Source organism: Watersipora subatra, chromosome 6, assembly GCF_963576615.1.
Source record: "Watersipora subatra chromosome 6, tzWatSuba1.1, whole genome shotgun sequence".
NCBI classification, from domain to species: Eukaryota; Metazoa; Bryozoa; class Gymnolaemata; order Cheilostomatida; family Watersiporidae; genus Watersipora; species Watersipora subatra.
The window spans coordinates 33,248,131-33,320,219 of NC_088713.1; positions in this window are offsets into that span (position 1 = coordinate 33,248,131).

Genomic DNA, 72,089 nt, shown 5'->3' on the forward strand with positions numbered 1-72,089 from the left:
TAATCCACAGTTGTAGCTTTCATTGAAACGAAAACTACGAGTACAATAGGTGCGACATGATCCACAGTTGTAACTTTCATTGCGTTGGAAGCTACAAGTACAATAGGTATCACATGACCCATGGTTGTAACTTTCATCGCAATCGAATTTACAAATAAAATAGGTATCACATGACCCACAGTTGTAACTTTCATTGCAGTGCAAACTACAAGTACAATAGATATCACATGACCCTCAGTTGTAACTTCCATTGCAAGGGAACCTACAAGTACAATAGGTATGACATAATCCACAGTTGTAACTTTCATGGCAATGGAAGCTACAAGTACAATAGGTATGATATAATCCACAGTTGTAACTTTCATTGAAACGAAAACTACGAGTACAATAGGTGCGAAATGATCCACAATTGTAGCTTTCAATGAAATACAAACTACAAGTAGAATAGGTATGACATAATCCACAATTGTAGCTTTCATTGCAATGGAAACTACGAGTACAATAAATATGACATGACCCACAGTTGTAACATTTATTGCAATGGAAACTACGAGTACGATAGGTATGACATGACCCATAGTTGTAACTTTCATTGCAAGGGAACCTACAAGTACAATAGGTATGACATAATCCGCAGTTGTAACTTTCATGGCAATGGAAGCTAAAAGTACAATAGGCATGACATAATCCACAGTTGTAACTTTCCTTGCAGTGGAAGCTACAAGCACAATAGGTATGACATGACCCACAGTTGTAACTTTCATTGCAATGGAAGCTACAAGTACAATAGATATGACATGACCCACAGTTGTAACTTTCATGGCAATGGAAGTTACGAGTACAATAGGCATGACATAATCCACAGTTGTAGCTTTCATTGCAATAGAAATTACGAGTACGATAGGTATGACATGACCCATAGTTGTAACTTTCATTGCAATGGACGCCACGAGTACTATAGGTATGATATGACCCACAGTTGTTTCTTTTTTTGCAATGGAAACTACAAGTACAATAGGTATGACATAATCCACAGTTGTAGCTTTCATTGAAACGAAAACGACGAGTACAATAGGTGCGACATGATCCACAGTTGTAGCTTTCATTGCAATGGAAACTACGAGTACGATAGGTATGACATGACCCATAGTTGTAACTTTCATTGCAAGGGAACCTAAAAGTACAATAGGTATGACATGACCCGCAGTTGTAACTTTCATTGCAGTGCAAACTACAAGTACAATAGATATCACTTGACCCACAGTTGTAACTTTCATTGCAAGGGAACCTACAAGTACAATAGGTATGACATAATCCGCAGTTGTAGCTTTCATGGCAATGGAAGCTAAAAGTACAATAGGCATGACACAATCCACAGATGTAACTTTCCTTGCAATGGAAGCTACAGGTACAATAGGTATGACATGTCCCACGGTTGTAACTTTCATCGCGATGGAAGCTACAAGTACAATAGGTATGACATGAACCACAGTTGTTACTTACAATCAGTGGAGGCTAGAAGTACAATAGGTATGACATTATCCACGGTTGCAGATCTCGTTGCACTGGAAGCTACAAGTACAATGGTATGGCGTGACCAACAGTTGTAACCTTCATTGCATTGAACGCCACGAGTATGATAGGTATGACAAGAACAACAGTTGTAACTTTCATTGCAATGGACGCCACGAGTCCTATAGGTATGATATGACCCACAGTTGTTTCTTTTTTTGCAATGGAAACTACAAGTACAATAGGTATGACATAATCCACAGTTGTAGCTTTCATTGAAACGAAAACTACGAGTACAATAGGTGCGACATGATCCACAGTTGTAGCTTTCATTGCAATGGAAACTACGAGTACGCTAGGTATGACATGACCCATAGTTGTAACTTTCATTGCAAGGGAACCTACAAGTACAATAGGTATGACATAATCCGCAGTTGTAACTTTCATGGCAATGGAAGCTAAAAGTACAATAGGCATGACATTATCCACAGTTGTAACTTTCCTTGCAGTGGAAGCTACCAGCCCAATAGGTATGACATGACCCACAGTTGTAACTTTCATTGCAATGGAAGCTACAAGTACACTAGGTATAACATGACCCACAGTTGTAACTTTCATGGATATGGAAGCTACGAGTACAATAGGCATGACATAATCCACAGTTGTAGCTTTCATTGCAATGGAAACTACGAGTACGATAGGTATGACATGACCCATAGTTGTAACTTTCATTGCAGTGCAAACTACCAGTACAATAGGTATCACATGACCCACAGTTGTAACTTTCATTGCAAAGGAAGCTACAAGTACAATAGGTATGACATAATCCACAGTTGTAGAATTCATTGCGATGGAAGCTACAAGTACCATAGGTATGACATAATCCAAAGTTGTGAAATACATTGCAATGGAAGCTACAGGTACAATAGGTATGACATGTCCCACGGTTGTAACTTTCATCGCGATGGAAGCTACAAGTACAATAGGTATGACATGAACCACAGTTGTTACTTACAATCAGTGGAGGCTAGAAGTACAATAGGTATGACATTATCCACGGTTGCAGATCTCGTTGCACTGGAAGCTACAAGTACAATAGGTATGGCATGACCAACAGTTGTAACCTTCATTGCATTGAACGCCACGAGTATGATAGGTATGACAAGAACAACAGTTGTAACTTTCATTGCAATGGACGCCACGAGTACTATAGGTATGATATGACCCACAGTTGTTTCTTTTTTTGCAATGGAAACTACAAGTACAATAGGTATGACATAATCCACAGTTGTAGCTTTCATTGAAACGAAAACTACGAGTACAATAGGTGCGACATGATCCACAGTTGTAGCTTTCAAAGAAATGCAAACTACAAGTACGATAGGTATGACATAATCCACAGTTGTAGGATTCATCGCAACGGAAGCTACAAGTACAATAGGTATGACATGACCCACAGTTGTAACTTTCATTGCAATAGAAACAAGGAGTACAATAGGTATGACATGACCAATGGTTGTAACTTTCATCACAAAGGAAGTTACAAAAACAATAGGTATGACATGATCCACAGTTGTAACTTTCAATGCAATGGAAGCTACAAGTACAATAGGTATGACATGACCTACAGTTGTTACTTACATTGCAGTAGAAGCTAGAGGTACATTATGTATGACATGGTCCACAGTTGCAGCTTTCATTGCAGTAGAAGTTACAAGTACAATATGTAGGACATGACCCACAGTTGTAACTTTCATTGCAATAGAAGCAAGGAGTACAATAGGTATGACATAATCGTCAGTTGTAACTTTCCTTGCAGTGGAAGCTACAAGCACAATAGGTATGACACGACCCACAGTTGTAATTTTCATTGCAAAGGAAGCGACAAGTACAATAGGTATGACATGACCCACATTTGTAATTTTCATTGCAATGGAAGCTACGAGTACAATAGGTATGACATGATCTACAGTTGTAGCCTTCATTGCAATGGAAGCTACGAGTACATTGGGTATGACATGACCCACAGTTGTAGCTTTTTTCGCAATGGAAGCTCCACGCACAATAGGCATGACATGACCCACAGTTGTAGCTTTCATCGCAATGGAAGCTACAAGTAAAATAGGTATGACATAATCCACAGTTGTAGCTTTCATTGCAATGGAAACTACGAGTACAATAGGTATGACATGACCCACAGTTGTAACTTTCATTGCAGTGCAAACTACAAGTACAATAGGTATGACATGACCCACAGTTGTAACTTTGATTGCAACAGAACCAACGAGTACAATAGGTATGACATAGTCCACAGTCGTGGAATTCATTGCAATGGAAGGTACTAGTACCATAGGTATGACATGATCTACGGTTATAGCTTTCATTGCGATTGAAGCTACGATTACATTAGGTCTGACACGACCCACAGTTGTAACTTTCATTGCGTTGGAAGCTACAAGTACAATAGGTATCACATGACCCATGGTTGTAACTTTCATCGCAATCGAATTTACAAATACAATAGGTATGACATAATCCACAGTTGTAACTTTCATTGCAGTGCAAACTACAAGTACAATAGATATCACATGACCCACAGTTGTAACTTTCATTGCAAGGGAACCTACAAGTACAATAGGTATGACATAATCCACAGTTGTAACTTTCATGGCAATGGAAGCTACAAGTACAATAGGTATGACATAATCCACAGTTGTAACTTTCATTGAAACGAAAACTACGAGTACAATAGGTGCGACATGATCCACAATTGTAGCTTCAATGAAATACAAACTACAAGTAGAATACGTATGACATAATCCACAGTAGTAGCTTTCATTGCGATGGAAACTAAGAGTACAATAGATATGACATGACCCACAGTTGTAACTTTCATTGCAGTGCAAACTACAAGTACAATAGATATCACATGACCCACAGTTGTAACTTTCATTGCAAGGGAAGCTACAAATACAATAGGTATGACATAATCCACAGTTGTAACTTTCATTGAAATGAAAACTACGAGTACAATACGTGCGACATGATCCACAATTGTAGCTTTCAATGAAATACAAACTACAAGTAGAATAGGTATGACATAATCCACAGTTGTAGCTTTCATTGCAATGGAAACTACGAGTACAATAAATATGACATGACCCACAGTTGTAACTTTCATTGCAAGGGAACCTACAAGTACAATAGGTATGACATAATCCGCAGTTGTAACTTTCATGGCAATGGAAGCTAAAAGTACAATAGGTATCACATGACCCACAGTTGTAACTTTCATTGCAAAGGAAGCTACAAGTACAATAGGTATGACATAATCCACAGTTGTAGAATTCATTGCGATGGAAGCTGCAAGTACAATAGGTATGACATAATCCAAAGTTGTAAAATACATTGCAATGGACGCTACAGGTACAATAGGTATGACATGTCCCACGGTTGTAACTTTCATCGCGATGGAAGCTACAAGTACAATAGGTATGACATGAACCACAGTTGTTACTTACAATCAGTGGAGGCTAGAAGTACAATAGGTATGACATTATCCACGGTTGCAGATCTCGTTGCACTGGAAGCTACGAGTACAATAGGTATGGCATGACCAACAGTTGTAACCTTCATTGCATTGAACGCCACGAGTATGATAGGTATGACAAGAACAACAGTTGTAACATTCATTGCAATAGAAGCAAGGAGTACAATAGGTATGACATAATCGTCAGTTGTAACTTTCCTTGCAGTGGAAGCTACAAGCACAATAGGTATGACACGACCCACAGTTGTAATTTTCATTGCAAAGGAAGCGACAAGTACAATAGGTATGACATGACCCACAGTTGTAACTTTCATTGCAATAGAAACAAGGAGTACAATAGGTATGACATAATCGTCAGTTGTAACTTTCCTTGCAGTGGAAGCTACAAGCACAATAGGTATGACACGACCCACAGTTGTAATTTTCATTGCAAAGGAAGCGACAAGTACAATAGGTATGACATGACCCACATTTGTAACTTTCATTGCAATGGAAGCTACGAGTACAATAGGTAAGACATGATCTACAGTTGTAGCCTTCATTGCAATGGAAGCTACGAGTACATTGGGTATGACATGACCCACAGTTGTAGCTTTTTTTGCATTGGAAGCTCCACGTACAATAGGCATGACATGACCCACAGTTGTAGCTTTCATCGCAATGGAAGCTACAAGTAGAAGAGGTATGACATAATCCACAGTTGTAGCTTTCATTGCAATGGAAACTACGAGTACAATAGGTATGACATGACCCACAGTTGTAACTTTCATTGCAGTGCAAACTACAAGTACAATAGGTATGACATGACCCACAGTTGTAACTTTGATTGCAACAGAACACACGAGTACAATAGGTATGACATAGTCCACAGTCGTGGAATTCATTGCAATGGAAGGTACTAGTACCATAGGTATGACATGATCTACGGTTATAGCTTTCATTGCGATTGAAGCTACGATTACATTAGGTGTGACACGACCCACAGTTGTAAATTTCATTGCGTTGGAAGCTACAAGTACAATAGGTATGACATAATCCACAGTTGTAGCTTTCATTGAAACGAAAACTACGAGTACAATAGGTGCGACATGATCCACAGTTGTAACTTTCATTGCGTTGGAAGCTACAAGTACAATAGGTATCACATGACCCATGGTTGTAACTTTCATCGCAATCGAATTTACAAATAAAATAGGTATCACATGACCCACAGTTGTAACTTTCATTGCAGTGCAAACTACAAGTACAATAGATATCACATGACCCTCAGTTGTAACTTCCATTGCAAGGGAACCTACAAGTACAATAGGTATGACATAATCCACAGTTGTAACTTTCATGGCAATGGAAGCTACAAGTACAATAGGTATGATATAATCCACAGTTGTAACTTTCATTGAAACGAAAACTACGAGTACAATAGGTGCGAAATGATCCACAATTGTAGCTTTCAATGAAATACAAACTACAAGTAGAATAGGTATGACATAATCCACAATTGTAGCTTTCATTGCAATGGAAACTACGAGTACAATAAATATGACATGACCCACAGTTGTAACATTTATTGCAATGGAAACTACGAGTACGATAGGTATGACATGACCCATAGTTGTAACTTTCATTGCAAGGGAACCTACAAGTACAATAGGTATGACATAATCCGCAGTTGTAACTTTCATGGCAATGGAAGCTAAAAGTACAATAGGCATGACATAATCCACAGTTGTAACTTTCCTTGCAGTGGAAGCTACAAGCACAATAGGTATGACATGACCCACAGTTGTAACTTTCATTGCAATGGAAGCTACAAGTACAATAGATATGACATGACCCACAGTTGTAACTTTCATGGCAATGGAAGTTACGAGTACAATAGGCATGACATAATCCACAGTTGTAGCTTTCATTGCAATAGAAATTACGAGTACGATAGGTATGACATGACCCATAGTTGTAACTTTCATTGCAATGGACGCCACGAGTACTATAGGTATGATATGACCCACAGTTGTTTCTTTTTTTGCAATGGAAACTACAAGTACAATAGGTATGACATAATCCACAGTTGTAGCTTTCATTGAAACGAAAACGACGAGTACAATAGGTGCGACATGATCCACAGTTGTAGCTTTCATTGCAATGGAAACTACGAGTACGATAGGTATGACATGACCCATAGTTGTAACTTTCATTGCAAGGGAACCTAAAAGTACAATAGGTATGACATAATCCGCAGTTGTAACTTTCATTGCAAAGGAAGCTACAAGTACAATAGGTATAACATGACCCACAGTTGTAACTTTCATGGATATGGAAGCTACGAGTACAATAGGCATGACATAATCCACAGTTGTAGCTTTCATTGCAATGGAAACTACGAGTACGATAGGTATGACATGACCCATAGTTGTAACTTTCATTGCAGTGCAAACTACCAGTACAATAGGTATCACATGACCCACAGTTGTAACTTTCATTGCAAAGGAAGCTACAAGTACAATAGGTATGACATAATCCACAGTTGTAGAGTTCATTGCGATGGAAGCTACAAGTACAATAGGTATGACATAATCCAAAGTTGTAAAATACATTGCAATGGAAGCTACAGGTACAATAGGTATGACATGTCCCACGGTTGTAACTTTCATCGCGATGGAAGCTACAAGTACAATAGGTATGACATGAACCACAGTTGTTACTTACAATCAGTGGAGGCTAGAAGTACAATAGGTATGACATTATCCACGGTTGCAGATCTCGTTGCACTGGAAGCTACAAGTACAATAGGTATGGCATGACCAACAGTTGTAACCTTCATTGCATTGAACGCCACGAGTATGATAGGTATGACAAGAACAACAGTTGTAACTTTCATTGCAATGGACGCCACGAGTACTATAGGTATGATAAGACCCACAGTTGTTTCTTTTTTTGCAATGGAATCTACAAGTACAATAGGTATGACATAATCCACAGTTGTAGCTTTCATTGAAACGAAAACTACGAGTACAATAGGTGCGACATGATCCACAGTTGTAGCTTTCAATGAAATGCAAACTACAAGTACGATAGGTATGACATAATCCACAGTTGTAGGATTCATCGCAACGGAAGGTACAAGTACAATAGGTATGACATGACCCACAGTTGTAATTTTCATTGCAATTGAAGCTGCAAGTACAATAGGTATGACATGACCCACAAATGTTACTTACATTGCAGTAGAAGCTAGAAGTACAATAGGTATCACATGATCCACAGTTGCAGCTTTCATTCCAGTAGAAGCTACAAGTACAATATGTATGACATGACCCACAGTTGTAACTTTCATTGCAATAGAAACAAGGAGTACAATAGGTATGACATGACCAATGGTTGTAACTTTCATCACAAAGGAAGTTACAAAAACAATAGGTATGACATGATCCACAGTTGTAACTTTCAATGCAATGGAAGCTACAAGTACAATAGGTATGACATGACCTACAGTTGTTACTTACATTGCAGTACAAGCTAGAGGTACATTATGTATGACATGGTCCACAGTTGCAGCTTTCATTGCAGTAGAAGTTACAAGTACAATATGTAGGACATGACCCACAGTTGTAACTTTCATTGCAATAGAAGCAAGGAGTACAATAGGTATGACATAATCGTCAGTTGTAACTTTCCTTGCAGTGGAAGCTACAAGCACAATAGGTATGACACGACCCACATTTGTAATTTTCATTGCAAAGGAAGCGACAAGTACAATAGGTATGACATGACCCACAGTTGTAACTTTCATTGCAATAGAAGCAAGGAGTACAATAGGTATGACATAATCGTCAGTTGTAACTTTCCTTGCAGTGGAAGCTACAAGCACAATAGGTATGACACGACCCACAGTTGTAATTTTCATTGCAAAGGAAGCTACAAGTACAATAGGTATGACATGACCTACAGTTGTTACTTACATTGCAGTAGAAGCTAGAGGTACATTATGTATGACATGGTCCACAGTTGCAGCTTTCATTGCAGTAGAAGTTACAAGTACAATATGTAGGACATGACCCACAGTTGTAGCTTTTTTCGCAATGGAAGCTCCACGTACAATAGGCATGACATGACCCACAGTTGTAGCTTTCATCGCAATGGAAGCTACAAGTAAAATAGGTATGACATAATCCACAGTTGTAGCTTTCATTGCAATGGAAACTACGAGTACAATAGGTATGACATGACCCACAGTTGTAACTTTCATTGCAGTGCAAACTACGAGTACAATAGGTATGACATGACCCACAGTTGTAACTTTGATTGCAACAGAACCAACGAGTACAATAGGTATGACATAGTCCACAGTCGTGGAATTCATTGCAATGGAAGGTACTAGTACCATAGGTATGACATGATCTACGGTTATAGCTTTCATTGCGATTGAAGCTACGATTACATTAGGTCTGACACGACCCACAGTTGTAACTTTCATTGCGTTGGAAGCTACAAGTACAATAGGTATCACATGACCCATGGTTGTAACTTTCATCGCAATCGAATTTACAAATACAATAGGTATGACATAATCCACAGTTGTAACTTTCATTGCAGTGCAAACTACAAGTACAATAGATATCACATGACCCACAGATGTAACTTTCATTGCAAGGGAACCTACAAGTACAATAGGTATGACATAATCCACAGTTGTAACTTTCATGGCAATGGAAGCTACAAGTACAATAGGTATGACATAATCCACAGTTGTAACTTTCATTGAAACGAAAACTACGAGTACAATAGGTGCGACATGATCCACAATTGTAGCTTCAATGAAATACAAACTACAAGTAGAATATGTATGACATAATCCACAGTAGTAGCTTTCATTGCGATGGAAACTAAGAGTACAATAGATATGACATGACCCACAGTTGTAACTTTCATTGCAGTGCAAACTACAAGTACAATAGACATCACATGACCCACAGTTGTAACTTTCATTGCAAGGGAAGCTACAAATACAATAGGTATGACATAATCCACAGTTGTAACTTTCATTGAAACGAAAACTACGAGTACAATACGTGCGACATGATCCACAATTGTAGCTTTAAATGAAATACAAACTACAAGTAGAATAGGTATGACATAATCCACAGTTGTAGCTTTCATTGCAATGGAAACTACGAGTACAATAAATATGACATGACCCACAGTTGTAACTTTCATTGCAGTGCAAACTACAAGTACAATAGGTATGACATGACCCACAGTTGTAACTTTCATTGCAGTGCAAACTACAAGTACAATAGATATCACATGACCCACAGTTGTAACTTTCATTGCAAGGGAACCTACAAGTACAATAGGTATGACATAATCCGCAGTTGTAACTTTCATGGCAATGGAAGCTAAAAGTACAATAGGCATGACACAATCCACAGATGTAACTTTCCTTGCAATGGAAGCTACAGGTACAATAGGTATGACATGTCCCACGGTTGTAACTTTCATCGCGATGGAAGCTACAAGTACAATAGGTATGACATGAACCACAGTTGTTACTTACAATCAGTGGAGGCTAGAAGTACAATAGGTATGACATTATCCACGGTTGCAGATCTCGTTGCACTGGAAGCTACAAGTACAATAGGTATGGGATGACCAACAGTTGTAACCTTCATTGCATTGAACGCCACGAGTATGATAGGTATGACAAGAACAACAGTTGTAACATTCATTGCAATAGAAGCAAGGAGTACAATAGGTATGACATAATCGTCAGTTGTAACTTTCCTTGCAGTGGAAGCTACAAGCACAATAGGTATGACACGACCCACAGTTGTAATTTTCATTGCAAAGGAAGCGACAAGTACAATAGGTATGACATGACCCACATTTGTAATTTTCATTGCAATGGAAACAAGGAGTACAATAGGTATGACATAATCGTCAGTTGTAACTTTCCTTGCAGTGGAAGCTACAAGCACAATAGGTATGACACGACCCACAGTTGTAATTTTCATTGCAATAGAAACAAGGAGTACAATAGGTATGACATAATCGTCAGTTGTAACTTTCCTTGCAGTGGAAGCTACAAGCACAATAGGTATGACACGACCCACAGTTGTAATTTTCATTGCAAAGGAAGCGACAAGTACAATAGGTATGACATGACCCACATTTGTAACTTTCATTGCAATGGAAGCTACGAGTACAATAGGTATGACATGATCTACAGTTGTAGCCTTCATTGCAATGGAAGCTACGAGTACATTGGGTATGACATGACCCACAGTTGTAGCTTTTTTCGCATTGGAAGCTCCACGTACGATAGGCATGACATGACCCACAGTTGTAGCTTTCATCGCAATGGAAGCTACAAGTAGAATAGGTATGACATAATCCACAGTTGTAGCTTTCATTGCAATGGAAACTACGAGTACAATAGGTATGACATGACCCACAGTTGTAACTTTCATTGCAGTGCAAACTACAAGTACAATAGGTATGACATGACCCACAGTTGTAACTTTGATTGCAACAGAACACACGAGTACAATAGGTATGAAATAGTCAACAGTCGTGGAATTCATTGCAATGGAAGGTACTAGTACCATAGGTATGACATGATCTACGGTTATAGCTTTCATTGCGATTGAAGCTACGATTACATTAGGTGTGACACGACCCACAGTTGTAACTTTCATTGCGTTGGATGCTACAAGTACAATAGGTATGACATAATCCACAGTTGTAGCTTTCATTGAAACGAAAACTACGAGTACAATAGGTGCGACATGATCTACAGTTGTAGCTTTCATTGCAATGGAAACTACGAGTACGATAGGTATGACATGACCCATAGTTGTAACTTTCATTGCAAGGGAACCTAAAAGTACAATAGGTATGACATAATCCGCAGTGGTAACTTTCATGGCAATGGAAGCTAAAAGTACAATAGGCATGACATAATCCACAGGCATAACTTTCCTTGCAGTGGAAGCTACAAGCACAAATTATAGGTATGACATGACCAACAGTTGTAACTTTCATTGCAATGGAATCAACAAGTACAATAGGTATGACATGACCCACAGTTGTAACTTTCATGGCAATGGAAGCTACGAGTACAATAGGAATGACATAATCCACAGTTGTAGCTTTCATTGCAATGGAAACTACGAGTACGATAGGTATGACATGACCCATAGTTGTAACTTTCATTGCAGTGCAAACTACCAGTACAATAGGTATGACATGACCCATAGTTGTAACTTTCATTGCAATGGAAGCTACAAGTACAATAGGTATTTCATAATCCACAGTTGTAGAATTCATTGCAATGGAAGCTACAAGTACAATAGGTATGACATAATCCAAAGTTGTAAAATACATTGCAATGGAAGCTACAGGTACAATAGGTATGACATGTCCCACGGTTGTAACTTTCATCGCGATGGAAGCTACAAGTACAATAGGTATGACATGAACCACAGTTGTTACTTACAATCAGTGGAGGCTAGAAGTACAATAGGTATGACATTATCCACGGTTGCAGATCTCGTTGCACTGGAAGCTACAAGTACAATAGGTATGGCATGACCAACAGTTGTAACCTTCATTGCATTGAACGCCACGAGTATGATAGGTATGACAAGAACAACAATTGTAACTTTCATTGCAATGGACGCAACGAGTTTTATAGGTATGATATGACCCACAGTTGTCTCTTTTTTTGCAATGGAAACTACAAGTACAATAGGTATGACATAATCCACAGTTGTAGCTTTCATTGAAACGAAAACTACGAGTACAATAGGTGCGACATGATCCACAGTTGTAGCTTTCAATGAAATGCAAACTACAAGTACAATAGGTATGACATAATCCACAGTTGTAGGATTCATCGCAACGGAAGCTACAAGTACAATAGGTATGACATGACCCACAGTTGTAATTTTCATTGCAATTGAAGCTGCAAGTACAATAGGTATGACATGACCCACAAATGTTACTTACATTGCAGTAGAAGCTAGAAGTACAATAGGTATCACATGATCCACAGTTGCAGCCTTCATTCCAGTAGAAGCTACAAGTACAATATGTATGACATGACCCACAGTTGTAACTTTCATGGATATGGAAGCTACGAGTACAATAGGCATGACATAATCCACAGTTGTAGCTTTCATTGCAATGGAAACTACGAGTACGATAGGTATGACATGACCCATAGTTGTAACTTTCATTGCAGTGCAAACTTCGAGTACGATAGGTATGACATGACCCATAGTTGTAACTTTCATTGCAAGGGAACCTACAAGTACAATAGGTATGACATAATCCGCAGTTGTAACTTTCATGGCAATGGAAGCTAAAAGTACAATAGGCATGACATAATCCACAGTTGTAGCTTTCATTGCAATGGAAACTACGAGTACAATAAATATGACATGACCCACAGTTGTTTCTTTTTTTGCAATGGAAACTACAAGTACAATAGGTATGACATAATCCACAGTTGTAGCTTTCATTGAAACGAAAACTACGAGTACAATAGGTGCGACATGATCCACAGTTGTAGCTTTCATTGCAATGGAAACTACGAGTACGATAGGTATGACATGACCCATAGTTGTAACTTTCATTGCAAGGGAACCTACAAGTACAATAGGTATGACATAATCCGCAGTTGTAACTTTCATGGCAATGGAAGCTAAAAGTACAATAGGCATGACATAATCCACAGTTGTAACTTTCCTTGCAGTGGAAGCTACAAGCACAATAGGTATGACATGACCGACAGTTGTAACTTTCATTGCAATGGAAGCTACAAGTACAATAGGTATAACATGACCCACAGTTGTAACTTTCATGGATATGGAAGCTACGAGTACAATAGGCATGACATTATCCACAGTTGTAGCTTTCATTGCAATGGAAACTACGAGTACGATAGGTATGACATGACCCATAGTTGAAACTTTCATTGCAGTGCAAACTACCAGTACAATAGGTATCACATGACCCACAGTTGTAACTTTCATTGCAAAGGAAGCTACAAGTACAATAGGTATGACATAATCCACAGTTGTAGAATTCATTGCGATGGAAGCTACAAGTACAATAGGTATGACATAATCCAAAGTTGTAAAATACATTGCAATGGAAGCTACAAGTACAATAGGTATGACATGAACCACAGTTGTTACTTACAATCAGTGGAGGCTAGAAGTACAATAGGTATGACATTATCCACGGTTGCAGATCTCGTTGCACTGGAAGCTACAAGTACAATAGGTATGACATGACATACAGTTGTTACTTACATTGCAGTAGAAGCTAGAGGTACATTATGTATGACATGGTCCACAGTTGCAGCTTTCATTGCAGTAGAAGTTACAAGTACAATATGTAGGACATGACCCACATTTGTAACTTTCATTGCAATAGAAGCAAGGAGTACAATAGGTATGACATAATCGTCAGTTGTAACTTTCCTTGCAGTGGAAGCTACAAGCACAATAGGTATGACACGACCCACATTTGTAATTTTCATTGCAAAGGAAGCGACAAGTACAATAGGTATGACATGACCCACAGTTCTAACTTTCATTGCAATAGAAGCAAGAAGTACAATAGGTAGGACATAATCGTCAGTTGTAACTTTCCTTGCAGTGGAAGCTACAAGCACAATAGGTATGACACGACCCACAGTTGTAATTTTCATTGCAAAGGAAGCGACAAGTACAATAGGTATGACATGACCCACATTTGTAACTTTCATTGCAATGGAAGCTACGAGTACAATAGGTATGACATGATCTACAGTTGTAGCCTCCATTGCAATGGAAGCTACGAGTACATTGGGTATGACATGACCCACAGTTGTAGCTTTTTTCACAATGGAAGCTCCACGTACAATAGGCATGACATGACCCATAGTTGTAGCTTTCATCGCAATGGAAGCTACAAGTAAAATAGGTATGACATAATCCACAGTTGTAGCTTTCATTGCAATGGAAACTACGAGTACAATAGGTATGACATGACCCACAGTTGTAACTTTCATTGCAGTGCAAACTACAAGTACAATAGGTATGACATGACCCACAGTTGTAACTTTGATTGCAACAGAACCAACGAGTACAATAGGTATGACATAGTCCACAGTCGTGGAATTCATTGCAATGGAAGGTACTAGTACCATAGGTATGACATGATCTACGGTTATAGCTTTCATTGCGATTGAAGCTACGATTACATTAGGTCTGACACGACCCACAGTTGTAACTTTCATTGCGTTGGAAGCTACAAGTACAATAGGTATCACATGACCCATGGTTGTAACTTTCATTGCAAGGGAACCTACAAGTACAATAGGTATGACATAATCCACAGTTGTAACTTTCATGGCAATGGAAGCTACAAGTACAATAGGTATGACATAATCCACAGTTGTAACTTTCATTGAAACGAAAACTACGAGTACAATAGGTGCGACATGATCCACAATTGTAGCTTTCAATGAAATACAAACTACAAGTAGAATACGTATGACATAATCCACAGTAGTAGCTTTCATTGCGATGGAAACTAAGAGTACAATAGATATGACATGACCCACAGTTGTAACTTTCATTGCAGTGCAAACTACAAGTACAATAGATATCACATGACCCACAGTTGTAACTTTCATTGCAAGGGAAGCTACAAATACAATAGGTATGACATAATCCACAGTTGTAACTTTCATTGAAACGAAAACTACGAGTACAATACGTGCGACATGATCCACAATTGTAGCTTTCAATGAAATACAAACTACAAGTAGAATAGGTATGACATAATCCACAGTTGTAGCTTTCATTGCAATGGAAACTACGAGTACTATAAATATGACATGACCCACAGTTGTAACTTTCATTGCAGTGCAAACTACAAGTACAATAGGTATGACATGACCCACAGTTGTAACTTTCATTGCAGTGCAAACTACAAGTACAATAGATATCACATGACCCACAGTTGTAACTTTCATTGCAAGGGAACCTACAAGTACAATAGGTATGACATAATCCGCAGTTGTAACTTTCATGGCAATGGAAGCTAAAAGTACAATAGGCATGACACAATCCACAGATGTAACTTTCCTTGCAATGGAAGCTACAGGTACAATAGGTATGACATGTCCCACGGTTGTAACTTTCATCGCGATGGAAGCTACAAGTACAATAGGTATGACATGAACCACAGTTGTTACTTACAATCAGTGGAGGCTAGAAGTACAATAGGTATGACATTATCCACGGTTGCAGATCTCGTTGCACTGGAAGCTACAAGTACAATGGTATGGCATGACCAACAGTTGTAACCTTCATTGCATTGAAGGCCACGAGTATGATAGGTATGACAAGAACAACAGTTGTAACTTTCATTGCAATGGACGCCACGAGTACTATAGGTATGATATGACCCACAGTTGTTTCTTTTTTTGCAAAGGAAACTACAAGTACAATAGGTATGACATAATCCACAGTTGTAGCTTTCATTGAAACGAAAACTACGAGTACAATAGGTGCGACATGATCCACAGTTGTAGCTTTCATTGCAATGGAAACTACGAGTACGCTAGGTATGACATGACCCATAGTTGTAACTTTCATTGCAAGGGAACCTACAAGTACAATAGGTATGACATAATCCGCAGTTGTAACTTTCATGGCAATGGAAGCTAAAAGTACAATAGGCATGACATTAGCCACAGTTGTAACTTTCCTTGCAGTGGAAGCTACCAGCACAATAGGTATGACATGACCCACAGTTGTAACTTTCATTGCAATGGAAGCTACAAGTACAATAGGTATAACATGACCCACAGTTGTAACTTTCATGGATATGGAAGCTACGAGTACAATAGGCATGACATAATCCACAGTTGTAGCTTTCATTGCAATGGAAACTACGAGTACGATAGGTATGACATGACCCATAGTTGTAACTTTCATTGCAGTGCAAACTACCAGTACAATAGGTATCACATGACCCACAGTTGTAACTTTCATTGCAAAGGAAGCTACAAGTACAATAGGTATGACATAATCCACAGTTGTAGAATTCATTGCGATGGAAGCTACAAGTACAATAGGTATGACATAATCCAAAGTTGTGAAATACATTGCAATGGAAGCTACAGGTACAATAGGTATGACATGTCCCACGGTTGTAACTTTCATCGCGATGGAAGCTACAAGTACAATAGGTATGACATGAACCACAGTTGTTACTTACAATCAGTGGAGGCTAGAAGTACAATAGGTATGACATTATCCACGGTTGCAGATCTCGTTGCACTGGAAGCTACAAGTACAATAGGTATGGCATGACCAACAGTTGTAACCTTCATTGCATTGAACGCCACGAGTATGATAGGTATGACAAGAACAACAGTTGTAACTTTCATTGCAATGGACGCCACGAGTACTATAGGTATGATATGACCCACAGTTGTTTCTTTTTTTGCAATGGAAACTACAAGTACAATAGGTATGACATAATCCACAGTTGTAGCTTTCATTGAAACGAAAACTACGAGTACAATAGGTGCGACATGATCCACAGTTGTAGCTTTCAAAGAAATGCAAACTACAAGTACGATAGGTATGACATGACCCACAGTTGTAACTTTCATTGCAATAGAAACAAGGAGTACAATAGGTATGACATGACCAATGGTTGTAACTTTCATCACAAAGGAAGTTACAAAAACAATAGGTATGACATGATCCACAGTTGCAAGTTTCAATGCAATGGAAGCTACAAGTACAATAGGTATGACATGACCTACAGTTGTTACTTACATTGCAGTAGAAGCTAGAGGTACATTATGTATGACATGGTCCACAGTTGCAGCTTTCATTGCAGTAGAAGTTACAAGTACAATATGTAGGACATGACCCACAGTTGTAACTTTCATTGCAATAGAAGCAAGGAGTACAATAGGTATGACATAATCGTCAGTTGTAACTTTCCTTGCAGTGGAAGCTACAAGCACAATAGGTATGACACGACCCACAGTTGTAATTTTCATTGCAAAGGAAGCGACAAGTACAATAGGTATGACATGACCCACATTTGTAATTTTCATTGCAATGGAAGCTACGAGTACAATAGGTATGACATGATCTACAGTTGTAGCCTTCATTGCAATGGAAGCTACGAGTACATTGGGTATGACATGACCCACAGTTGTAGCTTTTTTCGCAATGGAAGCTCCACGCACAATAGGCATGACATGACCCACAGTTGTAGCTTTCATCGCAATGGAAGCTACAAGTAAAATAGGTATGACATAATCCACAGTTGTAGCTTTCATTGCAATGGAAACTACGAGTACAATAGGTATGACATGACCCACAGTTGTAACTTTCATTGCAGTGCAAACTACAAGTACAATAGGTATGACATGACCCACAGTTGTAACTTTGATTGCAACAGAACCAACGAGTACAATAGGTATGACATAGTCCACAGTCGTGGAATTCATTGCAATGGAAGGTACTAGTACCATAGGTATGACATGATCTACGGTTATAGCTTTCATTGCGATTGAAGCTACGATTACATTAGGTCTGACACGACCCACAGTTGTAACTTTCATTGCGTTGGAAGCTACAAGTACAATAGGTATCACATGACCCATGGTTGTAACTTTCATCGCAATCGAATTTACAAATACAATAGGTATGACATAATCCACAGTTGTAACTTTCATTGCAGTGCAAACTACAAGTACAATAGATATCACATGACCCACAGTTGTAACTTTCATTGCAAGGGAACCTACAAGTACAATAGGTATGACATAATCCACAGTTGTAACTTTCATGGCAATGGAAGCTACAAGTACAATAGGTATGACATAATCCACAGTTGTAACTTTCATTGAAACGAAAACTACGAGTACAATAGGTGCGACATGATCCACAATTGTAGCTTCAATGAAATACAAACTACAAGTAGAATACGTATGACATAATCCACAGTAGTAGCTTTCATTGCGATGGAAACTAAGAGTACAATAGATATGACATGACCCACAGTTGTAACTTTCATTGCAGTGCAAACTACAAGTACAATAGATATCACATGACCCACAGTTGTAACTTTCATTGCAAGGGAAGCTACAAATACAATAGGTATGACATAATCCACAGTTGTAACTTTCATTGAAATGAAAACTACGAGTACAATACGTGCGACATGATCCACAATTGTAGCTTTCAATGAAATACAAACTACAAGTAGAATAGGTATGACATAATCCACAGTTGTAGCTTTCATTGCAATGGAAACTACGAGTACAATAAATATGACATGACCCACAGTTGTAACTTTCATTGCAGTGCAAACTACAAGTACAATAGGTATGACATGACCCACAGTTGTAACTTTCATTGCAGTGCAAACTACAAGTACAATAGATATCACATGACCCACAGTTGTAACTTTCATTGCAAGGGAACCTACAAGTACAATAGGTATGACATAATCCGCAGTTGTAACTTTCATGGCAATGGAAGCTAAAAGTACAATAGGTATCACATGACCCACAGTTGTAACTTTCATTGCAAAGGAAGCTACAAGTACAATAGGTATGACATAATCCACAGTTGTAGAATTCATTGCGATGGAAGCTGCAAGTACAATAGGTATGACATAATCCAAAGTTGTAAAATACATTGCAATGGAAGCTACAGGTACAATAGGTATGACATGTCCCACGGTTGTAACTTTCATCGCGATGGAAGCTACAAGTACAATAGGTATGACATGAACCACAGTTGTAACCTTCATTGCATTGAACGCCACGAGTATGATAGGTATGACAAGAACAACAGTTGTAACATTCATTGCAATAGAAGCAAGGAGTACAATAGGTATGACATAATCGTCAGTTGTAACTTTCCTTGCAGTGGAAGCTACAAGCACAATAGGTATGACACGACCCACAGTTGTAATTTTCATTGCAAAGGAAGCGACAAGTACAATAGGTATGACATGACCCACAGTTGTAACTTTCATTGCAATAGAAACAAGGAGTACAATAGGTATGACATAATCGTCAGTTGTAACTTTCCTTGCAGTGGAAGCTACAAGCACAATAGGTATGACACGACCCACAGTTGTAATTTTCATTGCAAAGGAAGCGACAAGTACAATAGGTATGACATGACCCACATTTGTAACTTTCATTGCAATGGAAGCTACGAGTACAATAGGTAAGACATGATCTACAGTTGTAGCCTTCATTGCAATGGAAGCTACGAGTACATTGGGTATGACATGACCCACAGTTGTAGCTTTTTTTGCATTGGAAGCTCCACGTACAATAGGCATGACATGACCCACAGTTGTAGCTTTCATCGCAATGGAAGCTACAAGTAGAAGAGGTATGACATAATCCACAGTTGTAGCTTTCATTGCAATGGAAACTACGAGTACAATAGGTATGACATGACCCACAGTTGTAACTTTCATTGCAGTGCAAACTACAAGTACAATAGGTATGACATGACCCACAGTTGTAACTTTGATTGCAACAGAACACACGAGTACAATAGGTATGACATAGTCCACAGTCGTGGAATTCATTGCAATGGAAGGTACTAGTACCATAGGTATGACATGATCTACGGTTATAGCTTTCATTGCGATTGAAGCTACGATTACATTAGGTGTGACACGACCCACAGTTGTAAATTTCATTGCGTTGGAAGCTACAAGTACAATAGGTATGACATAATCCACAGTTGTAGCTTTCATTGAAACGAAAACTACGAGTACAATAGGTGCGACATGATCCACAGTTGTAGCTTTCATTGCAATGGAAACTACGAGTACGATAGGTATGACATGACCCATAGTTGTAACTTTCATTGCAAGGGAACCTAAAAGTACAATAGGTATGACATAATCCGCAGTTGTAACTTTCATGGCAATGGAAGCTAAAAGTACAATAGGCATGACATAATCCACAGGCATAACTTTCCTTGCAGTGGAAGCTACAAGCACAAATTATAGGTATGACATGACACACAGTTGTAACTTTCATTGCAATGGAATCAACAAGTACAATAGGTATGACATGACCCACAGTTGTAACTTTCATGGCAATGGAAGCTACGAGTACAATAGGCATGACATAATCCACAGTTGTAGCTTTCATTGCAATGGAAACTACGAGTACGATAGGTATGACATGACCCATAGTTGTAACTTTCATTGCAGTGCAAACTACCAGTACAATAGGTATGACATGACCCATAGTTGTAACTTTCATTGCAATGGAAGCTACAAGTACAATAGGTATTTCATAATCCACAGTTGTAGAATTCATTGCAATGCAAGCTACAAGTACAATAGGTATGACATAATCCAAAGTTGTAAAATACATTGCAATGGAAGCTACAGGTACTATAGGTATGACATGTCCCACGGTTGTAACTTTCATCGCGATGGAAGCTACAAGTACAATAGGTATGACATGAACCACAGTTGTTACTTACAATCAGTGGAGGCTAGAAGTACAATAGGTATGACATTATCCACGGTTGCAGATCTCGTTGCACGTTTACAAGTACAATAGGTATGGCATGACCAACAGTTGTAACCTTCATTGCATTGAACGCCACGAGTATGATAGGTATGACAAGAACAACAATTGTAACTTTCATTGCAATGGACGCCACGAGTACTATAGGTATGATATGACCCACAGTTGTTTCTTTTTTTGCAATGGAAACTACAAGTACAATAGGTATGACATAATCCACAGTTGTAGCTTTCATTGAAACGAAAACTACGAGTACAATAGGTGCGACATGATCCACAGTTGTAGCTTTCAATGAAATGCAAACTACAAGTACAATAGGTATGACATAATCCACAGTTGTAGGATTCATCGCAACGGAAGCTACAAGTACAATAGGTATGACATGACCCACAGTTGTAATTTTCATTGCAATTGAAGCTGCAAGTACAATAGGTATGACATGACCCACAAATGTTACTTACATTGCAGTAGAAGCTAGAAGTACAATAGGTATCACATGATCCACAGTTGCAGCCTTCATTCCAGTAGAAGCTACAAGTACAATATGTATGACATGACCCACAGTTGTAACTTTCATTGCAATAGAAGCAAGGAGTACAATAGGTATGACATAATCGTCAGTTGTAACTTTCCTTGCGGTGGAAGCTACGAGCGCAATGGGTATGACATGACCAAAAGTTGTAACTTTCATTGCAAGGGAACCTACAAGTACAATAGTATGACATGGCCCACAAATGTAACTTACATTGCAGTGGAAGCTAGAAGTAAAATAGGTATCACATGACCCACAATTGTAACTTTCATTGCAATACAAGCAAGGAGTACAATAGGTATGACATAAATACCAGTTGTAACTTACATTGCAGTAGAAGCTAGAGGTACAATAGGTATGAAATGGTCCACAGTTGCAGCTTTCATCGCAGTAGTAGAAACAAGTACAATATGTATGACATGACCCACAGTTGTAACTTTCATTGCAATAGAAGCAAGGAGTACAATAGGTATGACATAATCGTCAGTTGTAACTGTCCTTGTAGTGGAAGCTACAAGCACAACAGGTATGACATGACCCACAGTTGTAACTTTCATTGCAATGGAAGCTACAAGTACAATAGGTATCACATGACCCACAGTTGTAACTTTCATGGCAATGGAAGCTACGAGTACAATAGGCATGACATAATCCACAGTTGTAGCTTTCATTGGAATGGAAACTACGAGTACAATAGGTATGACATGACCCACAGTTGTAACTTTGATTGCAGTGCAAACTACCAGTACAATAGGTATCACATGACCCACAGTTGTAACTTTCATTGCAATACAAGCAAGGAGTACAATAGGTATGACGTGAATACCAGTTGTAACTTCCATTGCAATAGAAGCAACGAGAACAATAGGTATGACAAAGTCCACAGTCGTAAGATTCATTGCAATGGAAGGTACTAGTACCATAGGTATGACATGATCTACGGTTATAGCTTTCATTGCGATTGAAGCTACGATTACATTAGGTGTGACACGACCCACAGTTGTAACTTTCATTGCGTTGGAAGCTACAAGTACAATAGGTATCACATGACCCATGGTTGTAACTTTCATCGCAATCGAATTTACAAATAAAATAGGTATCACATGACCCACAGTTGTAACTTTCATTGCAGTGCAAACTACAAGTACAATAGATATCACATGACCCACAGTTGTAACTTTCATTGCAAGGGAACCTACAAGTACAATAGGTATGACATAATCCACAGTTGTAACTTTCATGGCAATGGAAGCTACAAGTACAATAGGTATGACATAATCCACAGTTGTAACTTTCATTGAAACGAAAACTACGAGTACAATAGGTGCGACATGATCCACAATTGTAGCTTTCAATGAAATACAAACTACAAGTAGAATAGGTATGACATAATCCACAATTGTAGCTTTCATTGCAATGGAAACTACGAGTACAATAAATATGACATGACCCACAGTTGTAACTTTTATTGCAATGGAAACTATGAGTACGATAGGTATGACATGACCCATAGTTGTAACTTTCATTGCAAGGGAACCTACAAGTACAATAGGTATGACATAATCCGCAGTTGTAACTTTCATGGCAATGGAAGCTAAAAGTACAATAGGCATGACATAATCCACAGTTGTAACTTTCCTTGCAGTGGAAGCTACAAGCATAATAGGTATGACATGACCCACAGTTGTAACTTTCATTGCAATGGAAGCTACAAGTACAATAGGTATGACATGACCCACAGTTGTAACTTTCATGGCAATGGAAGCTACGAGTACAATAGGCATGACATAATCCACAGTTGTAGCTTTCATTGCAATGGAAATTACGAGTACGATAGGTATGACATGACCCATAGTTGTAACTTTCATTGCAGTGCAAACTACCAGTACAATAGGTATCACATGACCCACAGTTGTAACTTTCATTGCAAAAGAAGCTACAAGTACAATAGGTATGACATAATCCACAGTTGTAGAATTCATTGCAATGGAAGCTACAAGTACAATAGGTATGACATAATCCAAAGTTGTAAAATACATTGCAATGGAAGCTACAGGTACAATAGGTATGACATGTCCCACGGTTGTAACTTCCATCGCGATGGAAGCTACAAGTACAATAGGTATGACATGAACCACAGGTGTTACTTACAATCAGTGGAGGCTAGAAGTACAATAGGTATGACATTATCCACGGTTGCAGATCTCGTTGCACTGGAAGCTACAAGTACAATAGGTATGGCGTGACCAACAGTTGTAACCTTCATTGCATTGAACGCCACGAGTATGATAGGTATGACAAGAACAACAGTTGTAACTTTCATTGCAATGAACGCCACGAGTACTATAAGTATGATACGACCCACAGTTGTTTCTTTTTTTGTAATTTGTAATTTGCATTTCATTAAAGGTACAACTGTGGATCATGTCGCACCTATTGTACTCGTAGTACAATAGTAGTAGTACAAACTACCAGTACAATAGGTATCACATGACCCACAGTTGTAATTTTCATTGCAATTTAAGCTGCAAGTACAATAGGTATGACATGACCCACAAATGTTACTTACATTGCAGTAGAAGCTAGAAGTACAATAGGTATCACATGATCCACAGTTGCAGCTTTCATTCCAGTAGAAGCTACAAGTACAATATATATGACATGACCCACAGTTGTAAGTTTCATTGCAATAGAAACAAGGAGTACAATAGGTATGACATGACCAATGGTTGTAACTTTCATCACAAAGGAAGTTACAAAAACAATAGGTATGACATGATCCACAGTTGTAACTTTCAATGCACTGGAAGCTACAAGTACGATAGGTATGACATGACCCACAGTTGTTACTTACATTGCAGTAGAAGCTAGAGGTACATTATGTATGACATGGTCCACAGTTGCAGCTTTCATTGCAGTAGAAGTTACAAGTACAATATGTAGGACATGACCCACAGTTGTAACTTTCATTGCAATAGAAGCAAGGAGTACAATAGGTATGACATAATCGTCAGTTGTAACTTTCCTTGCAGTGGAAGCTACAAGCACAATAGGTATGACACGACCCACAGTTGTAATTTTCATTGCAAAGGAAGCGACAAGTACAATAGGTATGACATGACCCACATTTGTAACTTTCATTGCAATGGAAGCTACGAGTACAATAGGTATGGCATGATCTACAGTTGTCGCCTTCATTGCAATGGAAGCTACGAGTACATTGGGTATGACATGACCCACAGTTGTAGCTTTTTTCGCAATGGAAGCTCCACGTACAATAGGCATGACATGACCCACAGTTGTAGCTTTCATCGCAATGGAAGCTACAAGTAAAATAGGTATGACATAATCCACAGTTGTAGCTTTCATTGCAATGGAAACTACGAGTACAATAGGTATGACATGACCCACAGTTGTAACTTTCATTGCAGTGCAAACTACAAGTACAATAGGTATGACATGACCCACAGTTGTAACTTTGATTGCAACAGAACCAACGAGTACAATTATAGGTATGACATAGTCCACAGTTGTAACTTTTATTGAAACGAAAACTACGAGTGCAATACGTGCGACATGATCCACAATTGTAGCTTTCAATGAAATACAAACTACAAGTAGAATAGGTATGACATAATCCACAGTTGTAGCTTTCATTGCAATGGAAACTACGAGTACAATAAATATGACATGACCCACAGTTGTAACTTTCATTGCAGTGCAAACTACAAGTACAATAGGTATGACATGACCCACAGTTGTAACTTTCATTGCAGTGCAAACTACAAGTACAATAGATATCACATGACCCACAGTTGTAACTTTCATTGCAAGGGAACCTACAAGTACAATAGGTATGACATAATCCGCAGTTGTAACTTTCATGGCAATGGAAGCTAAAAGTACAATAGGCATGACACAATCCACAGTTGTAACTTTCCTTGCAGTGGAAGCTACAAGCGCAATAGGTATGACATGACCCACAGTTGTAACTTTCATTGAAACGAAAACTACGAGTACAATACGTGCGACATGATCCACAATTGTAGCTTTCAATGAAATACAAACTACAAGTACAATAGGTATGACATAATCCACAGTTGTAACTTTCATTGAAACGAAAACTACGAGTACAATAGGTGCGACATGATCCACAATTGTAGCTTTCAATGAAATACAAACTACAAGTAGAATACGTATGACATAATCCACAGTAGTAGCTTTCATTGCGATGGAAACTACGAGTACAATAGATATGACATGACCCACAGTTGTAACTTTCATTGCAGTGCAAACTACAAGTACAATAGATATCACATGACCCACAGTTGTAACTTTCATTGCAAGGGAAGCTACAAATACAATAGGTATGACATAATCCACAGTTGTAACTTTTATTGAAACGAAAACTATGAGTACAATACGTGCGACATGATCCACAATTGTAGCTTTCAATGAAATACAAACTACAAGTAGAATAGGTATGACATAATCCACAGTTGTAGCTTTCATTGCAATGGAAACTACGAGTACAATAAATATGACATGACCCACAGTTGTAACTTTCATTGCAGTGCAAACTACAAGTACAATAGGTATGACATGACCCACAGTTGTAACTTTCATTGCAGTGCAAACTACAAGTACAATAGATATCACATGACCCACAGTTGTAACTTTCATTGCAAGGGAACCTACAAGTACAATAGGTATGACATAATCCGCAGTTGTAACTTTCATGGCAATGGAAGCTAAAAGTACAATAGGCATGACACAATCCACAGTTGTAACTTTCCTTGCAGTGGAAGCTACAAGCGCAATAGGTATGACATGACCCACAGTTGTAACTTTCATTGAAACGAAAACTACGAGTACAATACGCGCGACATGATCCACAATTGTAGCTTTCAATGAAATACAAACTACAAGTACAATAGGTATGACATAATCCACAGTTGTAGCTTTCATTGCAATGGAAACTACGAGTACAATAAATATGACATGATCCACAATTGTATCTTTCAATGAAATACAAACTACAAGTAGAATAGGTATGACATAATCGACAGTTGTAGCTTTCATTGCAATGGAAACTACGAGTACAATAAATATGACATGACCCACAGTTGTTTCTTTTTTTGTAATTTGTAATTTGCATTTCATTGAAAGCTACAGCTGTGGATCATGTCGCACCTATTGTACTCGTAGTACAATAGTAGTAGTACAAACTACCAGTACAATAGGTATCACATGACCCACAGTTGTAACTTTCCTTGCAATGGAAGCTACAGGTACAATAGGTATGACATGTCCCACGGTTGTAACTTTCATCGCGATGGAAGCTACAAGTACAATAGGTATGACATGAACCACAGTTGTTACTTACAATCAGTGGAGGCTAGAAGTACAATAGGTATGACATTATCCACGGTTGCAGATCTCGTTGCACTGGAAGCTACAAGTACAATAGGTATGGCATGACCAACAGTTGTAACCTTCATTGCATTGAACGCCACGAGTATGATAGGTATGACAAGAACAACAGTTGTAACATTCATTGCAATAGAAGCAAGGAGTACAATAGGTATGACATAATCGTCAGTTGTAACTTTCCTTGCAGTGGAAGCTACAAGCACAATAGGTATGACACGACCCACAGTTGTAATTTTCATTGCAAAGGAAGTGACAAGTACAATAGGTATGACATGACCCACAGTTGTAACTTTCATTGCAATAGAAACAAGGAGTACAATAGGTATGACATAATGTCAGTTGTAACTTTCCTTGCAGTGGAAGCTACAAGCACAATAGGTATGACACGACCCACAGTTGTAATTTTCATTGCAAAGGAAGCGACAAGTACAATAGGTATAACATGACCCACATTTGTAACGTTCATTGCAATGGAAGCTACGAGTACAATAGGTATGACATGATCTACAGTTGTAGCCTTCATTGCAATGGAAGCTACGAGTACATTGGGTATGACATGACCCACAGTTGTAGCTTTTTTCGCAATGGAAGCTCCACGTACAATAGGCATGACATGACCCATAGTTGTAGCTTTCATCGCAATGGAAGCTACAAGTAAAATAGGTATGACATAATCCACAGTTGTAGCTTTCATTGCAATGGAAACTACGAGTACAATAGGTATGACATGACCCACAGTTGTAACTTTCATTGCAATAGAAACAAGGAGTACAATAGGTATGACATAATGTCAGTTGTAACTTTCCTTGCAGTGGAAGCTACAAGCACAATAGGTATGACACGACCCACAGTTGTAATTTTCATTGCAAAGGAAGCGACAAGTACAATAGGTATAACATGACCCACATTTGTAACGTTCATTGCAATGGAAGCTACGAGTACAATAGGTATGACATGATCTACAGTTGTAGCCTTCATTGCAGTGCAAACTACAAGTACAATAGGTATGACATGACCCACAGTTGTAACTTTGATTGCAACAGAACACACGAGTACAATAGGTATGACATAGTCCACAGTCGTGGAATTCATTGCAATGGAAGGTACTAGTACCATAGGTATGACATGATCTACGGTTATAGCTTTCATTGCGATTGAAGCTACGATTACATTAGGTGTGACACGAACCACAGTTGTAACTTTCATTGCGTTGGAAGCTACAAGTACAATAGGTATGACATAATCCACAGTTGTAGCTTTCATTGAAACGAAAACTACGAGTACAATAGGTGCGACGTGATCCACAGTTGTAGCTTTCATTGCAATGGAAACTACGAGTACGATAGGTATGACATGACCCATAGTTGTAACTTTCATTGCAAGGGAACCTAAAAGTACAATAGGTATGACATAATCCGCAGTTGTAACTTTCATGGCAATGGAAGCTACGAGTACAATAGGCATGACATAATCCACAGTTGTAGCTTTCATTGCAATGGAAACTACGAGTACGATAGGTATGACATGACCCATAGTTGTAACTTTCATTGCAGTGCAAACTACCAGTACAATAGGTATGACATGACCTATAGTTGTAACTTTCATTGCAATGGAAGCTAAAAGTACAATAGGCATGACATAATCCACAGTTGTAGCTTTCATTGCAATGGAAACTACGAGTACAATAAATATGACATGACCCACAGTTGTTTCTTTTTTTGCAATGGAAACTACAAGTACAATAGGTATGACATAATCCACAGTTGTAGCTTTCATTGAAACGAAAACTACGAGTACAATAGGTGCGACATGATCCACAGTTGTAGCTTTCATTGCAATGGAAACTACGAGTACGATAGGTATGACATGACCCATAGTTGTAACTTTCATTGCAAGGGAACCTACAAGTACAATAGGTATGACATAATCCACAGTTGTAGGATTCATCGCAACGGAAGCTACAAGTACAATAGGTATGACATGACCCACAGTTGTAATTTTCATTGCAATTGAAGCTGCAAGTACAATAGGTATGACATGACCCACAAATGTTACTTACATTGCAGTAGAAGCTAGAAGTACAATAGGTATCACATGATCCACAGTTGCAGCCTTCATTCCAGTAGAAGCTACAAGTACAATATGTATGACATGACCCACAGTTGTAACTTTCATGGATATGGAAGCTACGAGTACAATAGGCATGACATAATCCACAGTTGTAGCTTTCATTGCAATGGAAACTACGAGTACGATAGGTATGACATGACCCATAGTTGTAACTTTCATTGCAGTGCAAACTTCGAGTACGATAGGTATGACATGACCCATAGTTGTAACTTTCATTGCAAGGGAACCTACAAGTACAATAGGTATGACATAATCCGCAGTTGTAACTTTCATGGCAATGGAAGCTAAAAGTACAATAGGCATGACATAATCCACAGTTGTAGCTTTCATTGCAATGGAAACTACGAGTACAATAAATATGACATGACCCACAGTTGTTTCTTTTTTTGCAATGGAAACTACAAGTACAATAGGTATGACATAATCCACAGTTGTAGCTTTCATTGAAACGAAAACTACGAGTACAATAGGTGCGACATGATCCACAGTTGTAGCTTTCATTGCAATGGAAACTACGAGTACGATAGGTATGACATGACCCATAGTTGTAACTTTCATTGCAAGGGAACCTACAAGTACAATAGGTATGACATAATCCGCAGTTGTAACTTTCATGGCAATGGAAGCTAAAAGTACAATAGGCATGACATAATCCACAGTTGTAACTTTCCTTGCAGTGGAAGCTACAAGCACAATAGGTATGACATGACCGACAGTTGTAACTTTCATTGCAATGGAAGCTACAAGTACAATAGGTATAACATGACCCACAGTTGTAACTTTCATGGATATGGAAGCTACGAGTACAATAGGCATGACATTATCCACAGTTGTAGCTTTCATTGCAATGGAAACTACGAGTACGATAGGTATGACATGACCCATAGTTGTAACTTTCATTGCAGTGCAAACTACCAGTACAATAGGTATCACATGACCCACAGTTGTAACTTTCATTGCAAAGGAAGCTACAAGTACAATAGGTATGACATAATCCACAGTTGTAGAATTCATTGCGATGGAAGCTACAAGTACAATAGGTATGACATAATCCAAAGTTGTAAAATACATTGCAATGGAAGCTACAAGTACAATAGGTATGACATGAACCACAGTTGTTACTTACAATCAGTGGAGGCTAGAAGTACAATAGGTATGACATTATCCACGGTTGCAGATCTCGTTGCACTGGAAGCTACAAGTACAATAGGTATGACATGACATACAGTTGTTACTTACATTGCAGTAGAAGCTAGAGGTACATTATGTATGACATGGTCCACAGTTGCAGCTTTCATTGCAGTAGAAGTTACAAGTACAATATGTAGGACATGACCCACATTTGTAACTTTCATTGCAATAGAAGCAAGGAGTACAATAGGTATGACATAATCGTCAGTTGTAACTTTCCTTGCAGTGGAAGCTACAAGCACAATAGGTATGACACGACCCACATTTGTAATTTTCATTGCAAAGGAAGCGACAAGTACAATAGGTATGACATGACCCACAGTTCTAACTTTCATTGCAATAGAAGCAAGAAGTACAATAGGTAGGACATAATCGTCAGTTGTAACTTTCCTTGCAGTGGAAGCTACAAGCACAATAGGTATGACACGACCCACAGTTGTAATTTTCATTGCAAAGGAAGCGACAAGTACAATAGGTATGACATGACCCACATTTGTAACTTTCATTGCAATGGAAGCTACGAGTACAATAGGTATGACATGATCTACAGTTGTAGCCTCCATTGCAATGGAAGCTACGAGTACATTGGGTATGACATGTCCCACAGTTGTAGCTTTTTTCACAATGGAAGCTCCACGTACAATAGGCATGACATGACCCATAGTTGTAGCTTTCATCGCAATGGAAGCTACAAGTAAAATAGGTATGACATAATCCACAGTTGTAGCTTTCATTGCAATGGAAACTACGAGTACAATAGGTATGACATGACCCACAGTTGTAACTTTCATTGCAGTGCAAACTACAAGTACAATAGGTATGACATGACCCACAGTTGTAACTTTGATTGCAACAGAACCAACGAGTACAATAGGTATGACATAGTCCACAGTCGTGGAATTCATTGCAATGGAAGGTACTAGTACCATAGGTATGACATGATCTACGGTTATAGCTTTCATTGCGATTGAAGCTACGATTACATTAGGTCTGACACGACCCACAGTTGTAACTTTCATTGCGTTGGAAGCTACAAGTACAATAGGTATCACATGACCCATGGTTGTAACTTTCATTGCAAGGGAACCTACAAGTACAATAGGTATGACATAATCCACAGTTGTAACTTTCATGGCAATGGAAGCTACAAGTACAATAGGTATGACATAATCCACAGTTGTAACTTTCATTGAAACGAAAACTACGAGTACAATAGGTGCGACATGATCCACAATTGTAGCTTTCAATGAAATACAAACTACAAGTAGAATACGTATGACATAATCCACAGTAGTAGCTTTCATTGCGATGGAAACTAAGAGTACAATAGATATGACATGACCCACAGTTGTAACTTTCATTGCAGTGCAAACTACAAGTACAATAGATATCACATGACCCACAGTTGTAACTTTCATTGCAAGGGAAGCTACAAATACAATAGGTATGACATAATCCACAGTTGTAACTTTCATTGAAACGAAAACTACGAGTACAATACGTGCGACATGATCCACAATTGTAGCTTTCAATGAAATACAAACTACAAGTAGAATAGGTATGACATAATCCACAGTTGTAGCTTTCATTGCAATGGAAACTACGAGTACTATAAATATGACATGACCCACAGTTGTAACTTTCATTGCAGTGCAAACTACAAGTACAATAGGTATGACATGACCCACAGTTGTAACTTTCATTGCAGTGCAAACTACAAGTACAATAGATATCACATGACCCACAGTTGTAACTTTCATTGCAAGGGAACCTACAAGTACAATAGGTATGACATAATCCGCAGTTGTAACTTTCATGGCAATGGAAGCTAAAAGTACAATAGGCATGACACAATCCACAGATGTAACTTTCCTTGCAATGGAAGCTACAGGTACAATAGGTATGACATGTCCCACGGTTGTAACTTTCATCGCGATGGAAGCTACAAGTACAATAGGTATGACATGAACCACAGTTGTTACTTACAATCAGTGGAGGCTAGAAGTACAATAGGTATGACATTATCCACGGTTGCAGATCTCGTTGCACTGGAAGCTACAAGTACAATGGTATGGCATGACCAACAGTTGTAACCTTCATTGCATTGAAGGCCACGAGTATGATAGGTATGACAAGAACAACAGTTGTAACTTTCATTGCAATGGACGCCACGAGTACTATAGGTATGATATGACCCACAGTTGTTTCTTTTTTTGCAAAGGAAACTACAAGTACAATAGGTATGACATAATCCACAGTTGTAGCTTTCATTGAAACGAAAACTACGAGTACAATAGGTGCGACATGATCCACAGTTGTAGCTTTCATTGCAATGGAAGCTACAAGTACAATAGGTATAACATGACCCACAGTTGTAACTTTCATTGCAATGGAAGCTACAAGTACAATAGGTATAACATGACCCACAGTTGTAACTTTCATGGATATGGAAGCTACGAGTACAATAGGCATGACATAATCCACAGTTGTAGCTTTCATTGCAATGGAAACTACGAGTACGATAGGTATGACATGACCCATAGTTGTAACTTTCATTGCAGTGCAAACTACCAGTACAATAGGTATCACATGACCCACAGTTGTAACTTTCATTGCAAAGGAAGCTACCAGTACAATAGGTATGACATAATCCACAGTTGTAGAATTCATTGCGATGGAAGCTACAAGTACAATAGGTATGACATAATCCAAAGTTGTGAAATACATTGCAATGGAAGCTACAGGTACAATAGGTATGACATGTCCCACGGTTGTAACTTTCATCGCGATGGAAGCTACAAGTACAATAGGTATGACATGAACCACAGTTGTTACTTACAATCAGTGGAGGCTAGAAGTACAATAGGTATGACATTATCCACGGTTGCAGATCTCGTTGCACTGGAAGCTACAAGTACAATAGGTATGGCATGACCAACAGTTGTAACCTTCATTGCATTGAACGCCACGAGTATGATAGGTATGACAAGAACAACAGTTGTAACTTTCATTGCAATGGACGCCACGAGTACTATAGGTATGATATGACCCACAGTTGTTTCTTTTTTCGCAATGGAAACTACAAGTACAATAGGTATGACATAATCCACAGTTGTAGCTTTCATTGAAACGAAAACTACGAGTACAATAGGTGCGACATGATCCACAGTTGTAGCTTTCAAAGAAATGCAAACTACAAGTACGATAGGTATGACATAATCCACAGTTGTAGGATTCATCGCAACGGAAGCTACAAGTACAATAGGTATGACATGACCCACAGTTGTAACTTTCATTGCAATAGAAACAAGGAGTACAATAGGTATGACATGACCAATGGTTGTAACTTTCATCACAAAGGAAGTTACAAAAACAATAGGTATGACATGATCCACAGTTGCAAGTTTCAATGCAATGGAAGCTACAAGTACAATAGGTATGACATGACCTACAGTTGTTACTTACATTGCAGTAGAAGCTAGAGGTACATTATGTATGACATGGTCCACAGTTGCAGCTTTCATTGCAGTAGAAGTTACAAGTACAATATGTAGGACATGACCCACAGTTGTAACTTTCATTGCAATAGAAGCAAGGAGTACAATAGGTATGACATAATCGTCAGTTGTAACTTTCCTTGCAGTGGAAGCTACAAGCACAATAGGTATGACACGACCCACAGTTGTAATTTTCATTGCAAAGGAAGCGACAAGTACAATAGGTATGACATGACCCACATTTGTAATTTTCATTGCAATGGAAGCTACGAGTACAATAGGTATGACATGATCTACAGTTGTAGCCTTCATTGCAATGGAAGCTACGAGTACATTGGGTATGACATGACCCACAGTTGTAGCTTTTTTCGCAATGGAAGCTCCACGCACAATAGGCATGACATGACCCACAGTTGTAGCTTTCATCGCAATGGAAGCTACAAGTAAAATAGGTATGACATAATCCACAGTTGTAGCTTTCATTGCAATGGAAACTACGAGTACAATAGGTATGACATGACCCACAGTTGTAACTTTCATTGCAGTGCAAACTACAAGTACAATAGGTATGACATGACCCACAGTTGTAACTTTGATTGCAACAGAACCAACGAGTACAATAGGTATGACATAGTCCACAGTCGTGGAATTCATTGCAATGGAAGGTACTAGTACCATAGGTATGACATGATCTACGGTTATAGCTTTCATTGCGATTGAAGCTACGATTACATTAGGTCTGACACGACCCACAGTTGTAACTTTCATTGCGTTGGAAGCTACAAGTACAATAGGTATCACATGACCCATGGTTGTAACTTTCATCGCAATCGAATTTACAAATACAATAGGTATGACATAATCCACAGTTGTAACTTTCATTGCAGTGCAAACTACAAGTACAATAGATATCACATGACCCACAGTTGTAACTTTCATTGCAAGGGAACCTACAAGTACAATAGGTATGACATAATCCACAGTTGTAACTTTCATGGCAATGGAAGCTACAAGTACAATAGGTATGACATAATCCACAGTTGTAACTTTCATTGAAACGAAAACTACGAGTACAATAGGTGCGACATGATCCACAATTGTAGCTTCAATGAAATACAAACTACAAGTAGAATACGTATGACATAATCCACAGTAGTAGCTTTCATTGCGATGGAAACTAAGAGTACAATAGATATGACATGACCCACAGTTGTAACTTTCATTGCAGTGCAAACTACAAGTACAATAGATATCACATGACCCACAGTTGTAACTTTCATTGCAAGGGAAGCTACAAATACAATAGGTATGACATAATCCACAGTTGTAACTTTCATTGAAATGAAAACTACGAGTACAATACGTGCGACATGATCCACAATTGTAGCTTTCAATGAAATACAAACTACAAGTAGAATAGGTATGACATAATCCACAGTTGTAGCTTTCATTGCAATGGAAACTACGAGTACAATAAATATGACATGACCGACAGTTGTAACTTTCATTGCAGTGCAAACTACAAGTACAATAGGTATGACATGACCCACAGTTGTAACTTTCATTGCAGTGCAAACTACAAGTACAATAGATATCACATGACCCACAGTTGTAACTTTCATTGCAAGGGAACCTACAAGTACAATAGGTATGACATAATCCGCAGTTGTAACTTTCATGGCAATGGAAGCTAAAAGTACAATAGGTATCACATGACCCACAGTTGTAACTTTCATTGCAAAGGAAGCTACAAGTACAATAGGTATGACATAATCCACAGTTGTAGAATTCATTGCGATGGAAGCTGCAAGTACAATAGGTATGACATAATCCAAAGTTGTAAAATACATTGCAATGGAAGCTACAGGTACAATAGGTATGACATGTCCCACGGTTGTAACTTTCATCGCGATGGAAGCTACAAGTACAATAGGTATGACATGAACCACAGTTGTAACCTTCATTGCATTGAACGCCACGAGTATGATAGGTATGACAAGAACAACAGTTGTAACATTCATTGCAATAGAAGCAAGGAGTACAATAGGTATGACATAATCGTCAGTTGTAACTTTCCTTGCAGTGGAAGCTACAAGCACAATAGGTATGACACGACCCACAGTTGTAATTTTCATTGCAAAGGAAGCGACAAGTACAATAGGTATGACATGACCCACAGTTGTAACTTTCATTGCAATAGAAACAAGGAGTACAATAGGTATGACATAATCGTCAGTTGTAACTTTCCTTGCAGTGGAAGCTACAAGCACAATAGGTATGACACGACCCACAGTTGTAATTTTCATTGCAAAGGAAGCGACAAGTACAATAGGTATGACATGACCCACATTTGTAACTTTCATTGCAATGGAAGCTACGAGTACAATAGGTAAGACATGATCTACAGTTGTAGCCTTCATTGCAATGGAAGCTACGAGTACATTGGGTATGACATGACCCACAGTTGTAGCTTTTTTTGCATTGGAAGCTCCACGTACAATAGGCATGACATGACCCACAGTTGTAGCTTTCATCGCAATGGAAGCTACAAGTAGAAGAGGTATGACATAATCCACAGTTGTAGCTTTCATTGCAATGGAAACTACGAGTACAATAGGTATGACATGACCCACAGTTGTAACTTTCATTGCAGTGCAAACTACAAGTACAATAGGTATGACATGACCCACAGTTGTAACTTTGATTGCAACAGAACACACGAGTACAATAGGTATGACATAGTCCACAGTCGTGGAATTCATTGCAATGGAAGGTACTAGTACCATAGGTATGACATGATCTACGGTTATAGCTTTCATTGCGATTGAAGCTACGATTACATTAGGTGTGACACGACCCACAGTTGTAAATTTCATTGCGTTGGAAGCTACAAGTACAATAGGTATGACATAATCCACAGTTGTAGCTTTCATTGAAACGAAAACTACGAGTACAATAGGTGCGACATGATCCACAGTTGTAGCTTTCATTGCAATGGAAACTACGAGTACGATAGGTATGACATGACCCATAGTTGTAACTTTCATTGCAAGGGAACCTAAAAGTACAATAGGTATGACATAATCCGCAGTTGTAACTTTCATGGCAATGGAAGCTAAAAGTACAATAGGCATGACATAATCCACAGGCATAACTTTCCTTGCAGTGGAAGCTACAAGCACAAATTATAGGTATGACATGACACACAGTTGTAACTTTCATTGCAATGGAATCAACAAGTACGATAGGTATGACATGACCCACAGTTGTAACTTTCATGGCAATGGAAGCTACGAGTACAATAGGCATGACATAATCCACAGTTGTAGCTTTCATTGCAATGGAAACTACGAGTACGATAGGTATGACATGACCCATAGTTGTAACTTTCATTGCAGTGCAAACTACCAGTACAATAGGTATGACATGACCCATAGTTGTAACTTTCATTGCAATGGAAGCTACAAGTACAATAGGTATTTCATAATCCACAGTTGTAGAATTCATTGCAATGCAAGCTACAAGTACAATAGGTATGACATAATCCAAAGTTGTAAAATACATTGCAATGGAAGCTACAGGTACTATAGGTATGACATGTCCCACGGTTGTAACTTTCATCGCGATGGAAGCTACAAGTACAATAGGTATGACATGAACCACAGTTGTTACTTACAATCAGTGGAGGCTAGAAGTACAATAGGTATGACATTATCCACGGTTGCAGATCTCGTTGCACTGGAAGCTACAAGTACAATAGGTATGGCATGACCAACAGTTGTAACCTTCATTGCATTGAACGCCACGAGTATGATAGGTATGACAAGAACAACAATTGTAACTTTCATTGCAATGGACGCCACGAGTACTATAGGTATGATATGACCCACAGTTGTTTCTTTTTTTGCAATGGAAACTACAAGTACAATAGGTATGACATAATCCACAGTTGTAGCTTTCATTGAAACGAAAACTACGAGTACAATAGGTGCGACATGATCCACAGTTGTAGCTTTCAATGAAATGCAAACTACAAGTACAATAGGTATGACATAATCCACAGTTGTAGGATTCATCGCAACGGAAGCTACAAGTACAATAGGTATGACATGACCCACAGTTGTAATTTTCATTGCAATTGAAGCTGCAAGTACAATAGGTATGACATGACCCACAAATGTTACTTACATTGCAGTAGAAGCTAGAAGTACAATAGGTATCACATGATCCACAGTTGCAGCCTTCATTCCAGTAGAAGCTACAAGTACAATATGTATGACATGACCCACAGTTGTAACTTTCATTGCAATAGAAGCAAGGAGTACAATAGGTATGACATAATCGTCAGTTGTAACTTTCCTTGCGGTGGAAGCTACGAGCGCAATGGGTATGACATGACCAAAAGTTGTAACTTTCATTGCAAGGGAACCTACAAGTACAATAGTATGACATGGCCCACAAATGTAACTTACATTGCAGTGGAAGCTAGAAGTAAAATAGGTATCACATGACCCACAATTGTAACTTTCATTGCAATACAAGCAAGGAGTACAATAGGTATGACATAAATACCAGTTGTAACTTACATTGCAGTAGAAGCTAGAGGTACAATAGGTATGAAATGGTCCACAGTTGCAGCTTTCATCGCAGTAGTAGAAACAAGTACAATATGTATGACATGACCCACAGTTGTAACTTTCATTGCAATAGAAGCAAGGAGTACAATAGGTATGACATAATCGTCAGTTGTAACTGTCCTTGTAGTGGAAGCTACAAGCACAACAGGTATGACATGACCCACAGTTGTAACTTTCATTGCAATGGAAGCTACAAGTACAATAGGTATCACATGACCCACAGTTGTAACTTTCATGGCAATGGAAGCTACGAGTACAATAGGCATGACATAATCCACAGTTGTAGCTTTCATTGGAATGGAAACTACGAGTACAATAGGTATGACATGACCCACAGTTGTAACTTTGATTGCAGTGCAAACTACCAGTACAATAGGTATCACATGACCCACAGTTGTAACTTTCATTGCAATACAAGCAAGGAGTACAATAGGTATGACGTGAATACCAGTTGTAACTTCCATTGCAATAGAAGCAACGAGTACAATAGGTATGACAAAGTCCACAGTCGTAAGATTCATTGCAATGGAAGGTACTAGTACCATAGGTATGACATGATCTACGGTTATAGCTTTCATTGCGATTGAAGCTACGATTACATTAGGTGTGACACGACCCACAGTTGTAACTTTCATTGCGTTGGAAGCTACAAGTACAATAGGTATCACATGACCCATGGTTGTAACTTTCATCGCAATCGAATTTACAAATAAAATAGGTATCACATGACCCACAGTTGTAACTTTCATTGCAGTGCAAACTACAAGTACAATAGATATCACATGACCCACAGTTGTAACTTTCATTGCAAGGGAACCTACAAGTACAATAGGTATGACATAATCCACAGTTGTAACTTTCATGGCAATGGAAGCTACAAGTACAATAGGTATGACATAATCCACAGTTGTAACTTTCATTGAAACGAAAACTACGAGTACAATAGGTGCGACATGATCCACAATTGTAGCTTTCAATGAAATACAAACTACAAGTAGAATAGGTATGACATAATCCACAATTGTAGCTTTCATTGCAATGGAAACTACGAGTACAATAAATATGACATGACCCACAGTTGTAACTTTTATTGCAATGGAAACTATGAGTACGATAGGTATGACATGACCCATAGTTGTAACTTTCATTGCAAGGGAACCTACAAGTACAATAGGTATGACATAATCCGCAGTTGTAACTTTCATGGCAATGGAAGCTAAAAGTACAATAGGCATGACATAATCCACAGTTGTAACTTTCCTTGCAGTGGAAGCTACAAGCATAATAGGTATGACATGACCCACAGTTGTAACTTTCATTGCAATGGAAGCTACAAGTACAATAGGTATGACATGACCCACAGTTGTAACTTTCATGGCAATGGAAGCTACGAGTACAATAGGCATGACATAATCCACAGTTGTAGCTTTCATTGCAATGGAAATTACGAGTACGATAGGTATGACATGACCCATAGTTGTAACTTTCATTGCAGTGCAAACTACCAGTACAATAGGTATCACATGACCCACAGTTGTAACTTTCATTGCAAAAGAAGCTACAAGTACAATAGGTATGACATAATCCACAGTTGTAGAATTCATTGCAATGGAAGCTACAAGTACAATAGGTATGACATAATCCAAAGTTGTAAAATACATTGCAATGGAAGCTACAGGTACAATAGGTATGACATGTCCCACGGTTGTAACTTCCATCGCGATGGAAGCTACAAGTACAATAGGTATGACATGAACCACAGGTGTTACTTACAATCAGTGGAGGCTAGAAGTACAATAGGTATGACATTATCCACGGTTGCAGATCTCGTTGCACTGGAAGCTACAAGTACAATAGGTATGGCGTGACCAACAGTTGTAACCTTCATTGCATTGAACGCCACGAGTATGATAGGTATGACAAGAACAACAGTTGTAACTTTCATTGCAATGAACGCCACGAGTACTATAAGTATGATACGACCCACAGTTGTTTCTTTTTTTGTAATTTGTAATTTGCATTTCATTAAAGGTACAACTGTGGATCATGTCGCACCTATTGTACTCGTAGTACAATAGTAGTAGTACAAACTACCAGTACAATAGGTATCACATGACCCACAGTTGTAATTTTCATTGCAATTTAAGCTGCAAGTACAATAGGTATGACATGACCCACAAATGTTACTTACATTGCAGTAGAAGCTAGAAGTACAATAGGTATCACATGATCCACAGTTGCAGCTTTCATTCCAGTAGAAGCTACAAGTACAATATATATGACATGACCCACAGTTGTAAGTTTCATTGCAATAGAAACAAGGAGTACAATAGGTATGACATGACCAATGGTTGTAACTTTCATCACAAAGGAAGTTACAAAAACAATAGGTATGACATGATCCACAGTTGTAACTTTCAATGCACTGGAAGCTACAAGTACGATAGGTATGACATGACCCACAGTTGTTACTTACATTGCAGTAGAAGCTAGAGGTACATTATGTATGACATGGTCCACAGTTGCAGCTTTCATTGCAGTAGAAGTTACAAGTACAATATGTAGGACATGACCCACAGTTGTAACTTTCATTGCAATAGAAGCAAGGAGTACAATAGGTATGACATAATCGTCAGTTGTAACTTTCCTTGCAGTGGAAGCTACAAGCACAATAGGTATGACACGACCCACAGTTGTAATTTTCATTGCAAAGGAAGCGACAAGTACAATAGGTATGACATGACCCACATTTGTAACTTTCATTGCAATGGAAGCTACGAGTACAATAGGTATGGCATGATCTACAGTTGTCGCCTTCATTGCAATGGAAGCTACGAGTACATTGGGTATGACATGACCCACAGTTGTAGCTTTTTTCGCAATGGAAGCTCCACGTACAATAGGCATGACATGACCCACAGTTGTAGCTTTCATCGCAATGGAAGCTACAAGTAAAATAGGTATGACATAATCCACAGTTGTAGCTTTCATTGCAATGGAAACTACGAGTACAATAGGTATGACATGACCCACAGTTGTAACTTTCATTGCAGTGCAAACTACAAGTACAATAGGTATGACATGACCCACAGTTGTAACTTTGATTGCAACAGAACCAACGAGTACAATTATAGGTATGACATAGTCCACAGTTGTAACTTTTATTGAAACGAAAACTACGAGTGCAATACGTGCGACATGATCCACAATTGTAGCTTTCAATGAAATACAAACTACAAGTAGAATAGGTATGACATAATCCACAGTTGTAGCTTTCATTGCAATGGAAACTACGAGTACAATAAATATGACATGACCCACAGTTGTAACTTTCATTGCAGTGCAAACTACAAGTACAATAGGTATGACATGACCCACAGTTGTAACTTTCATTGCAGTGCAAACTACAAGTACAATAGATATCACATGACCCACAGTTGTAACTTTCATTGCAAGGGAACCTACAAGTACAATAGGTATGACATAATCCGCAGTTGTAACTTTCATGGCAATGGAAGCTAAAAGTACAATAGGCATGACACAATCCACAGTTGTAACTTTCCTTGCAGTGGAAGCTACAAGCGCAATAGGTATGACATGACCCACAGTTGTAACTTTCATTGAAACGAAAACTACGAGTACAATACGTGCGACATGATCCACAATTGTAGCTTTCAATGAAATACAAACTACAAGTACAATAGGTATGACATAATCCACAGTTGTAACTTTCATTGAAACGAAAACTACGAGTACAATAGGTGCGACATGATCCACAATTGTAGCTTTCAATGAAATACAAACTACATGTAGAATACGTATGACATAATCCACAGTAGTAGCTTTCATTGCGATGGAAACTACGAGTACAATAGATATGACATGACCCACAGTTGTAACTTTCATTGCAGTGCAAACTACAAGTACAATAGATATCACATGACCCACAGTTGTAACTTTCATTGCAAGGGAAGCTACAAATACAATAGGTATGACATAATCCACAGTTGTAACTTTTATTGAAACGAAAACTACGAGTACAATACGTGCGACATGATCCACAATGGTAGCTTTCAATGAAATACAAACTACAAGTAGAATAGGTATGACATAATCCACAGTTGTAGCTTTCATTGCAATGGAAACTACGAGTACAATAAATATGACATGACCCACAGTTGTAACTTTCATTGCAGTGCAAACTACAAGTACAATAGGTATGACATGACCCACAGTTGTAACTTTCATTGCAGTGCAAACTACAAGTACAATAGATATCACATGACCCACAGTTGTAACTTTCATTGCAAGGGAACCTACAAGTACAATAGGTATGACATAATCCGCAGTTGTAACTTTCATGGCAATGGAAGCTAAAAGTACAATAGGCATGACACAATCCACAGTTGTAACTTTCCTTGCAGTGGAAGCTACAAGCGCAATAGGTATGACATGACCCACAGTTGTAACTTTCATTGAAACGAAAACTACGAGTACAATACGCGCGACATGATCCACAATTGTAGCTTTCAATGAAATACAAACTACAAGTACAATAGGTATGACATAATCCACAGTTGTAGCTTTCATTGCAATGGAAACTACGAGTACAATAAATATGACATGATCCACAATTGTATCTTTCAATGAAATACAAACTACAAGTAGAATAGGTATGACATAATCGACAGTTGTAGCTTTCATTGCAATGGAAACTACGAGTACAATAAATATGACATGACCCACAGTTGTTTCTTTTTTTGTAATTTGTAATTTGCATTTCATTGAAAGCTACAGCTGTGGATCATGTCGCACCTATTGTACTCGTAGTACAATAGTAGTAGTACAAACTACCAGCACAATAGGTATCACATGACCCACAGTTGTAACTTTCCTTGCAATGGAAGCTACAGGTACAATAGGTATGACATGTCCCACGGTTGTAACTTTCATCGCGATGGAAGCTACAAGTACAATAGGTATGACATGAACCACAGTTGTTACTTACAATCAGTGGAGGCTAGAAGTACAATAGGTATGACATTATCCACGGTTGCAGATCTCGTTGCACTGGAAGCTACAAGTACAATAGGTATGGCATGACCAACAGTTGTAACCTTCATTGCATTGAACGCCACGAGTATGATAGGTATGACAAGAACAACAGTTGTAACATTCATTGCAATAGAAGCAAGGAGTACAATAGGTATGACATAATCGTCAGTTGTAACTTTCCTTGCAGTGGAAGCTACAAGCACAATAGGTATGACACGACCCACAGTTGTAATTTTCATTGCAAAGGAAGTGACAAGTACAATAGGTATGACATGACCCACAGTTGTAACTTTCATTGCAATAGAAACAAGGAGTACAATAGGTATGACATAATCGTCAGTTGTAACTTTCCTTGCAGTGGAAGCTACAAGCACAATAGGTATGACACGACCCACAGTTGTAATTTTCATTGCAAAGGAAGCGACAAGTACAATAGGTATAACATGACCCACATTTGTAACGTTCATTGCAATGGAAGCTACGAGTACAATAGGTATGACATGATCTACAGTTGTAGCCTTCATTGCAATGGAAGCTACGAGTACATTGGGTATGACATGACCCACAGTTGTAGCTTTTTTCGCAATGGAAGCTCCACGTACAATAGGCATGACATGACCCATAGTTGTAGCTTTCATCGCAATGGAAGCTACAAGTAGAATAGGTATGACATAATCCACAGTTGTAGCTTTCATTGCAATGGAAACTACGAGTACAATAGGTATGACATGACCCACAGTTGTAACTTTCATTGCAGTGCAAACTACAAGTACAATAGGTATGACATGACCCACAGTTGTAACTTTGATTGCAACAGAACACACGAGTACAATAGGTATGACATAGTCCACAGTCGTGGAATTCATTGCAATGGAAGGTACTAGTACCATAGGTATGACATGATCTACGGTTATAGCTTTCATTGCGATTGAAGCTACGATTACATTAGGTGTGACACGACCCACAGTTGTAACTTTCATTGCGTTGGAAGCTACAAGTACAATAGGTATGACATAATCCACAGTTGTAGCTTTCATTGAAACGAAAACTACGAGTACAATAGGTGCGACGTGATCCACAGTTGTAGCTTTCATTGCAATGGAAACTACGAGTACGATAGGTATGACATGACCCATAGTTGTAACTTTCATTGCAGTGCAAACTACAAGTACAATAGGTATGACATGACCCACAGTTGTAACTTTCATTGCAGTGCAAACTACAAGTACAATAGATATCACATGACCCACAGTTGTAACTTTCATTGCAGTGCAAACTACAAATACAATAGATATCACATGACCCACAGTTGTAACTTTCATTGCAAGGGAACCTACAAGTACAATAGGTATGACATAATCCGCAGTTGTAACTTTCATGGCAATGGAAGCTAAAAGTACAATAGGCATGACACAATCCACAGTTGTAACTTTCCTTGCAGTGGAAGCTACAAGCACAATAGGTATGACATGACCCACAGTTGTAACTTTCATTGAAACGAAAACTACGAGTACAATACATGCGACATGATCCACAATTGTAGCTTTCAATGAAATACAAACTACAAGTAGAATAGGTATGACATAATCCACAGTTGTAGCTTTCATTGCAATGGAAACTACGAGTACAATAAATATGACATGATCCACAATTGTATCTTTCAATGAAATACAAACTACAAGTAGAATAGGTATGACATAATCGACAGTTGTAGCTTTCATTGCAATGGAAACTACGAGTACAATAAATATGACACGACCCACAGTTGTAATTTTCATCGCGATGGAAGCTACAAGTACAATAGGTATGACATGAACCACAGTTGTTACTTACAATCAGTGGAGGCTAGAAGTACAATAGGTATGACATTATCCACGGTTGCAGATCTCGTTGCACTGAAAGCTACAAGTACAATAGGTATGGCATGACCAACAGTTGTAACCTTCATTGCATTGAACGCCACGAGTATGATAGGTATGACAAGAACAACAGTTGTAACTTTCATTGCAATAGAAGCAAGGAGTACAATAGGTATGACATAATCGTCAGTTGTAACTTTCCTTGCAGTGGAAGCTACAAGCACAATAGGTATGACACGACCCACAGTTGTAATTTTCATTGCAAAGGAAGCGACAAGTACAATAGGTATGACATGACCCACTGTTGTAACTTTCATTGCAATAGAAACAAGGAGTACAATAGGTATGACATAATCGTCAGTTGTAACTTTCCTTGCAGTGGAAGCTACAAGCACAATAGGTATGACACGACCCACAGTTGTAATTTTCATTGCAAAGGAAGCGACAAGTACAATAGGTATAACATGACCCACATTTGTAACGTTCATTGCAATGGAAGCTACGAGTACAATAGGTATGACATGATCTACAGTTGTAGCCTTCATTGCAATGGAAGCTACGAGTACATTGGGTATGACATGACCCACAGTTGTAGCTTTTTTCGCAATGGAAGCTCCACGTACAATAGGCATGACATGACCCACAGTTGTAGCTTTCATCGCAATGGAAGCTACAAGTAGAATAGGTATGACATAATCCACAGTTGTAGCTTTCATTGCAATGGAAACTATGAGTACAATAGGTATGACATGACCCACAGTTGTAACTTTCATTGCAGTGCAAACTACAAGTACAATAGGTATGACATGACCCACAGTTGTAACTTTGATTGCAACAGAACACACGAGTACAATAGGTATGACATAGTCCACAGTCGTGGAATTCATTGCAATGGAAGGTACTAGTACCATAGGTATGACATGATCTACGGTTATAGCTTTCATTGCGATTGAAGCTACGATTACATTAGGTGTGACACGAACCACAGTTGTAACTTTCATTGCGTTGGAAGCTACAAGTACAATAGGTATGACATAATCCACAGTTGTAGCTTTCATTGAAACGAAAACTACGAGTACAATAGGTGCGACGTGATCCACAGTTGTAGCTTTCATTGCAATGGAAACTACGAGTACGATAGGTATGACATGACCCATAGTTGTAACTTTCATTGCAAGGGAACCTAAAAGTACAATAGGTATGACATAATCCGCAGTTGTAACTTTCATGGCAATGGAAGCTAAAAGTACAATAGGCATGACATAATCCACAGGCATAACTTTCCTTGCAGTGGAAGCTACAAGCACAAATTATAGGTATGACATGACCCACAGTTGTAACTTTCATTGCAATGGAATCAACAAGTACAATAGGTATGACATGACCCACAGTTGTAACTTTCATGGCAATGGAAGCTACGAGTACAATAGGCATGACATAATCCACAGTTGTAGCTTTCATTGCAATGGAAACTACGAGTACGATAGGTATGACATGACCCATAGTTGTAACTTTCATTGCAGTGCAAACTACCAGTACAATAGGTATGACATGACCCATAGTTGTAACTTTCATTGCAGTGCAAACTACCAGTACAATAGGTATGACATGACCTATAGTTGTAACTTTCATTGCAATGGAAGCTACAAGTACAATAGGTATTTCATAATCCACAGTTGTAGAATTCATTGCAATGGAAGCTACAAGTACAATAGGTATGACATAATCCAAAGTTGAAAAATACATTGCAATGGAAGCTACAGGTACAATAGGTATGACATGTCCCACGGTTGTAACTTTCATCGCGATGGAAGCTACAAGTACAATAGGTATGACATGAACCACAGTTGTTACTTACAATCAGTGGAGGCTAGAAGTACAATAGGTATGACATTATCCACGGTTGCAGATCTCGTTGCACTGGAAGCTACAAGTACAATAGGTATGACATGAACCACAGTTGTTACTTACAATCAGTGGAGGCTAGAAGTACAATAGGTATGACATTATCCACGGTTGCAGATCTCGTTGCACTGGAAGCTACAAGTACAATAGGTATGGCATGACCAACAGTTGTAACCTTCATTGCATTGAACGCCACGAGTATGATAGGTATGACAAGAACAACAATTGTAACTTTCATTGCAATGGACGCCACGAGTACTATAGGTATGATATGACCGACAGTTGTTTCTTTCATTGCAATAGAAGCAACGAGTACAATAGGTATGACAAAGTCCACAGTCGTAAGATTCATTGCAATGGAAGGTACTAGTACCATAGGTATGATATGATCTACGGTTATAGCTTTCATTGCGATTGAAGCTACGATTACATTAGGTGTGACACGACCCACAGTTGTAACTTTCATTGCGTTGGAAGCTACAAGTACAATAGGTATCACATGACCCATGGTTGTAACTTTCATCGCAATCGAATTTACAAATAAAATAGGTATGACATGACCCACAGTTGTAACTTCCATTGCAGTGCAAACTACAAGTACAATAGATATCACATGACCCACAGTTGTAACTTTCATTGCAAGGGAACCTACAAGTACAATAGGTAGGACATAATCCGCAGTTGTAACTTTCATGGCAATGGAAGCTAAAAGTACAATAGGCATGACACAATCCACAGTTGTAATTTTCCTTGCAGTGGAAGCTACAAGCACAATAGGTATGACATGACCCACAGTTGTAACTTTCATTGAAACGAAAACTACGAGTACAATACGTGCGACATGATCCACAATTGTAGCTTTCAATGAAATACAAACTACAAGTAGAATAGGTATGACATAATCCACAGTTGTAGCTTTCATTGCAATGGAAACTACGAGTACAATAAATATGACATGATCCACAATTGTATCTTTCAATGAAATACAAACTACAAGTAGAATAGGTATGACATAATCGACAGTTGTAGCTTTCATTGCAATGGAAACTACGAGTACAATAAATATGACATGACCCACAGTTGTTTCTTTTTTTGTAATTTGTAATTTGCATTTCATTGAAAGCTACAGCTGTGGATCATGTCGCACCTATTGTACTCGTAGTACAATAGTAGTAGTACAAACTACCAGTACAATAGGTATCACATGACCCACAGTTGTAACTTTCCTTGCAATGGAAGCTACAGGTACAATAGGTATGACATTTCCCACGGTTGTAACTTTCATCGCGATGGAAGCTACAAGTACAATAGGTATGACATGAACCACAGTTGTTACTTACAATCAGTGGAGGCTAGAAGTACAATAGGTATGACATTATCCACGGTTGCAGATCTCGTTGCACTGGAAGCTACAAGTACAATAGGTATGGCATGACCAACAGTTGTAACCTTCATTGCATTGAACGCCACGAGTATGATAGGTATGACAAGAACAACAGTTGTAACTTTCATTGCAATAGAAGCAAGGAGTACAATAGGTATGACATAATCGTCAGTTGTAACTTTCCTTGCAGTGGAAGCTACAAGCACAATAGGTATGACACGACCCACAGTTGTAATTTTCATTGCAAAGGAAGCGACAAGTACAATAGGTATGACATGACCCACAGTTGTAACTTTCATTGCAATAGAAACAAGGAGTACAATAGGTATGACATAATCGTCAGTTGTAACTTTCCTTGCAGTGGAAGCTACAAGCACAATAGGTATGACACGACCCACAGTTGTAATTTTCATTGCAAAGGAAGCGACAAGTACAATAGGTATGACATGACCCACAGTTGTAACTTTCATTGCAATAGAAACAAGGAGTACAATAGGTATGACATAATCGTCAGTTGTAACTTTCCTTGCAGTGGAAGCTACAAGCACAATAGGTATGACACGACCCACAGTTGTAATTTTCATTGCAAAGGAAGCGACAAGTACAATAGGTATAACATGACCCACATTTGTAACGTTCATTGCAATGGAAGCTACGAGTACAATAGGTATGACATGATCTACAGTTGTAGCCTTCATTGCAATGGAAGCTACGAGTACATTGGGTATGACATGACCCACAGTTGTAGCTTTTTTCGCAATGGAAGCTCCACGTACAATAGGCATGACATGACCCACAGTTGTAGCTTTCATCGCAATGGAAGCTACAAGTAGAATAGGTATGACATAATCCACAGTTGTAGCTTTCATTGCAATGGAAACTACGAGTACAATAGGTATGACATGACCCACAGTTGTAACTTTCATTGCAGTGCAAACTACAAGTACAATAGGTATGACATGACCCACAGTTGTAACTTTGATTGCAACAGAACACACGAGTACAATAGGTATGACATAGTCCACAGTCGTGGAATTCATTGCAATGGAAGGTACTAGTACCATAGGTATGACATGATCTACGGTTATAGCTTTCATTGCGATTGAAGCTACGATTACATTAGGTGTGACACGAACCACAGTTGTAACTTTCATTGCGTTGGAAGCTACAAGTACAATAGGTATGACATAATCCACAGTTGTAGCTTTCATTGAAACGAAAACTACGAGTACAATAGGTGCGACGTGATCCACAGTTGTAGCTTTCATTGCAATGGAAACTACGAGTACAATAGGTATGACATGACCCATAGTTGTAACTTTCATTGCAAGGGAACCTAAAAGTACAATAGGTATGACATAATCCGCAGTTGTAACTTTCATGGCAATGGAAGCTAAAAGTACAATAGGCATGACATAATCCACAGGCATAACTTTCCTTGCAGTGGAAGCTACAAGCACAAATTATAGGTATGACATGACCCACAGTTGTAACTTTCATTGCAATGGAATCAACAAGTACAATAGGTATGACATGACCCACAGTTGTAACTTTCATGGCAATGGAAGCTACGAGTACAATAGGCATGACATAATCCACAGTTGTAGCTTTCATTGCAATGGAAACTACGAGTACGATAGGTATGACATGACCCATAGTTGTAACTTTCATTGCAGTGCAAACTACCAGTACAATAGGTATGGCATGACCTATAGTTGTAACTTTCATTGCAATGGAAGCTACAAGTACAATAGGTATTTCATAATCCACAGTTGTAGAATTCATTGCAATGGAAGCTACAAGTACAATAGGTATGACATAATCCAAAGTTGAAAAATACATTGCAATGGAAGCTACAGGTACAATAGGTATGACATGTCCCACGGTTGTAACTTTCATCGCGATGGAAGCTACAAGTACAATAGGTATGACATGAACCACAGTTGTTACTTACAATCAGTGGAGGCTAGAAGTACAATAGGTATGACATTATCCACGGTTGCAGATCTCGTTGCACTGGAAGCTACAAGTACAATAGGTATGACATGAACCACAGTTGTTACTTACAATTAGTGGAGGCTAGAAGTACAATAGGTATGACATTATCCACGGTTGCAGATCTCGTTGCACTGGAAGCTACAAGTACAATAGGTATGGCATGACCAACAGTTGTAACCTTCATTGCATTGAACGCCACGAGTATGATAGGTATGACAAGAACAACAATTGTAACTTTCATTGCAATGGACGCCACGAGTACTATAGGTATGATATGACCGACAGTTGTTTCTTTCATTGCAATAGAAGCAACGAGTACAATAGGTATGACAAAGTCCACAGTCGTAAGATTCATTGCAATGGAAGGTACTAGTACCATAGGTATGATATGATCTACGGTTATAGCTTTCATTGCGATTGAAGCTACGATTACATTAGGTGTGACACGACCCACAGTTGTAACTTTCATTGCGTTGGAAGCTACAAGTACAATAGGTATCACATGACCCATGGTTGTAACTTTCATCGCAATCGAATTTACAAATAAAATAGGTATGACATGACCCACAGTTGTAACTTCCATTGCAGTGCAAACTACAAGTACAATAGATATCACATGACCCACAGTTGTAACTTTCATTGCAAGGGAACCTACAAGTACAATAGGTATGACATAATCCGCAGTTGTAACTTTCATGTCAATGGAAGCTAAAAGTACAATAGGCATGACACAATCCACAGTTGTAATTTTCCTTGCAGTGGAAGCTACAAGCACAATAGGTATGACATGACCCACAGTTGTAACTTTCATTGAAACGAAAACTACGAGTACAATACGTGCGACATGATCCACAATTGTAGCTTTCAATGAAATACAAACTACAAGTAGAATAGGTATGACATAATCCACAGTTGTAGCTTTCATTGCAATGGAAACTACGAGTACAATAAATATGACATGATCCACAATTGTATCTTTCAATGAAATACAAACTACAAGTAGAATAGGTATGACATAATCGACAGTTGTAGCTTTCATTGCAATGGAAACTACGAGTACAATAAATATGACATGACCCACAGTTGTTTCTTTTTTTGTAATTTGTAATTTGCATTTTATTGAAAGCTACAGCTGTGGATCATGTCGCACCTATTGTACTCGTAGTACAATAGTAGTAGTACAAACTACCAGTACAATAGGTATCACATGACCCACAGTTGTAACTTTCCTTGCAATGGAAGCTACAGGTACAATAGGTATGACATGTCCGACGGTTGTAACTTTCATCGCAATGGAAGCTACAAGTACAATAGGTATGACATGAACCACAGTTGTTACTTACAATCAGTGGAGGCTAGAAGTACAATAGGTATGACATTATCCACGGTTGCAGATCTCGTTGCACTGGAAGCTACAAGTACAATAGGTATGGCATGACCAACAGTTGTAACCTTCATTGCATTGAACGCCACGAGTATGATAGGTATGACAAGAACAACAGTTGTAACTTTCATTGCAATAGAAGCAAGGAGTACAATAGGTATGACATAATCGTCAGTTGTAACTTTCCTTGCAGTGGAAGCTACAAGCACAATAGGTATGACACGACCCACAGTTGTAATTTTCATTGCAAAGGAAGCGACAAGTACAATAGGTATGACATGACCCACAGTTGTAACTTTCATTGCAATAGAAACAAGGAGTACAATAGCTATGACATAATCGTCAGTTGTAACTTTCCTTGCAGTGGAAGCTACAAGCACAATAGGTATGACACGACCCACAGTTGTAATTTTCATTGCAAAGGAAGCGACAAGTACAATAGGTATAACATGACCCACATTTGTAACGTTCATTGCAATGGAAGCTACGAGTACAATAGGTATGACATGATCTACAGTTGTAGCCTTCATTGCAATGGAAGCTACGAGTACATTGGGTATGACATGACCCACAGTTGTAGCTTTTTTCGCAATGGAAGCTCCACGTACAATAGGCATGACATGACCCACAGTTGTAGCTTTCATCGCAATGGAAGCTACAAGTAGAATAGGTATGACATAATCCACAGTTGTAGCTTTCATTGCAATGGAAACTACGAGTACAATAGGTATGACATGACCCACAGTTGTAACTTTCATTGCAGTGCAAACTACAAGTACAATAGGTATGACATGACCCACAGTTGTAACTTTGATTGCAACAGAACACACGAGTACAATAGGTATGACATAGTCCACAGTCGTGGAATTCATTGCAATGGAAGGTACTAGTACCATAGGTATGACATGATCTACGGTTATAGCTTTCATTGCGATTGAAGCTACGATTACATTAGGTGTGACACGACCCACAGTTGTAACTTTCATTGCGTTGGAAGCTACAAGTACAATAGGTATGACATAATCCACAGTTGTAGCTTTCATTGAAACGAAAACTACGAGTACAATAGGCGCGACGTGATCCACAGTTGTAGCTTTCATTGCAATGGAAACTACGAGTACGATAGGTATGACATGACCCATAGTTGTAACTTTCATTGCAAGGGAACCTAAAAGTACAATAGGTATGACATAATCCGCAGTTGTAACTTTCATGGCAATGGAAGCTAAAAGTACAATAGGCATGACATAATCCACAGGCATAACTTTCCTTGCAGTGGAAGCTACAAGCACAAATTATAGGTATGACATGACCCACAGTTGTAACTTTCATTGCAGTGCAAACTACAAGTACAATAGATATCACATGACCCACAGTTGTAACTTTCATTGCAAGGGAACCTACAAGTACAATAGGTATGACATAATCCGCAGTTGTAACTTTCATGGCAATGGAAGCTAAAAGTACAATAGGCATGACATAATCCACAGGCATAACTTTCCTTGCAGTGCAAACTACAAGTACAATAGGTATGACATGACCCACAGTTGTAACTTTCATTGCAGTGCAAACTACAAGTACAATAGATATCACATGACCCACAGTTGTAACTTTCATTGCAAGGGAACCTACAAGTACAATAGGTATGACATAATCCGCAGTTGTAACTTTCATGGCAATGGAAGCTAAAAGTACAATAGGCATGACATAATCCACAGGCATAACTTTCCTTGCAGTGCAAACTACAAGTACAATAGGTATGACATGACCCACAGTTGTAACTTTCATTGCAGTGCAAACTACAAGTACAATAGATATCACATGACCCACAGTTGTAACTTTCATTGCAAGGGAACCTACAAGTACAATAGGTATGACATAATCCGCAGTTGTAACTTTCATGGCAATGGAAGCTACAAGCACAATAGGTATGACATGACCCACGGTTGTAACTTTCATTGAAACGAAAACTACGAGTACAATACGTGCGACATGATCCACAATTGTAGCTTTCAATGAAATACAAACTACAAGTAGAATAGGTATGACATAATCCACAGTTGTAGCTTTCATTGCAATTGAAACTACGAGTACAATAAATATGACATGATCCACAATTGTATCTTTCAATGAAATACAAACTACAAGTAGAATAGGTATGACATAATCGACAGTTGTAGCTTTCATTGCAATGGAAACTACGAGTACAATAAATATGACATGACCCACAGTTGTTTCTTTTTTTGTAATTTGTAATTTGCATTTCATTGAAAGCTACAGCTGTGGATCATGTCGCACCTATTGTACTCGTAGTACAATAGTAGTAGTACAAACTACCAGTACAATAGGTATCACATGACCCACAGTTGTAACTTTCCTTGCAATGGAAGCTACAGGTACAATAGGTATGACATGTCCCACGGTTGTAACTTTCATCGCGATGGAAGCTACAAGTACAATAGGTATGACATGAACCACAGTTGTTACTTACAATCAGTGGAGGCTAGAAGTACAATAGGTATGACATTATCCACGGTTGCAGATCTCGTTGCACTGGAAGCTACAAGTACAATAGGTATGGCATGACCAACAGTTGTAACCTTCATTGCATTGAACGCCACGAGTATGATAGGTATGACAAGAACAACAGTTGTAACTTTCATTGCAATAGAAGCAAGGAGTACAATAGGTATGACATAATCGTCAGTTGTAGCTTTCATTGCAATAGAAACTACAAGTACAATAGGTATGACATAATCCACAGTTGTAGCTTTCATTGAAACAAAAGCTACGAGTACAATAGGTGCGACATGATCCACAGTTGTAGCTTTCAATGAAATGCAAACTACAAGTACAATAGGTATGACATAATCCACAGTTGTAGGATTCATCGCAACGGAAGCTACAAGTACAATAGGTATGACATGACCCACAGTTGTAATTTTCATTGCAATTGAAGCTGCAAGTACAATAGGTATGACATGACCCACAAATGTTACTTACATTGCAGTAGAAGCTAGAAGTACAATAGGTCTCACATGATCCACAGTTGCAGCTTTCATTCCAGTAGAAGCTACAAGTACAATATGTATGACATGACCCACAGTTGTAACTTTCATTGCAATAGAAACAAGGAGTACAATAGGTATGACATGACCAATGGTTGTAACTTTCATCACAAAAGAAGTTACAAAAACAATAGGTATGACATGATCCACAGTTGCAACTTTCAATGCAATGGAAGCTACAAGTACAATAGGTATGACATGACCCACAGTTGTTACTTACATTGCAGTAGAAGCTAGAGGTACATTATGTATGACATGGTCCACAGTTGCAGCTTTCATTGCAGTAGAAGTTACAAGTACAATATGTAGGACATGACCCGCAGTTGTAACTTTCATTGCAATAGAAGCAAGGAGTACAATAGGTATGACATAATCGTCAGTTGTAACTTTCCTTGCAGTGGAAGCTACAAGCACAATAGGTATGACACGACCAATAGTTCTAATTTTCATTGCAAAGGAAGCGAAAAGTACAATAGGTATGACATGACCCACATTTGTAACTTTCATTGCAATGGAAGCTACGAGTACAATAGGTATGACATGATCTACAGTTGTAGCCTTCATTGCAATGGAAGCTACGAGTACATTGGGTATGACATGACCCACAGTTGTAGCTTTTTTCGCAATGGAAGCTACACGTACAATAGGCATGACATGACCCACAGTTGTAGCTTTCATCGCAATGGAAGCTACAAGTAGAATAGGTATGACATAATCCACAGTTGTAGCTTTCATTGCAATGGAAACTACGAGTACAATAGGTATGACATGACCCACAGTTGTAACTTTCATTGCAGTGCAAACTACAAGTACAATAGGTATGACATGACCAACAGTTGTAACTTTGATTGCAACGGAACCAACGAGTACAATAGGTATGACATAGTCCACAGTCGTGGAATTCATTGCAATGGTAGGTACTAGTACCATAGGTATGACATGATCTACGGTTATAGCTTTCATTGCGATTGAAGCTACGATTACATTAGGTGTGACACGACCCACAGTTGTAACTTTCATTGCGTTGGAAGCTACAAGTACAATAGGTATCACATGACCCATGGTTGTAACTTTCATCGCAATCGAATTTACAAATACAATAGGTATGACATGACCCACAGTTGTAACTTTCATTGCAGTGCAAACTACCAGTACAATAGGTATCACATGACCCACAGTTGTAACTTTCATTGCAGTGCAAACTAGAAGTACAATAGATATCACATGACCCACAGTTGTAACTTTCATTGCAAGGGAACCTACAAGTACTATAGGTATGCCATAATCCACAGTTGTAACTTTCATTGCAATAGAAGCAAGGAGTACAATAGGTATGACATAATCGTCAGTTGTAACTTTCCTTGCAGTGGAAGCTACAAGCACAATAGGTATGACACGACCAACAGTTCTAATTTTCATTGCAAAGGAAGCGAAAAGTACAATAGGTATGACATGACCCACATTTGTAACTTTCATTGCAATGGAAGCTACGAGTACAATAGGTATGACATGATCTACAGTTGTAGCCTTCATTGCAATGGAAGCTACGAGTACATTGGGTATGACATGACCCACAGTTGTAGCTTTTTTCGCAATGGAAGCTACACGTACAATAGGCATGACACGACCCACAGTTGTAGCTTTCATCGCAATGGAAGCTACAAGTAGAATAGGTATGACATAATCCACAGTTGTAGCTTTCATTGCAATGGAAACTATGAGTACAATAGGTATGACATGACCAACAGTTGTAACTTTCATTGCAGTGCAAACTACAAGTACAATAGGTATCACATGACCCACAGTTGTAACTTTGATTGCAACGGAACCGACGAGTACAATAGGTATGACATAGTCCACAGTCGTGGAATTCATTGCAATGGAAGGTACTAGTACCATAGGTAGGACATGATCTACGGTTATAGCTTTCATTGCGATTGAAGCTACGATTACATTAGGTGTGACACGACCCACATTTGTAACTTTCATTGCAATGGAAGCTACGAGTACAATAGGTATGACATGATCTACAGTTGTAGCCTTCATTGCAATGGAAGCTACGAGTACATTGGGTATGACATGACCGACAGTTGTAGCTTTTTTCGCAATGGAAGCTCCACGTACAATAGGCATGACATAACCCACAGTTGTAGCTTTCATCGCAATGGAAGCTACAAGTAGAATAGGTATGACATAATCCACAGTTGTAGCTTTCATTGCAATGGAAACTACGAGTACAATAGGTATGACATGACCCACAGTTGTAACTTTCATTGCAATAGAAACAAGGAGTACAATAGGTATGACATGACCAATGGTTGTAACTTTCATCACAAAAGAAGTTACAAAAACAATAGGTATGACATGATCCACAGTTGCAACTTTCAATGCAATGGAAGCTACAAGTACAATAGGTATGACATGACCCACAGTTGTTACTTACATTGCAGTAGAAGCTAGAGGTACATTATGTATGACATGGTCCACAGTTGCAGCTTTCATTGCAGTAGAAGTTACAAGTACAATATGTAGGACATGACCCACAGTTGTAACTTTCATTGCAATAGAAGCAAGGAGTACAATAGGTATGACATAATCGTCAGTTGTAACTTTCCTTGCAGTGGAAGCTACAAGCACAATAGGTATGACACGACCAACAGTTCTAATTTTCATTGCAAAGGAAGCGAAAAGTACAATAGGTATGACATAATCCAAAGTTGAAAAATACATTGCAATGGAAGCTACAGGTACAATAGGTATGACATAATCCAAAGTTGAAAAATACATTGCAATGGAAGCTACAGGTACAATAGGTATGACATGTCCCACGGTTGTAACTTTCATCGCGATGGAAGCTACAAGTACAATAGGTATGACATGAACCACAGTTGTTACTTACAATCAGTGGAGGCTAGAAGTACAATAGGTATGACATTATCCACGGTTGCAGATCTCGTTGCACTGGAAGCTACAAGTACAATAGGTATGACATGAACCACAGTTGTTACTTACAATCAGTGGAGGCTAGAAGTACAATAGGTATGACATTATCCACGGTTGCAGATCTCGTTGCACTGGAAGCTACAAGTACAATAGGTATGGCATGACCAACAGTTGTAACCTTCATTGCATTGAACGCCACGAGTATGATAGGTATGACAAGAACAACAATTGTAACTTTCATTGCAATGGACGCCACGAGTACTATAGGTATGATATGACCGACAGTTGTTTCTTTCATTGCAATAGAAGCAACGAGTACAATAGGAATGACAAAGTCCACAGTCGTAAGATTCATTGCAATGGAAGGTACTAGTACCATAGGTATGATATGATCTACGGTTATAGCTTTCATTGCGATTGAAGCTACGATTACATTAGGTGTGACACGACCCACAGTTGTAACTTTCATTGCGTTGGAAGCTACAAGTACAATAGGTATCACATGACCCATGGTTGTAACTTTCATCGCAATCGAATTTACAAATAAAATAGGTATGACATGACCCACAGTTGTAACTTCCATTGCAGTGCAAACTACAAGTACAATAGATATCACATGACCCACAGTTGTAACTTTCATTGCAAGGGAACCTACAAGTACAATAGGTATGACATAATCCGCAGTTGTAACTTTCATGGCAATGGAAGCTAAAAGTACAATAGGCATGACACAATCCACAGTTGTAATTTTCCTTGCAGTGGAAGCTACAAGCACAATAGGTATGACATGACCCACAGTTGTACCTTTCATTGAAACGAAAACTACGAGTACAATACGTGCGACATGATCCACAATTGTAGCTTTCAATGAAATACAAACTACAAGTAGAATAGGTATGACATAATCCACAGTTGTAGCTTTCATTGCAATGGAAACTACGAGTACAATAAATATGACATGATCCACAATTGTATCTTTCAATGAAATACAAACTACAAGTAGAATAGGTATGACATAATCGACAGTTGTAGCTTTCATTGCAATGGAAACTACGAGTACAATAAATATGACATGACCCACAGTTGTTTCTTTTTTTGTAATTTGTAATTTGCATTTCATTGAAAGCTACAGCTGTGGATCATGTCGCACCTATTGTACTCGTAGTACAATAGTAGTAGTACAAACTACCAGTACAATAGGTATCACATGACCCACAGTTGAAACTTTCCTTGCAATGGAAGCTACAGGTACAATAGGTATGACATTTCCCACGGTTGTAACTTTCATCGCGATGGAAGCTACAAGTACAATAGGTATGACATGAACCACAGTTGTTACTTACAATCAGTGGAGGCTAGAAGTACAATAGGTATGACATTATCCACGGTTGCAGATCTCGTTGCACTGGAAGCTACAAGTACAATAGGTATGGCATGACCAACAGTTGTAACCTTCATTGCATTGAACGCCACGAGTATGATAGGTATGACAAGAACAACAGTTGTAACTTTCATTGCAATAGAAGCAAGGAGTACAATAGGTATGACATAATCGTCAGTTGTAACTTTCCTTGCAGTGGAAGCTACAAGCACAATAGGTATGACACGACCCACAGTTGTAATTTTCATTGCAAAGGAAGCGACAAGTACAATAGGTATGACATGACCCACAGGTGTAACTTTCATTGCAATAGAAACAAGGAGTACAATAGGTATGACATAATCGTCAGTTGTAACTTTCCTTGCAGTGGAAGCTACAAGCACAATAGGTATGACACGACCCACAGTTGTAATTTTCATTGCAAAGGAAGCGACAAGTACAATAGGTATGACATGACCCACAGTTGTAACTTTCATTGCAATAGAAACAAGGAGTACAATAGGTATGACATAATCGTCAGTTGTAACTTTCCTTGCAGTGGAAGCTACAAGCACAATAGGTATGACACGACCCACAGTTGTAATTTTCATTGCAAAGGAAGCGACAAGTACAATAGGTATAACATGACCCACATTTGTAACGTTCATTGCAATGGAAGCTACGAGTACAATAGGTATGACATGATCTACAGTTGTAGCCTTCATTGCAATGGAAGCTACGAGTACATTGGGTATGACATGACCCACAGTTGTAGCTTTTTTCGCAATGGAAGCTCCACGTACAATAGGCATGACATGACCCACAGTTGTAGCTTTCATCGCAATGGAAGCTACAAGTAGAATAGGTATGACATAATCCACAGTTGTAGCTTTCATTGCAATGGAAACTACGAGTACAATAGGTATGACATGACCCACAGTTGTAACTTTCATTGCAGTGCAAACTACAAGTACAATAGGTATGACATGACCCACAGTTGTAACTTTGATTGCAACAGAACACACGAGTACAATAGGTATGACATAGTCCACAGTCGTGGAATTCATTGCAATGGAAGGTACTAGTACCATAGGTATGACATGATCTACGGTTATAGCTTTCATTGCGATTGAAGCTACGATTACATTAGGTGTGACACGAACCACAGTTGTAACTTTCATTGCGTTGGAAGCTACAAGTACAATAGGTATGACATAATCCACAGTTGTAGCTTTCATTGAAACGAAAACTACGAGTACAATAGGTGCGACGTGATCCACAGTTGTAGCTTTCATTGCAATGGAAACTACGAGTACGATAGGTATGACATGACCCATAGTTGTAACTTTCATTGCAAGGGAACCTAAAAGTACAATAGGTATGACATAATCCGCAGTTGTAACTTTCATGGCAATGGAAGCTAAAAGTACAATAGGCATGACATAATCCACAGGCATAACTTTCCTTGCAGTGGAAGCTACAAGCACAAATTATAGGTATGACATGACCCACAGTTGTAACTTTCATTGCAATGGAATCAACAAGTACAATAGGTATGACATGACCCACAGTTGTAACTTTCATGGCAATGGAAGCTACGAGTACAATAGGCATGACATAATCCACAGTTGTAGCTTTCATTGCAATGGAAACTACGAGTACGATAGGTATGACATGACCCATAGTTGTAACTTTCATTGCAGTGCAAACTACCAGTACAATAGGTATGGCATGACCTATAGTTGTAACTTTCATTGCAATGGAAGCTACAAGTACAATAGGTATTTCATAATCCACAGTTGTAGAATTCATTGCAATGGAAGCTACAAGTACAATAGGTATGACATAATCCAAAGTTGAAAAATACATTGCAATGGAAGCTACAGGTACAATAGGTATGACATGTCCCACGGTTGTAACTTTCATCGCGATGGAAGCTACAAGTACAATAGGTATGACATGAACCACAGTTGTTACTTACAATCAGTGGAGGCTAGAAGTACAATAGGTATGACATTATCCACGGTTGCAGATCTCGTTGCACTGGAAGCTACAAGTACAATAGGTATGACATGAACCACAGTTGTTACTTACAATCAGTGGATGCTAGAAGTACAATAGGTATGACATTATCCACGGTTGCAGATCTCGTTGCACTGGAAGCTACAAGTACAATAGGTATGGCATGACCAACAGTTGTAACCTTCATTGCATTGAACGCCACGAGTATGATAGGTATGACAAGAACAACAATTGTAACTTTCATTGCAATGGACGCCACGAGTACTATAGGTATGATATGACCGACAGTTGTTTCTTTCATTGCAATAGAAGCAACGAGTACAATAGGTATGACAAAGTCCACAGTCGTAAGATTCATTGCAATGGAAGGTACTAGTACCATAGGTATGATATGATCTACGGTTATAGCTTTCATTGCGATTGAAGCTACGATTACATTAGGTGTGACACGACCCACATTTGTAACTTTCATTGCAATGGAAGCTACGAGTACAATAGGTATGACATGATCTACAGTTGTAGCCTTCATTGCAATGGAAGCTACGAGTACAATAGGTATGACATGACCAACAGTTGTAACTTTCATTGCAGTGCAAACTACAAGTACAATAGGTATCACATGACCCACAGTTGTAACTTTGATTGCAAAGGAACCAACGAGTACAATAGGTATGACATAGTCCACAGTCGTGGAATTCATTGCAATGGAAGGTACTAGTACCATAGGTATGACATGATCTACGGTTATAGCTTTCATTGCGATTGAAGCTACGATTACATTAGGTGTGACACGACCCACATTTGTAACTTTCATTGCAATGGAAGCTACGAGTACAATAGGTATGACATGATCTACAGTTGTAGCCTTCATTGCAATGGAAGCTACGAGTACATTGGGTATGACATGACCGACAGTTGTAGCTTTTTTCGCAATGGAAGCTCCACGTACAATAGGCATGACATGACCCACAGTTGTAGCTTTCATCGCAATGGAAGCTACAAGTAGAATAGGTATGACATAATCCACAGTTGTAGCTTTCATTGCAATGGAAACTACGAGTACAATAGGTATGACATGACCCACAGTTGTAACTTTCATTGCAATAGAAACAAGGAGTACAATAGGTATGACATGACCAATGGTTGTAACTTTCATCACAAAAGAAGTTACAAAAACAATAGGTATGACATGATCCACAGTTGCAACTTTCAATGCAATGGAAGCTACAAGTACAATAGGTATGACATGACCCACAGTTGTTACTTACATTGCAGTAGAAGCTAGAGGTACATTATGTATGACATGGTCCACAGTTGCAGCTTTCATTGCAGTAGAAGTTACAAGTACAATATGTAGGACATGACCCACAGTTGTAACTTTCATTGCAATAGAAGCAAGGAGTACAATAGGTATGACATAATCGTCAGTTGTAACTTTCCTTGCAGTGGAAGCTACAAGCACAATAGGTATGACACGACCAACAGTTCTAATTTTCATTGCAAAGGAAGCGAAAAGTACAATAGGTATGACATGACCCACATTTGTAACTTTCATTGCAATGGAAGCTACGAGTACAATAGGTATGACATGATCTACAGTTGTAGCCTTCATTGCAATGGAAGCTACGAGTACATTGGGTATGACATGACCCACAGTTGTAGCTTTTTTCGCAATGGAAGCTACACGTACAATAGGCATGACATGACCCACAGTTGTAGCTTTCATCACAATGGAAGCTACAAGTAGAATAGGTATGACATAATCCACAGTTGTAGCTTTCATTGCAATGGAAACTACGAGTACAATAGGTATGACATGACCCACAGTTGTAACTTTCATTGCAGTGCAAACTACAAGTACAATAGGTATGACATGACCCACAGTTGTAACTTTGATTGCAACGGAACCAACGAGTACAATAGGTATGACATAGTCCACAGTCGTGGAATTCATTGCAATGGAAGGTACTAGTACCATAGGTATGACATGATCTACGGTTATAGCTTTCATTGCGATTGAAGCTACGATTACATTAGGTGTGACACGACCCACAGTTGTAACTTTCATTGCGTTGGAAGCTACAAGTACAATAGGTATCACATGACCCATGGTTGTAACTTTCATCGCAATCGAATTTACAAATACAATAAGTATGACATGACCCACAGTTGTAACTTTCATTGCAGTGCAAACTACCAGTACAATAGGTATCACATGACCCACAGTTGTAACTTTCATTGCAGTGCAAACTACAAGTACAATAGATATCACATGACCCACAGTTGTAACTTTCATTGCAAGGGAACCTACAAGTACAATAGGTATGACATAATCCACAGTTGTAACTTTCATGGCAATGGAAGCTACAAGTACAATAGGTATGACATAATCCACAGTTGTAACTTTCATTAAAACGAAAACTACGAGTACAATAGGTGCGACATGATCCACAATTGTAGCTTTCAATGAAATACAAACTACAAGTAGAATAGGTATGACATAATCCACAGTTGTAGCTTTCATTGCAGTGCAAACTAGAAGTACAATAAATATGAAATGACCCACAGTTGTAACTTTCATTGCAAGGCAAGCTACAAGTACAATAGGTATGACATAATCCACAGTTGTAACTTTCATTGCAATAGAAGCAAGGAGTACAATAGGTATGACATAATCGTCAGTTGTAACTTTCCTTGCAGTGGAAGCTACAAGCACAATAGGTATGACACGACCAACAGTTCTAATTTTCATTGCAAAGGAAGCGAAAAGTACAATAGGTATGACATGACCCACATTTGTAACTTTCATTGCAATGGAAGCTACGAGTACAATAGGTATGACATGATCTACAGTTGTAGCCTTCATTGCAATGGAAGCTACGAGTACATTGGGTATGACATGACCATCAGTTGTAGCTTTTTTCGCAATGGAAGCTACACGTACAATAGGCATGACATGACCCACAGTTGTAGCTTTCATCGCAATGGAAGCTACAAGTAGAATAGGTATGACATAATCCACAGTTGTAGCTTTCCTTGCAATGGAAACTATGAGTACAATAGGTATGACATGACCAACAGTTGTAACTTTCATTGCAGTGCAAACTACAAGTACAATAGGTATCACATGACCCACAGTTGTAACTTTCATTGCAACGGAACCAACGAGTACAATAGGTATGACATAGTCCACAGTCGTGGAATTCATTGCAATGGAAGGTACTAGTACCATAGGTATGACATGATCTACGGTTATAGCTTTCATTGCGATTGAAGCTACGATTACATTAGGTGTGACACGACCCACAGTTGTAACTTTCATTGCGTTGGAAGCTACAAGTACAATAGGTATCACATGACCCATGGTTGTAACTTTCATCGCAATCGAATTTACAAATACAATAAGTATGACATGACCCACAGTTGTAACTTTCATTGCAGTGCAAACTACCAGTACAATAGGTATCACATGACCCACAGTTGTAACTTTCATTGCAGTGCAAACTACAAGTACAATAGATATCACATGACCCACAGTTGTAACTTTCATTGCAAGGGAACCTACAAGTACAATAGGTATGACATAATCCACAGTTGTAACTTTCATGGCAATGGAAGCTACAAGTACAATAGGTATGACATAATCCACAGTTGTAACTTTCATTAAAACGAAAACTACGAGTACAATAGGTGCGACATGATCCACAATTGTAGCTTTCAATGAAATACAAACTACAAGTAGAATAGGTATGACATAATCCACAGTTGTAGCTTTCATTGCAATGGAAACTACGAGTACAATAAATATGACATGATCCACAATTGTATCTTTCAATGAAATACAAACTACAAGTAGAATAGGTATGACATAATCGACAGTTGTAGCTTTCATTGCAATGGAAACTACGAGTACAATAAATATGACATGACCCACAGTTGTTTCTTTTTTTGTAATTTGTAATTTGCATTTCATTGAAAGCTACAGCTGTGGATTATGTCGCACCTATTGTACTCGTAGTACAATAGTAGTAGTACAAACTACCAGTACAATAGGTATCACATGACCCACAGTTGTAACTTTCCTTGCAATGGAAGCTACAGGTACAATAGGTATGACATGTCCCACGGTTGTAACTTTCATCGCGATGGAAGCTACAAGTACAATAGGTATGACATGAACCAAAGTTGTTACTTACAATCAGTGGAGGCTAGAAGTACAATAGGTATGACATTATCCACGGTTGCAGATCTCGTTGCACTGGAAGCTACAAGTACAATAGGTATGGCATGACCAACAGTTGTAACCTTCATTGCATTGAACGCCACGAGTATGATAGGTATGACAAGAACAACAGTTGTAACTTTCATTGCAATAGAAGCAAGGAGTACAATAGGTATGACATAATCGTCAGTTGTAGCTTTCATTGCAATAGAAACTACAAGTACAATAGGTATGACATAATCCACAGTCGTAGCTTTCATTGAAACAAAAGCTACGAGTACAATAGGTGCGACATGATCCACAGTTGTAGCTTTCAATGAAATGCAAACTACAAGTACAATAGGTATGACATAATCCACAGTTGTAGGATTCATCGCAACGGAAGCTACAAGTACAATAGGTATGACATGACCCACAGTTGTAATTTTCATTGCAATTGAAGCTGCAAGTACAATAGGTATGACATGACCCACAAATGTTACTTACATTGCAGTAGAAGCTAGAAGTACAATAGGTCTCACATGATCCACAGTTGCAGCTTTCATTCCAGTAGAAGCTACAAGTACAATATGTATGACATGACCCACAGTTGTAACTTTCATTGCAATAGAAACAAGGAGTACAATAGGTATGACATGACCAATGGTTGTAACTTTCATCACAAAAGAAGTTACAAAAACAATAGGTATGACATGATCCACAGTTGCAACTTTCAATGCAATGGAAGCTACAAGTACAATAGGTATGACATGACCCACAGTTGTTACTTACATTGCAGTAGAAGCTAGAGGTACATTATGTATGACATGGTCCACAGTTGCAGCTTTCATTGCAGTAGAAGTTACAAGTACAATATGTAGGACATGACCCACAGTTGTAACTTTCATTGCAATAGAAGCAAGGAGTACAATAGGTATGACATAATCGTCAGTTGTAACTTTCCTTGCAGTGGAAGCTACAAGCACAATAGGTATGACACGACCAACAGTTCTAATTTTCATTGCAAAGGAAGCGAAAAGTACTATAGGTATAACATGACCCACATTTGTAACTTTCATTGCAATGGAAGCTACGAGTACAATAGGTATGACATGATCTACAGTTGTAGCCTTCATTGCAATGGAAGCTACGAGTACATTGGGTATGACATGACCCACAGTTGTAGCTTTTTTCGCAATGGAAGCTACACGTACAATAGGCATGACATGACCCACAGTTGTAGCTTTCATCGCAATGGAAGCTACAAGTAGAATAGGTATGACATAATCCACAGTTGTAGCTTTCATTGCAATGGAAACTACGAGTACAATAGGTATGACATGACCCACAGTTGTAACTTTCATTGCAGTGCAAACTACAAGTACAATAGGTATGACATGACCCACAGTTGTAACTTTGATTGCAACGGAACCAACGAGTACAATAGGTATGACATAGTCCACAGTCGTGGAATTCATTGCAATGGAAGGTACTAGTACCATAGGTATGACATGATCTACGGTTATAGCTTTCATTGCGATTGAAGCTACGATTACATTAGGTGTGACACGACCCACAGTTGTAACTTTCATTGCGTTGGAAGCTACAAGTACAATAGGTATCACATGACCCATGGTTGTAACTTTCATCGCAATCGAATTTACAAATACAATAGGTATGACATGACCCACAGTTGTAACTTTCATTGCAGTGCAAACTACCAGTACAATAGGTATCACATGACCCACAGTTGTAACTTTCATTGCAGTGCAAACTAGAAGTACAATAGATATCACATGACCCACAGTTGTAACTTTCATTGCAAGGGAACCTACAAGTACTATAGGTATGACATAATCCACAGTTGTAACTTTCATTGCAATAGAAGCAAGGAGTACAATAGGTATGACATAATCGTCAGTTGTAACTTTCCTTGCAGTGGAAGCTACAAGCACAATAGGTATGACACGACCAACAGTTCTAATTTTCATTGCAAAGGAAGCGAAAAGTACAATAGGTATGACATGACCCACATTTGTAACTTTCATTGCAATGGAAGCTACGAGTACAATAGGTATGACATGATCTACAGTTGTAGCCTTCATTGCAATGGAAGCTACGAGTACATTGGGTATGACATGACCATCAGTTGTAGCTTTTTTCGCAATGGAAGCTACACGTACAATAGGCATGACATGACCCACAGTTGTAGCTTTCATCGCAATGGAAGCTACAAGTAGAATAGGTATGACATAATCCACAGTTGTAGCTTTCATTGCAATGGAAACTATGAGTACAATAGGTATGACATGACCAACAGTTGTAACTTTCATTGCAGTGCAAACTACAAGTACAATAGGTATCACATGACCCACAGTTGTAACTTTCATTGCAACGGAACCAACGAGTACAATAGGTATGACATAGTCCACAGTCGTGGAATTCATTGCAATGGAAGGTACTAGTACCATAGGTATGACATGATCTACGGTTATAGCTTTCATTGCGATTGAAGCTACGATTACATTAGGTGTGACACGACCCACATTTGTAACTTTCATTGCAATGGAAGCTACGAGTACAATAGGTATGACATGATCTACAGTTGTAGCCTTCATTGCAATGGAAGCTACGAGTACATTGGGTATGACATGACCGACAGTTGTAGCTTTTTTCGCAATGGAAGCTCCACATACAATAGGCATGACATGACCCACAGTTGTAGCTTTCATCGCAATGGAAGCTACAAGTAGAATAGGTATGACATAATCCACAGTTGTAGCTTTCATTGCAATGGAAACTACGAGTACAATAGGTATGACATGACCCACAGTTGTAACTTTCATTGCAATAGAAACAAGGAGTACAATAGGTATGACATGGCCAATGGTTGTAACTTTCATCACAAAAGAAGTTACAAAAACAATAGGTATGACATGATCCACAGTTGCAACTTTCAATGCAATGGAAGCTACAAGTACAATAGGTATGACATGACCCACAGTTGTTACTTACATTGCAGTAGAAGCTAGAGGTACATTATGTATGACATGGTCCACAGTTGCAGCTTTCATTGCAGTAGAAGTTACAAGTACAATATGTAGGACATGACCCACAGTTGTAACTTTCATTGCAGTAGAAGCAAGGAGTACAATAGGTATGACATAATCGTCAGTTGTAACTTTCCTTGCAGTGGAAACTACAAGCACAATAGGTATGACACGACCAACAGTTCTAAGTTTCATTGAAAAAGGAAGCGAAAAGTACAATAGGTATGACATGACCCACATTTGTAACTTTCATTGCAATGGAAACTACGAGTACAATAGGTATGACATGATCTACAGTTGTAGCCTTCATTACAATGGAAGCTACGAGTACATTGGGTATGACATGACCCACAGTTGTAGCTTTTTTCGCAATGGAAGCTACACGTACAATAGGCATGACATGACCCACAGTTGTAGCTTTCATCACAATGGAAGCTACAAGTAGAATAGGTATGACATAATCCACAGTTGTAGCTTTCATTGCAATGGAAACTACGAGTACAATAGGTATGACATGACCCACAGTTGTAACTTTCATTGCAGTGCAAACTACAAGTACAATAGGTATGACATGACCCACAGTTGTAACTTTGATTGCAACGGAACCAACGAGTACAATAGGTATGACATAGTCCACAGTCGTGGAATTCATTGCAATGGAAGGTACTAGTACCATAGGTATGACATGATCTACGGTTATAGCTTTCATTGCGATTGAAGCTACGATTACATTAGGTGTGACACGACCCACAGTTGTAACTTTCATTGCGTTGGAAGCTACAAGTACAATAGGTATCACATGACCCATGGTTGTAACTTTCATCGCAATCGAATTTACAAATACAATAGGTATGACATGACCCACAGTTGTAACTTTCATTGCAGTGCAAACTACCAGTACAATAGGTATCGCATGACCCACAGTTGTAACTTTCATTGCAGTGCAAACTAGAAGTACAATAAATATGACATGACCCACAGTTGTAACTTTCATTGCAAGGGAAGCTACAAGTACAATAGGTATGACATAATCCACAGTTGTAACTTTCATTGAAACGAAAACTACGAGTACAATAGGTGCGACATGATCCACAATTGTAGCTTTCAATGAAATACAAACTACAAGTAGAATAGGTATGACATAATCCACAGTTGTAGCTTTCATTGCAATAGAAACTACGAGTACAATAAATATGACATGACCCACAGTTGTAACTTTCATTGCAGTGCAAACTACAAGTACAATAGATATCACATGACCCACAGTTGTAAATTTCATTGCAAGGGAAGCTACAGGTACAATAGGTATGACATAATCCACAGTTGTAGAATTCATTGCAATGGAAGCTACAAGTACAATAGGTATGACATAATCCACAGTTGTAGCTTTCATTGAAACGAAAACTACGAGTACAATAGGTGCGACATGATCCACAGTTGTAGCTTTCAATCAAATGCAAACTACAAGTACAATAGGTATGACATGAACCACAGTTGTTACTTACAATCAGTGGAGGCTAGAAGTACAATAGGTATGACATTATCCACGGTTGCAGATCTCGTTGCGCTGGAAGCTACAAGTACAATAGGTATGGCATGACCAACAGTTGTAACCTTCATTGCATTGAACGCCACGAGTATGATAGGTATGACAAGAACAACAGTTGTAACTTTCATTGCAATGGACGCCACGAGTACTATAGGTATGATATGACCCACAGTTGTTTCATTTTTTGCAATGGAAACTACAAGTACAATAGGTATGACATAATCCACAGTTGTAGCTTTCATTGAAACAAAAACTACGAGTACAATAGGTGCGACATGATCCACAGTTGTAGCTTTCAATGAAATGCAAACTACAAGTACAATAGGTATGACATAATCCACAGTTGTAGGATTCATCGCAACGGAAGCTACAAGTACAATAGGTATGACATGACCCACAGTTGTAATTTTCATTGCAATTGAAGCTGCAAGTACAATAGGTATGACATGACCCACAAATGTTACTTACATTGCAGTAGAAGCTAGAAGTACAATAGGTCTCACATGATCCACAGTTGCAGCTTTCATTCCAGTAGAAGCTACAAGTACAATATGTATGACATGACCCACAGTTGTAACTTTCATTGCAATAGAAACAAGGAGTACAATAGGTATGACATGACCAATGGTTGTAACTTTCATCACAAAAGAAGTTACAAAAACAATAGGTATGACATGATCCACAGTTGCAACTTTCAATGCAATGGAAGCTACAAGTACAATAGGTATGACATGACCCACAGTTGTTACTTACATTGCAGTAGAAGCTAGAGGTACATTATGTTTGACATGGTCCACAGTTGCAGCTTTCATTGCAGTAGAAGTTACAAGTACAATATGTAGGACATGACCCACAGTTGTAACTTTCATTGCAATAGAAGCAAGGAGTACAATAGGTATGACATAATCGTCAGTTGTAACTTTCCTTGCAGTGGAAGCTACAAGCACAATAGGTATGACACGACCAACAGTTCTAATTTTCATTGCAAAGGAAGCGAAAAGTACTATAGGTATGACATGACCCACATTTGTAACTTTCATTGCAATGGAAGCTACGAGTACAATAGGTATGACATGATCTACAGTTGTAGCCTTCATTGCAATGGAAGCTACGAGTACATTGGGTATGACATGACCCACAGTTGTAGCTTTTTTCGCAATGGAAGCTACACGTACAATAGGCATGACATGACCCACAGTTGTAGCTTTCATCGCAATGGAAGCTAC